The sequence below is a fragment of the Pongo pygmaeus genome, chromosome 23 (assembly GCF_028885625.2).
Source record: "Pongo pygmaeus isolate AG05252 chromosome 23, NHGRI_mPonPyg2-v2.0_pri, whole genome shotgun sequence".
Taxonomy (NCBI): Eukaryota; Metazoa; Chordata; class Mammalia; order Primates; family Hominidae; genus Pongo; species Pongo pygmaeus.
Window position 1 is genome coordinate 28,857,098 of NC_085931.1, and position 70,110 is coordinate 28,927,207.

Genomic DNA, 70,110 nt, shown 5'->3' on the forward strand with positions numbered 1-70,110 from the left:
GGACTCGGGGGCGCTGAGGCCTGGAATAGGGAGGCTGAGACCTCAAGGAGGCTGGGACATTGGGAGTCAAGACTTGGGGAAGCTGGGACATGGGCAGGCTGAGACACAGGGGTTTAAGAATGAGGGTCTGGTGCAGACCTGAGTTGGAGCCCAGCTGCTGCTGGCCCCACGTAGCTGGAGAGTGTGCTGACCCCACGGTGGCTGGAGAATGTACTATTGATATGGAAGGCAAGTGCTGGGAAGGGAAAAGTGTGGTCCATTTAAATGACACGGAAGCGGGGAAGGGAAGCGCTGGGTAGAGGAGGGCGTGGTCCCTGACTAGGGCTCCAACCCCACGGACCTAGGTGAGGACAGGCACTTCCTGCCCAAATGTTGCATTTCTCAGGACCACCCTGGCCTGCCACGCCCCCATCCTGTGCTTATAACCACCCCACCCCGACCCTGAGACCTTAGCAGGCAGACACAGGCAGCTGGACGTGGAGAGGAGCACATCAGCAGAGACACACATGGGCAGCTGGATGTCAGATGAACGCACTGATAGGCACCGCCATGCTGGCAGGCCACCGACTGGCAGAACCACATGGAGTTTGGCTGGGGCAGTTGGAGGAGAGCCCGGGTGCACAGCGGCCCCACTCCAGGGGAAAACCTTCCCATTCCACCCCTTTCTGGCTTCCCCTATCTGCTGGGAGCCACCTCCACTCAGTAAAACCTTGCACTCATTCTCCAAGTCCACATGTGATCTGATTCTTCTGGTACACAAAGGCAAGAACCCCAGGATCCAGAAAGCCCTCTGACTAACACAAGCCACCCTACAGACGACAAACTAAAAGAGCCCCTGTAACACACGCCCACTGGGGCTTCAGCTGTAAACATTCACCCCTAGACACTGCTGTGGGGTCGGAGCCCCACAACCTGCCCATCTGTAAGCTGCCCTAGAGGTTTGGGCAGCGGAGCACTGAAGAAGCGAGCCACTCCCTTTCTCACACACCCTGCTAGGGCAACAAGGGAACTTTTTCCATTTCACTGGCCCAAGGTGGCTGGACAGTGTGTTGGCCTCACGGTAGCTGGAGAGTGTGCCGCGCTCCCTGACTTTCCTCCTGATGTATAAAATGGGTTAGTGGGTCCTGGGGGCTGTTCCCACAGTGACGTGGTGGAGGCTGACCCTGACACCCACCCCTGCTGAGCGCTCAGTGAATGGTGGTCACTGTCAGGAAACACCATTGCTGTCCTCCATCAGTGTCTGTGGGGCTGGGTGACTCTTGGAGGATGCCTCCAGCAACGTTGCACTGTCAGGACAGAGGCCGTCCACCTGCCTCTGGGCTTCCTGGTGTGAACAGATGGATGGATGGGTGGGTCTGCTGTGTGCAGGGAGCTGAGGCTGGGTCTTCACCTATGGGCAGGAGGCTACGCAGGGCTCGGGGAAAGACAGCACTGTGGCTAGGACAGAGCCCGTGTGATGAGACGCCCTCGGTGCCCCAGGCCTCCCTCCTCACTCCTGCCCCTCCAGGACATCACCCAGAGCCCCCCTTGCTCTTTTGGGGGGATGTCTGGGTACCTGTGGTTGCTGTCACTCTTGATCCCACCCACCCCTGCAGGTTGCTGGCAGGACAAGTACAGGAGTCATCTCATGGCTTTCCCTGGGATCTCTGTACCTGCTGAGAACCGGGAGCTGCACACAGCCTGTCCAGCATCCTGGGAACTCACCCTGTTGCTGCCGCTTGTCCTGGGTCATCCTGGGGCTCACTCCTTGCCATTCAGACCCCTGTGAGGAGAGCACTGGCTGTGAGTTGCTCTGTGGCTAGTGATGGCGAGGCAGGGCCTGGAGTAGATCCATTAAGAATAGTTCTTTTTTTTTTTTTTGAGATGGAGTCTCGCTCTGTCACCAGGCTGGAGTGTGCAATCTTGGCTCACTGCAACCTCCGACTCCCTGGTTCAAGCAATTCTCCTGCCTCAGCCTCTTGAGTAGCTAGGATTAAAGGCACATGTCCCTATGCCCAGCTAATTTTTGTATTTTTAGTAGAGATGGGGTTTCCCCATGTTGGCCAGGATGGTCTCGATCTCCTGACCTCGTGATCCACCTGCCTCGGCCACCCAAAGTGCTAGGATTACAGGTGTAAGCCACGGTGCCCGGCTGAGAATTCTTAATGAAATGGGAACATGCCTCCCAGGAAATGCACAGGGGCCTGCAGTGACAGAGCGGCCTCAGGTATGAACAGGTGTGCACAGGTGTGAACACGCCTTCCACAGAGGGGCAGTGGATATGCACATGCCTCACTCACACTGCGGGGCAGGGCAAGTGTCCCACATGTGTTCATGCTTGAGCACACGTCAGTGGGCTGGATGTGTGTGTGCACACCTGTGTCATGCCTGCAGAGAAGACAGTGGAGAAAAATAACACCCAAATCTCCCCTCTGGGTCCCTGCCCTGGGTGCTGGGATGTCAGAACAGGTTGAGGTGCTTTTTATCCTTCCCCATATCCACCACACTGTCTACCAAATCACGCCTTAGTGTTATAATCAGAAATGAAATGCACCGTTTCAAGAAAGCCGTCGGCCAGCCCCTCTGTGCCCTGGTGTTGGCGGGGGCAGAGGGGCGGGATGTGTAGGGGGAGATTAGCCTCATGCGGCCGTGGGGCCAGGGAGGCCAAGGTCAGCTTGCTCAGCACCTGGAGGTACAGCGAGTACCAACAACACAGCCTAGCTTGACCGCGGAAGGAAAATCAATGCTGGGCACAAGCGCTGACGGCAGACTCACTGGGAACACTGTCCACCGACGTCAGAGCTGCTCACAGGGCACCTGTGAGCTTGCCAGGGAGCCCGGCTGCCTGTGTTCGGAACAACCCTGGTGGGTGAGCACGGGCCCCTCACCTGACTCCACTCGGAGCCCTCCACTCGGAGGGGAGACAAAGGCCGTGAACAGCTCTGGAGGCGCTCCCTGCCAGTGTCCCCCAGGCCTGGCTAAAGAAGTCTCAAATACCCCGAAGGGCCTGGCTCTAGCGGCCCCTGCTATGGGTCAGCCTCAGGGGGATGCTCATCTTCAATTGGCCCTGACCGTTCTACATTACATGATAAACTGTGGGGTTAACTCAAGGCGTTATTACTTTGTAAAGACTGCTCTTATACAAGAGCGGTCGATGCAAAAACATTGCCACGTAAGACGGGAGTCCTCCAAGTCCCGTCTTCCTCCATTCCTTGTCCTTGCTCCCCATCCACGTGTGGCTTGTGTGGACAGACAGCTTCACACACTCAGACTCTTCCCTCCCCGCACATCAGAGATGTGTGTCCCTGTTACTGACATGCAGGGACGGTCTCATCATCTTGGGCACACCCTATGGTGCTCTGAGCCCATCATCACCTATGGTGGACATTGAAGGAATTTCCAGGTTTTCCTTTTCAGGAGCCATGGCTCAGGCCAGTGCCTAGGAGGTCAGAGATTGGGGGCTCAGGGAGGGGTCACTGCCTAACCGTGCCACCTTGGACTCAGAGTGCCAGCCCAGGGAACCAGGCAGGCCCGGCTCTGACCGTGCCGCTGCGTGACCGCTGGCTGAGACCTGGGGCTGAAACACCTCCCACACCAGCCAAGGAAACAGGCTCTGCATGAGGCCTGAAGCCGCTGCAGGGCTTTGGGCCAGGAGGAGAGCCCAAGCCTTCAGCTGTGATGTGCACAGCACCGTCTGTCCCTGTCCTCCACCCAAGGGAACTCACCTTGGTGACCCTGCTGGAAGGCACAGGTTGCTCACATTCTGACACCTGGGAGGGGGCTGGTGGGAGCCCCTGATGCCCCCCATGCCCGGACCTCCAGCAGAGCCTGCAGTTTGAGACCTCTGGTTCAGGAGCTGGGACTGATGGGGCCCTTGGGGATTCCCGTGCTGCTGGAGGAAGACAGAGTCATGGGGGTGTCCATGGCAAAGAAGTGAGAAGTGGAGGCTGCCAGCCCCCAGCCCCGACCCTGCCCTGGCTAGAGTGGGGCAGGCTTGGGGGTGAGTCTGGGGTGCTGATTTCACCCTCTTGGGCCAAAGTCTCCCTGTGACTTTACGGACTGTCTCCCTGTGCTCCCTGAGACCCTGATTCTTCCTCACCAGCCTCGGTCCTCCTCATCTCAGCTCAGCTGTCACCTCCTCTGGGAAGCCCCCAAGCCCTTGAGTGGGTGCCCAGGAGGCATAGTCACTGCTGAGGCTACAAGCCCTGCTGGCACCCAGCAGGGAACAAAAGGCCAGGTCAGGCTCTGGGGACAGTAGACAAGCTTATCCCTGCACAATGGGGACTGCCCACCTGGGGGTAGAGAGCTAGGTCAGGCTGGGGGGACCTCAGGGGATGGCCGGGCACCCCTCCCTGAGGAGAGCTCCACCTGAGCAAGAGTGTCACCAGGCCCACTCCAGACACATGCACTGCCTCCTCGGACGGGCTGGAGAGAGGGTGTGGCCAGGCCATGGGGTGAACCATCCTGGGCGGTTGTCCTGGCATCACCAGACATGTGGCTCCATTAAGCATCTCGACTCCACAGGAGCCCTTGTGGCACCTCCTCTGACCTCCTGTTCACCTCCGAAAGGGGTGGCCCTCCGAGATTCTGCCTGGAACCTGTCAGCCCTCCTGACAAGGTCCCTGGTGCCCGGCCATCACAGGCACCCAGCCACCCTACAGGAAGGCTCTGGGAGGCTCAGCCTTGTCTGGGGCCCCAAGACTGATGCCAGCTGGGGCATCTCACAGGGAGCACCCCTACCTGTAAACCGCCCATCTCAAGCTCTGCCTTGACCTCTCCAAGTCAGCAGCCGACCTTCCCCAGGGCCCCTCCCAGCCTGCAGGGAGTCTGAGGCTCTGAGGCTTTTCTGCAGCCTCTTAGTCCCCCACCCCGCTACCTGCTCAGGCAGAGAGATCACAGCTCTGGGTTATTGTGCTTAGTGGGTGCTGGAGCTTGTGCTAAACAACTTGGGTGCCCCCTGAATCTTGACAATAATCTGAGGGGGCATTATTATTACCATTCTCACTTCCCCAAGGAAGAAGTCCCAAACCCCGTATGGCACAAAGCCAGCGCCTGAAGTCTCCCTCTGCAGTCCGTGTGCTCCCACGTGGGGCATGCCTGGGACATCACAACATCTGGGGTCAATGCGGCTGCTGTTGTCACTGTGGCATTCAGCTTTCCCAAGGCTCACGTCTGCTCCATCCAGCAAAGGGGTCTTGCACCCCAAGCCTGCCTCCCTCTTCACACACAGAATCCCACTTCAGCAACCACAAAGATGCACAGGTTTACCCAGCCTCAACCCCATCGGCACCTTCCCTTCCAATTGCCGGAGGGCTCGGGTCCCTTCAGCTGGGCTCCCACATTCCTGACCCCTGGCCTGCAGGCCCTCAGGACAATGCCAGGCCGGGCTCACCTGGTGCCAGACAACTGCATCTCCCTGGGGTGGCGGTTGGGGGCAGTGGGCTCCGTGGACCTGGCACACATATGACTCTTGGAAAATGTAAATGTCTCTGAGGACAGAGACCCCAGCTTCAAATATTGCTGTGGGCTCTTGGGCAAGTCCCTCCTCCTCTCTGAGCTTCAGTTTCCCCCTCATAAAATGGAGCAGTGATCGTAGCTCCTGCATGGGAAGGTTGTGAACACCATGCTTGTCAGCAGAATATACCCTAATTTTGCAAGGAAACTGTTGGGAACAGGCCCCCCAAAATCTGGCCATAAACTGGCCCCAAAACTGGCCATAAACAAAATCTCTGCAGCACTGTGACATGTTCATGATGGCCATGACGCCCACGCTGGAAGGTTGTGGGTTTACCGGAATGAGGGCAAAGAACACCTGGCCCACCCAGGGCGGAAAACCGCTTAAAGGCGTTCTTAAACCACAAACAATAGCATGAGCGATCTGTGCCTTAAGGACATGCTCCTGCTGCAGATAAATAGCCAGAGCCCATCCCTTTATTTCAGCCCATCCCTTTGTTTCCCATAAGGATACTTTTAGTTAATCTATAATCTATAGAAACAATGCTTATCACTGGCTTGCTGTCAATAAATACATGGGTAAATCTCTGCTCGAGGCTCTCAGCTCTGAAGGCGGTGAGACCCCTGATTTCCCACTCCACACTCTATATTTCTGTGTGTGTGTCTTTAATTCCTCTAGCGCCGCTGGATTAGGGTCTCCCTGACTGAGCTGGTCTCGGCAAGCGGCGCCCGTACGTGGGGGCTTGAATCCAGGAGCAACGGTTGGAGAATGTGGAAAACTAAGCTGGAGGACACCAGAGTACTCTTAAAGCAGTCCCCGTGGTGAGTAAGAAGGGGAGCTCGGAAGCATCAGGGTGACACTGGGACAAGTGTGGGCTCTGGTTCGTTCCACCTTGGAAACTTTTCACACTGATGATAACGAGAAAGGAGAGTATAATGAAGTAACAGAAGAGGTTACAGAGCAGGTTTGTTTGCCAGCTAAAGCTAAAGTGGCAAGGAGAGAGAGGATCATCCCTACCCTTCTGCACCCCCTCATTATTATTTTGAAGAAAAAGAGTGGCCTGACCCTCCAGATCTTTCTTTTCCAGAGGACACTGGGTGAAAAGTAGTTGCCCCAGTGACTGTTTGAGCAGCGCCTCGAGCGACCGCTCTCAGTTCTATTCAGGCAGGAATTCAGCAAGCTAGATGAGAGGGTGATATAGAGGCTTGGGAGTTCCCTGTTAGAATACACCCCACAAATCAACAGGGAAATATAGCTACATTTGAGCCTTTTCCTTTTAAATTTGGGAAAGCACACTTAGTTGATTATTTCAAGGCCTGTGACGGTATCGGAGGTAATCTGCATAAAGCTACTTTGTTGGCACAGGCAATGGTAGGACTGAGAGTGAATAAAGGAAATACTCTGTTTCCTGGAGCTTGTTTTAACTGTGGGAAGCATGGTCATAATAAAAAAGAATGTAGAAAAAAATCAGTGAGTCAGGCCGCCAGATAGGGGAAAAAAGAAAACTGCTGAGCCTGAAATATGTCCAAAATGTAAAAAAGGAAAACATTGGGCTAATCAGTGTCAATCTAAGTTTGATAAAGATGGGAACCCGATTTTGGGAAACTCCATGAGGGGCCCGTTCTGGGCCCCGTTCCAAACTGGGGCATTTCCAGCTCAGGCCATTCCCTCACCCCTATACAATGTCTGTCCCCCGCCACAGCTGGTAGTGCCACAGTACATTTATGCTGCACAAAAGCTGTGAGCCTTCTGCCTCGGGAACCCCCAGGTTCCCAACAGGAGTCTGTGGGGATGCCAGGGGGGATGATAGGATTACTTTTAGGAAGGTCTAGTTTAAATTTAAAGGGGTACAAATACAGCTGGGCACAGTGGCTCACGCCTGTAATCCCAGCACTTTGGGGGGCTGAGGTGGGCGGATCACAAGGTCAGGAGATCGAGACCATCCTGGCTAACAAGGTGAAACCCCGTCTCTACTAAAAATACAAAAAAAATTAGCTGGGTGTGGTGGTGGGTGCCTGTATTCCCAGCTACTCTGGAGGCTGAGGCAGGAGAATGGCGTGAACCCAGGAGGCAGAGCTTGCAGTGAGCCGAGATCGCGCCGCTGCACTCCAGCCTGGGAGACACAGCGATACTCCGTCTCAATAAATAAATAAATAAATAAATAAATTAATTAATTAGATAAAAGGGGTACAAATACATACAGGAGTCACTGATTGAGATTACAATAGGGAAATTGAAATTGTTGTATCTACTTCTGCTCCCTGGAAAGCAGAGTCAGGAGAGCACATAGCACAGCTCCTAATTGTGCCCTCTGTGGGAGTGGGGAAAGGTGAAATTAAATGAGCAGGAGGATTTGGAAGCACAAATAAACAAGGCAAAGCAACTTATTGGGTAAATCAAATTACTGATAAACATCCTACCTGTGAAATAACTATTCAGGGAAAGAAATTTAAAGGTTTGGTAGATACAGGAGGACATTTCAATCATTTCTCTACAGCACTGGCCGTCCGCGTGGCCAATTTCACCCACTCAATTTAACATAGTCGGAGTTGGTAAAACAAAGTTGGAGTTGGAGTTGAAGTATATCAAAGTAGTTAGATTTTGCATTGTGAAGGGCCTGATGGACAACCTGGGACTATTCAACCAATTATAACTTCTGTGCCTATAAATTTATGGGGGAGCACAGAACAATTATATGCCCTCAAAGTCAACATATGATTCATGAAATGGGGTATGTCCCTGGCGTGGGACTAGAAAAAAATTTGCAAGATTTGAAAGACTCACTTCAAGTGGAAAGACAAAGTTCCCACCAAAGATTAGGATATCATTTTTGATGGCGGCCATTGTTAAGCCTCCAGAACCTATACCTTTAAAATGGTTCACAGATAAGCCAATGTGGATAGAACAATGGCCGCTACGTAAAGAGAAACTGGAGGCTTTAGAGGAATTAGTTACTGAACAATTAGAAAATGGGCACATAGCTCCAACATTTTCCCCTTGGAATTCTCCAGTTTCTGTAATTAAGAAAAAATCAGGTAAATGGAGAATGTTAACTGACTTCAGAGCCATCAATTCAGTTATACAACCTATGGGAGCATTGCAGCCAGGATTGCCTTCTCCTGCTATGATTCCAAAAAATTGGCCTTTAATAGTCATAGATTTAAAAGACTGTTTCTTTACCATCCCCTTAGCTGAGCAAGACTGTGAACGGTTTGCATTTACAATTCCTGCGGTAAACAACCTGCAGCCTGCTAAGCATGTTCATTGTTTTACAGATGGGTCTAGTCATGGTAAAGCTTCTTATTCTGGCTCAAAAAGTAAAGTTTTCCAGACGCCCTACACTTCAGCTCAAAAAGCGCAGCTTGTAGCTGTAATTGAGGTATTGACTGTTTTTGATATGCCTATTAATGTGATTTCTGATTCTTCATACATGGTTCATTCCATACAGTTAATTAAAAATGCTCAGTTACTATTCCACACAGATAAACAACTCATGACAAAAACAAAAAAAGGGGAGAAATAGGGATTACGGAACAGCCCATACACAACTGAATCTAGCATTATTAACTTTAAATTTTTTGAGCCTGCCCAAAGGCCAGGTGTTATCAGCAGCTGAACAGTGTCTACAGAAACCAGATGCAAAGACAGAAGCAGAACAACTGGTTTGGTGTAGAGATCTGATAAGAAAAAGTTGGGAAATAAGTAAAATAATAACTTGGGGTAGAGGTTATGCTTGTGTTTCTCTGAGACCAAATCAACAGCCGATTTGGATACCATCAAGACACCTGAAACCTTATCATGAGCCAGATGCTGAGGAAGAGATTCCGGAGGATCCCGAGGACCCCCTGGTTGCAGCCATGTGGAGGCTGACGCTGAGGAGGACCCCAACTGTCACAAGCAACACCCATTGAACACAGCCACCTACCTGGGGACAGATCCAGAAGCTGTCACAGATGGCAGAAGAAAACCTGAGGAAAGAGGGACAACCAGTCACAATGAGTAATTTACTGGTAGCTATGATAGCGGTTATCACCACTGCCATGAGTATTCCTTCAACAAGGGCCGACACAGAGAACAATTATACTTATGGAGCATATTTATCAATCTTGGCTGGCAATAATGCCTGAATGTAATCACTCTATGACGTATTTACACATGCTTTCTGATCTCAGTATTTACCGTAATAAATCTGCTCCTATAATTGAGGCATACTGCCCTCAAAAACCTATTTGTAAACAAAATAGAACCTGGCCAGAAATAATGAACTTACTTGTTTAGGAAGATTGCATTGCAGAACAGGCAGAGGTGCTGCGCAGCGATTCCTATAGAATCATTATTGATTGGTCCCTTAAGGGGATGTTTAGCTTGAATTGCATCTCTCAGTCTGCGTGCCATGGCCACACTATGTTCAGCTGGTCTGAACAAATGGTCAGATGATAGAAATGATAAGAAGTACGGCAAAAGTTCCCATTATCTGGAACCATGGCGGTATAGTGGCACCTCAACCTCAAATGATATGGCCCGCACCAGGAGATTCACATAAGGATTTGTGGAAACTATTAACAGTTCTTAATAAGATCAAAATTTGGGAAAGAATAAAAAAGCATCTAGAAGGGCACTCTACAAACTTGTCTTTGGATTTGCAAAATTAAAAAAGAACAAATATTTAAAGCATCCCAGGCACACCTGACCTTAATGCCAGGAACTGGAGTGCTTAAAGGAGCTGCAGACAGATTAGCGGCTAGTAACCTATTAAAATGGATAAAAACACGCCAGGTGCAGTGGCTCACACCTGTAATCCCAGCACTTTGGGAGTCTGAGGCGGGCAGATCACAAGGTCAGGAGATCGAGACCATCCTGGCTAACACGGTGAAACCCCATCTCTACTAAAAATACAAAAAATTAGCTGGGCATGGTGGCAGGCGCCTATAGTCCCAGCCACTTGGGAGGCTGAGGCAGGAGAATGGCGTGAACCCGGGAGGCGGAGCTTGCAGTAAGCGGAGATTGTGCCACTGCACTCCAGCCTGGGCAACAGAGCGAGACTCTGTCTCAAAAAAAAAAAAGAAAAAAAGAAAGAAACAATGTTTATCACTGGCTTGCTGTCAATAAATATGTGGGTAAATTTCTGTTTGAGGCTCTCAGCTCTGAAGGCTGTGAGACCCATGATTTCCCACTCCACACCTCTATATTTCTGTGTGTGTGTCTTTAATTCCTCTAGTGCTGCTAGGTTAGGGCCTCGCTGACTAAGCTGGTCTCAGCAGGAAACAATCTAGCAGGGGTGGGGGGATCTAAATACCTTTCCTCATAAATGCATTGAAAATGATTATATAAAGTGGTGAAGTGTGATTGCATTCACATAAACAGTGGCGTGTTCTGGGATCTAGCAGACAACCTTAACTTCAGGAAATGCAATCACATTTTACTAGCTTTGAGAAAAATGAATAAAATGACATAGCTAAATAGAACTCAAGTAGGATCTGTGAACGGCAGCATGGAGTGGATAAGGGGATAACGTACCAATGAGAGAATTTATATACCCAGCAGCCCAGGTTTGGTGCAGGCTGATAACGGAAAGACAAGCTCCAAATTAAACGAATGTGAATGAATTCCTTTGCCTGCAGACAGAGCAAATATATCGGTAAAAGTGGCTACAGGGCAAGCAGCAAAAATGCAATTAATCAGAATGAATGCAGGGAGCCATGGTTCCAGCACAGAAACAAATATTTCAGGAGTACAGGTAAGAGGCACATGGCAAAAAAACAAAAAAACAAAACAAAAAAAAACCTGACTTTGCCAGAGCTCCAATGTCATGCTCACGGCTGAGGAGAAACAATTATCTCGCTGGGAATGAGTGCAAGTGGGAGAACGGAAGGAGTCCTGAGTGCGGCTGACTGCATGTCCCCAGGGGCCCGGACAGGCAGCACAGCGGCCTCTACCCTCGAAGGTCTGTTTCTTGATTGCTTCCTCCTTGGGAGTGGCAGGCCCTGGTGACCGGCCCAACCTCGGGGGCGCCCAGCAGCTGGGTCCCCACCACATGCCCAAGTCTGGCCCTCTCAGATCTGCCTGTCTCCTGAGCTGGAGAACAGAGCCCACCCCTCTGTCCCCGGCGCTCACCTCCCATCCAGTCAATCTCCCTGAGGACCCCCCACCCCCAACTCCCACCTGGATCCTCTGGCCCTGGTGGGGCATCATTCTTTCAAAATAATCCACGACTGGGCACAGTGGCTCACGCCTGAATTCCAGCACTTTGAGAGGCCAAGGTGGGAGAACTGCTTGAGCCCAGGAGTTTCAGATCAGCCTGGGTAACACGCCAGACCCTGTCTCCACAAAAAAATATTTTTTAAAAATTAGCTGGGTGCAGTCCAGCCTGTAGTCCCAGCTACTTGGGAGGCTGAGGCAGGGGGATCACTTGAGCCCAGGTGTCAGGCCTCTGAGCCCAAGCTAAGCCATCATATCCCTTGTGACCTGCACGGATACATCCAGATGGGCTGAAGCAACTGAAGATCCACAGAAGAAGTGAAAATAGCATTAACTGATGACATTCCACCATTGTAATTTGTTTCTGCCCCACCCTAACTGATCAATGTACTTTGTAATCTCCTCCACCCTTAAGAAGGTTCTTTGTAATTCTCCCCACCCTTGAGAATGTACTTTGTGAGATCCACTCCCTGCCCCCAGAACATTGCTCTTAACTCCACTGCCTATCCCAAAACCTTTAAGAATTAATGATAATCCCACTATCCTTTGCTGACTCCTTTTTTGGACTCAGCCCACCTGCACTCAGGTGAAATAAACAGCCTTGTTGCTCACACAAAGCCTGTTTGGTGGTCTCTTCACACCGACACGTGTGACACCAGGAGTTCAAGGCCACAGTGAGCTGTGATCACACGGCTGCACTCCAGCTTGGGCAACAGAGAGAGACCCTGTCTCTTAAAAAAAAAAAAAAAAAAAGCCATCAGCTGGCTCAGGGTAGCCACCTGCCAAGAGTCCCCAGCTGAGCATAAGACTTGCTTCCTAGTGTTTACAGAGCTCCTGTGAAAATCAGTTGTTTCACTAATTGTCACACGGAGCCAGTGACTTTCAGGCCATCCTTGTTCCCACAGGTGCCCTGACAGGTGGGCTCTCCCGTGGGCCTGGGCACACAGCGCTCGGCCTGCCGTGCTATGGTCTGGACGTGAGTGGTGATCTCTGTGATCCCTGCACCCCTCGCTTCTCCGCCTGCCCCCTCTGCAGCCCTGCCCCTGGCAGCCCCTGCCCACCTTCGCCTCTGTGCAGGGCCACAGGCTTCCTTGAAGCAAATGCTGGAACTTTGCTTTTTTTAAAAAAAATAACAGCTTTATTGAGATATTGAGATATTGAATGGTTTTTTAGTCTATACACAAAGTTGAGCAAACATCACCACTCTCTAGCCCCAGAGTATTTCCAGACCCCAAAGAAACTCCATGGGCCTTGGCAGCCCCTCCCACTCCTCCCGTCCTCCACCTCCAGCCACTCGCCAGGGCCACACTCACCAGGCTACACTATGGGCTTGTCTTCATGTGACTTCTGTCTCTATAGGTTTGTCTATTCTGAACTCTTCATATAAAATGAACCATACAACTTGTGGCCATTTGTGTCTGGAATCTTTCTTTAACAAAAAAAATTCGCCAGGCGCGGTTTCTCACGCCTGTAATCCCAGCACTTTGGGGAGGCGGAGGCGGGTGGATCATGAGGTCAGGAGATCAAGATCCTCCTGGCTAACACGGTGAAACCTCGTCTCTACTAAAAACATAAAAAATTAGCCAGGTGTGGCAGGCGCCTGTAGTCCCAGCTACTCGGGAGGCTGAGGTGGGAGAATGGCGTGAACCCGGGAGGTGGAGGTTGCAGTGAGCCGAGATCATGCTACTGCACACCAGCCTGGGCGACAGAGCGAGACTCCATCTCAAAAAAAAAAAATTCACTTTTATTTTTGAGACAGGGTCTCCATTGCCTAGGCTGGAGTTCAGTGGCACAATCATAGCTCACTGCAGCTTCAACCTCCTGGGCTCAAGCAATCCCCTCACCTCAGCCTCCTGAGTAGCTGGGATTACAGACACACAACACCATGCCTGGTTAATTTTGTATTTTTTTGTAGAGACGAGGTCTTACTATGTTGCCCAGACTGCTCTGGCACTCCTGGGCTCAAAACATCCTCCTGCCTCGGCCTCCCAAAGTGCTAAGATTACAGGTGTGAGCCACCACACCCGGCTATTTTCATTTCTTAGTTGACACATAATAATTGTACATATTTGTGGGGTACGTAGTGATGTTTCTGTACATGTAATGTATAGTGATCAGATGAAGGTAATTAGCATACCTATCATCTCAAACATTTATCATTTCTTTGCATTACGAACACTCAATATTCTCCTTCAAGCTATCTGAAAATACATAATTTGTTTTGTTTTGTTTTGAGACAGGGTCTCACTCTGTTGCTGTCTTCACGGAGAGCAGGAGCAGAGGCTTTGGGAAGCCAGTAGGCCTTGGCCTCAGCCCTGCCGGCAGAGGGTCCCCACCATTCAGCTGAAGTGCCAGGGTGCTTGTGAAGTCTAAACCCTTGTCTGGCATTTGTCAGGAATATAGGGTGAGGCCTCCGGGAACGGGCGGGGCGGGGAGGGGCGGGGCGGGACCAACAGCGCATACATACTTAAGCGGCCCGGGCGGGTACCGGCGTCTCGCCATGGCTCTGAGGCGCGCCCTGCCCGCGCTGCGCCCGTACCTTCCCCGCTTCGTCCCACTGTCCACGGCGCCGGCCTCCCGCGAGCAGCCCGCAGCGGGCCCAGCGGCCGTGCCAGGAGGTGGGTCGGCCAGGGCAGTGCGGCCGCTGGTGCCCGCTGTGGACTTCGGCAACGCGCAGGAGGCGTACCGGAGCCGGCGAACCTGGGAGCTGGCGCGCAGCCTGCTGGTGCTGCGCTTGTGCGCCTGGCCAGCGCTGCTGGCTCGCCACGAGCAGGTGCGCGGGGTGCAGGCAGGGGCGCGGGGCTTCTGCCGGTTCCGGGAGACTTTACGGAGCTTCCTGGCGTGAAACGGGTGCCTCCCAAGCATCCCCTGGAGCAAGGGAAGCCAGGAAGGGAGGTGTTTCCTGCAGTCCCTCTCGGACCTCGCAAATTTTCCTATTTGTCGATGTCTACCAACTAAAAACAATGGTCGTTTTAATATTTACGATATATACCACTTGTAGGAATACGGAGTTATCACTTGGAATTTAAAATGGAGTATTCTTCATGTTGAGACAAGAGAATCTTGGTGTAGGGCTCATAGCCTGGGATCTCAGAGTTCAATCCCCAGGACCCAGCCGCTTCCCAGACACGGCCACTCTGAGCACACTGTTGGGGAAAAATGGGAAGCCCCTCAAACGCCCAGCTTTGAACTCACCCATGGTAACTTTAAAAAGTGTGAGGGCTTTTGGTGGCGGTGGTGGGGGGGCAACAAGCAGAACACTGTTTTAGCCGCGTAAGCCTAGGGGTACTAGAGATGACGGTTATCTCCAGGTGACCCTGGGAAGAGTTTGCAAGGTTCCGTTTGTTGGCGCCCGGGGGTCTGGTGGTGTTGATTTCTCAGGTGAGACTCGGAGGTCGGGGGCTGCACCCCTGGCCTCACCAGGAGGCGGGGGAAGGCTGGGGGGGGGCGGTGTAAGATGAGAAGCACTGAGCCACACTTGAGCTTAGGTGAGGTCTCGGTGGGTGCAAGGTGAGGGCAGAGGTCCACGAAATCAGAGTCAGATGCTGTTGGCCCGAATCCCATGGGGAGCGTCACGGTCAGCCTAGGACCCATGGTGGCGGGAGTGCGGAGGATGGTGGAGGAAGAAGGAGCTGAACTGGACAGATGGAGGGCTCTGGGAGGCCGTTGCTGTGCTTGTGCACACAAGGATTCCTTAAGGTCAAGCCGTTGCCGTGGAGAGCCCAGACCAAGGGGACAGGAAGGTGAGAAGGGACATCCCAGGTAGAGGAACTGGCAAGGGGAGGGACGGTGATGTGGAGGCTTTGGGGAGTGCCCACATCTAAGGGGCATCCCAAAAGAGCAGCCAGTGCTGGTGGTGCTGCAATAGGAGGAGGAGGAGGCAGCAGGGCAGGAATGCCAGGGGAGGGAGTGGCCAGCAACAGGTCCCTGCCCAGGGCAAGGACGGGCATCCTAGGTGGCAGCTGGGGCCAGTCATGCAGAAGCCATGCCCACCTTGTGGCCGGGATGGAGCGGGGACTAGGAAGGCACCAGGTCAAGTTTCTCTAGGCACAGCCCTAAGTGTGGCCGGGATGGGGAGGGGACTAGGAAGGCACCAGGTCAGGTTTCTCTAGGCACAGCCCTAAGGTTTCTTGTCTAGATTCAAGACCAGTTGTTGCACAGAGAAGCCAGCAGAGCTGGGTGTGGGGTTGGGTGCCCAGTCCGCTGCGGGGAATGCCAGGTGCTGTTCCGTGACTGTGGGAGGAAACTGTCGGCTCCGCTGTCCCTTGGGTGCCTTCTTGAGGCAAGTGCCAGGGCTCAGGGATGGTGCTGTGGGTACCTGGAAAAGGCAGGGCATCCAGAGGTGACCTCTCCCAGGCTTCTCTAGGGTCCCGCCTGTGCCCTGGGAAGCCCCTCGGTGGGGTCTGTACTCTTGTCTTGCTAGTAGTCCCATGGGTGTCGGCAGCCTCAGCACTGGAAGAAGGAAGAGGCCAGGTCCTGGGCTTGTGAGCTGCTCACTAGAACCTGGTCCTGTGAACAGGCCAGAGGGGGGTTCCTTCCCTCACCCTCTGGGCTGTGGGGAGATTCCTTCTGCTGAGCCAGCACAGGTATGTGAGGCGCCCGGGCAGTGAGGCCACATCTGCCACAGGCGTGTCAGGTTGCAGTAGCTGATCTTTGAGCTGCTGCTTTGGATGGGGACAGCAGTGGGGCCCGCCCTTGCCTGAAAGCCGGACTTTTTGAGGAGGGTTTAGGAAAGTCCCAGGATTTCCATGACAACAGTACTGAGGTTGGGTGTGCGCCCTCCCAGAAGAGACAGGACCCATGGTGACAGTGGTTCCCTGAGTGGGGGGAGGGGAGAGAACCAGCTCTACCAGTGTTACTCTGCACACATCCAACTGAGTCTTTCACAGGGGATACAAGTGTATGTGTTACTGGTGCAGGTTTCTAAATCCTCGAAGGATCTCCTCATCTGAAGAAGATGTGGGGCTGCCCTGGTCTCAGGTAGTGCCATGCGGGGGCATCAGTGACACCAGGATGGTGTTAAAGTGGTTGCTTTGCTCTGGAGTCAGTTTTAAAATTACCAGCCCTAGGCTGGGCATGGTGGCTCATGCCTGTAATTCTAGCACTTCAGGAGGTCAAGGCAGGAGGATCACTTAAGGCCTGGAGTTCAAGACCAGCCTGAGCAACATCCTGAAACCCTGTCTCTACAAAATATTTTTAAAAGTTAGCTGGGGCCAGGCGCGGTGGCTCACGCCTGTAATCTCAGCACTTTGGGCGGCCGAGGTGGGTGGATCACCTGAAGTCAGGAGTTCGAGACCAGCCTGGCCAACATGGAGAAACCCCCATCTCTACTAAAAATACAAAAATTAGCCGGGCATGGTGGTGTGCGCCTGTAATCTCTGCTACTTGGGAGGCTGAGGCGGGAGAATCGCTTGAACCTGGGAGGTGGAGGTTGCAGTGAGCCGAGATTGTGCTACTGCACTCCAGCCTGGGCAACAAGAGCAAAACTCTGCCTCAAAAAAAAAAAAAAAAAAAAAAGTTAGCTGAGTGTGGTGGTGCATGCCTGTAGTCCCAACTACTCTGGAGGCTGAGATAGGAGTGTCGCTTGAGCCCAGGAATGAGACCCTGCCTCTAAAAATAAATAAATAAAAAATTTGCCAGCCCTGCCTGTGTGCTTCTGCAGCCCTGTGCAGGGAGCTTCCAGCCTCAGACTGGGCCCAGTCCCTCAGACCCCCATCTTTGTGAATAAGCATCCCTGGAGGCAGTGCAGCCTGGGCTCCCACCCCTTCGTTTAGTGCTGGCTGTGCAGAGGCGAGCAGTTAGGTAGAGGGAGACTACGTGGCCCTGTGCGGCAATCGTGCCGGCCCCTTTAGCAGACAGTTGCCCACCCTCCCTCTGTTGTGTTTCTGATGGTTCTCTCAGAGTGGATGTGGATGAGCCCAGTGGTGGTTTTCAGGTCTCCAGTTCTGCCCCGCCTGCCACTTGGGTGATCTTTGATATGTTTCAGACCCATCCTGTTCTCCCAAATATCCCTGGGTGCTGCCGGCAGGAATGAGGTCTGGCTCAGGCTCAGTGGGAGACGGAGAACATGTCAGCGTGTTCATTTTCGTTTCTAATCTTCTTTATAAAAGAACAAAATGCAGTAAAGTCAGATTCTGCTTGGAGGCTGCAGGAAGGCAGGGGTGAGTGCCTGGGAAACCCTGGTCTTTGGGGCTGCCCCATGGCGTGCCCAGGGGTGATGGTCAGGAGGCATCTCCATGGGGCACCAATGTTCACCCTTGTGGGGCCATGTCTGCCTGTGGGCAGGTGTGTGGGTGCTCAGGGCTGGCTTGGGTATGTGTTTGACTCGCTAATGCTTTTGCTTAGACTAGAAGTTGTTCCTGAAACTACGGTCTCAAGAAATGCTCCCCACAAAAAAGGAGTTCTAGTATCCATCGGGTTTGAGAAAGCCCAGGCTCTTCCTGTGTTGGGGCTGAGTCGGCAGGGGCAGCAGACACGACGCGGAGGTGTGCTTCTGAGCATCACACTCGGCCCTCCTCTCCCAGTAGCCTCTCTTTGTCCCTGTCCTTTCTGCCCTGGCTGTCCCCCGTGCTGGAGCTCCCACAGTTCTCCATGCCATCTCCTCGCCTTGGCAGGCCCCACTCCTGGATCTGGTTTAGTAAACACCCCTGCCCCACCCTGCAGGCACTGCCCCATCCCCCTGTCCTGAGTCATAGGCAGAGTCCCTCCTTCCCCTTTGGGGTTCCTTTACCACCAGGATGTGAGATCCTGGTCGGTTTCCTTTGGTTGTTTCCAGTCTATAAAAGGTGCTTGGTGCATGGCAGCTTGGGACATCTGAATGAGCCGCGTGGTGAAATATGATTGGAGGAGACAGTTCCCGGGCAGCGCCCGTCAGAGTGGCTGGTCAGCCCCAGATGACCCTGCAGAGCGCATGGGTCGTGGGGTGGGAGTCATCTCACAGGCCCCTGTGGACCGTCACCTAGCTCATTGTCCTTGTCGCCAGGGCATGCTTCCCTCCAGCTGGGCGCAGACTCAGCCTGAGTTTCACACGTTTGTTATTTAGCATCCATTCGGGGGCTGGCCTCATGCCAGTCACAGTGTTTAAGGGACTTGGGATAAGAGGGAACAAAACATTGAAAAATCTGGGCACTCAAGTACTAGAAAGTCAAGTTAGATCCTCTTCTTCCCCAGCAGAATTACCAAGGTGTGGATACAGAGGATGGTCTCAAAATGCCCGCTGTTGTCCCTAGGGAGGCCACCAAGCAGTGGTCAGGCACCCACTGTGTGCCGCTAGAGTGACTCTTGGGTGGGGCCCTGAAGGGGCAGAGTCCAGGTGGGAACAGTGTCCTCAGGCCAAGCAGGCAGCACCTGCTGTGGTCTCTCTGCCCTGGATGGGAACTGGAGTGATGGACAGAGTGGAGAAGCAAGCAGCTTTGGCTGGTCTTCACCATGAAATTGACACTGAAAGCCCAGTGGCCAAGAGACCATATCAAGGCCCCATGGCTGGGGTGAAGTGTTGTGGTCGGGGATGAGCAGCGGTGCCCTGCTGGGGAAGGAGAGTTCAGGCAGCCCAGGACAGCGGCTTCCCTTTGCCTTTCAGCTGCTGTATGTTTCCAGGAAACTTCTAGGGCAGAGGCTATTCAACAAGCTCATGAAGATGACCTTCTATGGGCATTTTGTAGCCGGAGAGGACCAGGAGTCCATCCAGCCCCTGCTTCAGCACAACAGGGCCTTCGGTGTCGGCGCCATCCTGGACTATGCAGTGGAGGAGGACCTGAGCCCCGAGGAGGCAGAGCACAAGGAGATGGAGTAAGGCTGCCCGGTGTCTGCGGGCATTCTGATCATGACCCCGGAGCACCCAGTGGGAGCAGGTGGGATGTGTCCAGCTGCTGGGCTTCAGCCTCAGCTGGGCGGTGGCCAAGGCTAGGAGAGCTTGGTCAGCCCAACTACCGATGACCCTCCTGGGCTCTGCCTGGAGTTCTTGCATTTTTATTTCATGCGGAGGACAGCTCTGGGCTTTCATGGGAGGCCTGGTGTGCGTGAGGCCTGAGGAAGCAGAGCACAGAATGGCCCTTGGCCCTATCTAGCCCACCGCCTGGAGGGGCACAGGCACCAGCATATGAACCAAGCACTCTGCAAAGAATGGTTGGTCTTGCCTGGATCTCCCATGAGCCAGGGACTGCTCCAGGAAGTGGAGGGAAACGTGGTCTTGTTGTTCTGTCCTGACGCCCAGGAGGGCGGGTCAGGGTGGTACCAACTGCCCTCTACACTCACTGCCCAGGGAAGGGGCCCTGTATCAGGTTAGTGACCTCCAGGAGCCGACTCCAGGCCGGCCTGCCACACTGCTCCGGGCTTCAATTCCCTTCTCCACTGGGACCTGCCTGCGGGTCAGGAATCCCTGCAAAAGAGAGGCTGTAGCAGAGCCTCCTCCATCAGGTCAGCAAGTTTGTGTAAACAGCCAGGTAGCACAGACTCTCAGTCGGGCCACACCCTCCCTGCCACAACGGCTTCACTCTGCCTCAGTAGGGCCATAGTAATTAGAATTTCATATAATTTTCTTGTGTCACAAAATGTTATTCTTGTTTTGGTTTCTTTCAACCAGTTTTTTAAAAGTAGGGTTTTGCTCTGTTGCCCAGGCTGGATTGCAGTGGTGCCATAGTTCACTGCAGCCAACCTTCCGGGCTCAAGTGATCCTCCCATCTGAGCCCCCTAAGTAGCTGGGACCACAAGCATGCACCACCATACCTGGCTAAGTTTTAATTTTTTTTTGTAAAGATGGGATCTCCCTATGTCTTCCTATGTATTTGGGTCCCCTGCACCCTGACAGCAGCCGGGCCTGACCCACATAAGGCTTGGGACAGTCCCTCTGTGGACCTTGTCAGGCCTTGGTGATTGTTCCTGCCTCTCCCCTGGTAGCTGGCCTGGGAAGGGGAGGGCAAGGCAGTCACATGAGGCCTCAGCTCTGGGAACGGAATGTCTGAGGCTTGCCTCAGCATGTCGGCTGCCAGCTGCCCGGAGAGGACTGGCCAGGGGAGCCCAGCCCCTGCCCTGCGATTGGCTGTTTTGAAGGTGGGGTACTCCAGCCCCAGCACCCCACTGTGTTCCTAGCAGGCCCCGTGGGCCTCGCAGCTGCCTGAGCTCTTGGCTGCAGCCTTTGCTGAGCTGCCTGTTGAATAACCAATGGCCTGTGTGTTCTCAGAAGGAGTCTGGGTGGGGACTTGGTTTCACAATGGGATTTTCCTCTCAGGCGCCTCTGGTATGAAAAGACTCCTTTCCCAGGGTGGTCCTGCCTGGCTTCCTCCCTGCCCTGCAGGCTGAGTGTCTGGAGGTGGGCTGGTCTGCACTCTGCCAGGGGGCTGGGCACCTGTGTCCTTAGGAGCCTGAGTCCCTTGCCCTGCAAGGGCTGTACCTCTCTTGCCGCTGGTGGCTGCTGTCTGCAGGGGCCCTGCTCCAGCTCTGGGAAGTGAACGGGGTTCCCTCCTGTCCTCACAGGGGTGCATGGTGAGGACACCTACCCAGCTCAGCTGCTGTGTGCTTTCAGTGGGGAGTGAACCATGGGGGGTAGGGCTGGGTCTGCAAGGCCTAGTCTGATGTCCACACTGCAGCATGGCCTGCCTGGCTAGGAGTGACCAGTCACGCAGACTGTAGTGCAGGGAACTGCTTAGAGATCTGCCTTCCTAACCTGCCCTCCTGTCACAAGGGCCACGGGCTCTACTCTGGGGAGAGACGCTGAGGCCACCGCCCCAAATGAAGGCCGTGGCGAGTGGTGCTGGCCTAACCGTGAGAGGCCCAGGGAGGATGGAGGTGTCTGAGTGCATGGCGAAGCGAATCCCAGCAGTGCTCCCGAGAAGGAAAGAGGAGCTGGAAGCCTGGAGGTGCGGGAGGGCAGTGTCCACCCAGAGGAGGGTTGAGACCATGCTTCCCAGAGGCCAGGGCCCCACCCGACCCCAGGAGAGGAGTCCCAGGGATCCTCCAAGCAGGCTGAGGGCTTGGGGAAGGGGCCAAGGCATCTTCCTGATGATTGGGTGGTGAGGGAACACCTAGGGGGTAGATGGGGGCATTGGTCTGGCTGTGCAGGCCCAGGGCTGGCTGGAGGCGGGGTCTGGGTCTTGGTCTCCAGGCTGGGGCAGCTCACTTGGGGTATGTGTGCAGTGTGTGTCCTGAGTGAGGGGCTGGGGAGGCAGGGGGTGGGAAAGCTGGGGAGGGGGGTACAGGTAGGAAGCGGCTTGCCAGGCTTCCCTCCAGGGGAGAGTTGGACAACGGTGGGGTGTGGACCCCCATACTCTGCTTGTTTCAAATAGGCATCACGTCCCCAGGGACAGCCACCCAGAGCTGAGCTCGATGGAGGCTGAGGGGGTGGTCAGGGTCTTCCTGCTGTCTCTGAAGACCCCCTGGGGACACGTGCTTGTCCTCCTCTGCCCCATGTCCCCTTGTCGCTCTTCCCTCCTCTGTGTCCCGGGCTGTGACCATGTGTGCGATCATGTGCCCTTCAACAGACTATGCCCTGGGCATGATGAGGGGTGGGACTGGGGGAGCACGAGGCGGGTCCCAGCTTTAAGGAGGTATTGGGATGTGGTCCCCACCCTGATCAGGGCCCCACATCCAGTGGTTCACCCTTCCTCCTCTAACACCCCATGGCTGCCAGTGCCACGTGCCCCCCTCTTCCCTGTGGTGCCTTGAGCCATGGCGTGGCAACGTCCCAGGTGGCGAAAGCCAGATTTTCTGTGTGGCACCGGCAGTTCTGAATCAGCTGCTCTCAGGTGCGTTCTTCCTCCCCTCTAGTGGAAACAGGACTCCTGACCTGCCTGGGAACCACCATTTGTGTCTCCTTGTGACTTATCCATGATGCCTATTGGAGAGTGTGGCCCTGTCCTTGCTGCATAGCCGTCCACTCTGAGACCTGGCTGCCCCTCTGGCCACTGCACTTGCTGTGTGGCCATCTTGGCCGCTCTGCTTGGCTGTGTCAGCCTGGTCTGTGTTCTGGAGGTTCACAGAGAGAAGCAGTGGTAGCCTACGGTGTTCTGCCTCTGAGTGTGTCAGAGCAGGAGAGGGAGCAGCCCTTGCTTCCCCAGCCTCTCCTGCTGGGCCCACCTCGGAGGATGAACACAACAGCTGTGGGAATGCTGAGCGGGAACTCATCTGCCTGGGGACCTGTCAGATAATGATCCTGTTTCATGAAGGTGGGCTGCCTCACAGGCAGACACCTGTGTGGTTAAGTCCCGTGTTATCCAAACTTTGAGCTGTGCGGTTTCAGGATGGGACCTTCTCTTCAGGGTCATGGAGGCCCCTGAGGTCCCATCCCCACTGTCTGCTGTTACTTGCCATGAGGGTTTCTGCCCTGGGCAGGGCCCTGGCTGCCGCCCCGGCCTTAACATAGACAGTGAATCCCCCTTGGGGATGGCTTTTCCTGGCTGTACCCAAGCCTCGGCGTGAAGGTCCTGGGGCTGACCTCATGACTGGTCTTGAGGTGCCCAAGCCAGGGGCCCAGGAGCTCCCTGTCCCATGTGCTGCCTGCCTGTTCCCTAGTCACATGGTGACCAATTCCACTCTCCTCTGTCACATCTCTGTGTCAGCATAAGGCGGCCAGAGCATATCTGCCTGCCAGCTCCCATCCCTGGGCTGCAGCCTCAGGGACCCTGGCAGCATTTGTGGGGTCCCTGGCCCATGTGGGGCTGCCCAGGAGTAGGTGGGAGAGAAGGCCTCCTGGCGGGGGCTGCTGGCCCAGGACTTGCTCCTTGAGCAGCCAGGTGGAAAGTGGGCAGCTGAGGCCCCTTGACATGGAGGCTTCTGGGATGCAGCTCACTGACGACTGCTCTGCCTTTCCCCTTCCCGGGACCTGAGACCCTGTCCTTTCTGTGAGTGTGGGCAGAGCTGCCCCTGAGGGTCCGAGCGCCTCTGGGGATCTTCAGGAAGGCTCTGGATGCTGTTGGTCATGCAGCCGAGCTCTCTCCATGGTCACTAACTTAATCAGGCTTTGAATATAAAGTCAGATGACCCACAGAGCTGCTCCGGGGGCCAGGGAGACCATGGTCGCTTTGTCACAGTACACTTAACAGCCGCAGCAACTCTCGCTAGCCCGGATGACACAGCACCGAAACCAAGTGCCAGAAGCAGATTGTGGCCGTGGGGAGGAGGAAGAAGAGGAGGGTGTTCTCAGTGGCTCTGGTAGGGGTGCAGGGCTGGTGGGGGAGGGGAGCCAGGTACCCTAGAGAAGGGAGGGGCCGGGGGAATGGGGGTGCTGGCCAGGTGGGGATGGAGAGGCACCTGCAGGAAGGACAGGGGCTTGGCTGAGCAGAGTGTGGCCAGCCTAGCGGGGGACAGCCTACGTCCTGGCCTCACTGGTCTCGAGGTGCCCAAGCCAGGGGCCCAGGACTTTGGGCGTTACTAGGAAATGATGGGAACCCAGGGTGGGGTGGCGTGAAACAAGATGAGATGGTAAGATCTGCTTTCACTTTAAAGGAACATTTCTGGTTGTTGCTTGGAAAAGAAGTGTCAGGGGCAAGAATGCTACAGGAGGGCCGGCCTGGAGGACAGGGCGGGACTGCAGGGCTGGCTATGCGGGGGCAGGAGCCTGTGCTTGCATCAGAGCTGCCTGGGAGACCCTGGCTCCGGGGCGGAGGCCTGAGTAAGGGGGCCTAGCTGGGGATTTGGGGACCTCTGTGTGCTGGTGCCTTCCCGCCTCCGTTCCTCTCAGCCCTGACTGGCTCTGTCTTGGAACTAGGTAACTACCTTTATTTGAGAACCTGCTGCAAGCCCTGGGCTGTTCTGAGAGCTCAGGCATATGGTTCTGATTTTTCCACCCACAAGGAGCCTCGGGCTTCCTGAGCCCTTGGGACACAGCAGCCCCATAAACTGCTGCCACTCCCAGGCCCAAGTGTTCCACCCCAGGCTAGGGGTGGGGCTGGGACTGCACCTTGGAATCTACCCTCCACCGGGGTTGTGGTGGGGCCCTCCGTGCAGCCTCAGTGGGAACGTGCCTGTCACCTGAGGCTCAGGTGGTGTGACCCTGACCTTTGCCCTCCCCCTCCTTCCCACAGGTCCTGCACCTCAGCTGCGGAGAGGGATGGCAGTGGTGAGTGAGAGGCCGCCGCGCAGGAACAGACTCCCTTCCCACTCCACACACCCGCTGGTAGCTCAGGAGAGTCTAGGCTGGGGCACAAGTGGGCCTTGGGGTGACGTCAGAGCCCGGGCTCCTCCCTATGTCCAGGGCACCTGCCCTGTCGCTCTGGGCTCTGACATACTCGCAAGTGTCTGGGGAAAGAGACACCCTGCTCCTTTTTCATGGCCTCCTGGTGGACCCAGGCCTTTGTTAAGGAGACTGCCGTCCTGGCCTCATGAGGAGGCTTAGCCAGGGGGATGCAGCACTCCAGGTGGAGGAGCCTCGGTATAGCCAGGAGGGTGGGCTTGGGGATGCGAACCATGGGGCAGCGCAGTGCCAGGGCCAGGCTGGCAAGGCCACTACGTTTGGAGCCCTCCCGAGGTCAGGGGCCTTGGGGTATTGGGGTATTGGTGTGTGGGTGCTGGGGGTGGGTGTTTGGAGCTGTGCTCAGGCTGTGCATTCACCATTCCAGGCACAAATAAGCGGGACAAGCAATACCAGGCCCACCGGGCCTTCGGGGACCGCAGGAATGGTGTCATCAGTGCCCGCACCTACTTCTACGCCAATGAGGCCAAGTGCGACAGCCACATGGAGACATTCTTGCGCTGCATAGAAGCCTCAGGTGGGGCCCTCTCTTTGCTGGCTATAGCCCTGCCATGTCCCAGCCTGAGCGGACCCCTGGGCTCATGGATGTGCTGGTGGGTGAACACCAAGCTGGGGCAGGAGCCAGAGGGCTGGGTTCTGGTCACACTTGGGTCCTTCACTGTTCAGCCTCTTCCTGAGGGGCCCCACTGCCTCCCAGAAGGCATCTCCTCTCCTGCCCCAGCTCCCTGTTCCCTGATCCTGCCTCATGCCCCCCACCTTTCTCCCGGCTTGGGGCCAGGACTAGGAGCTGCAGGAAGTTGGTCCATGTCAGCTGCTGAGCCACACTTAGCCCAGGGTGGAGGTTCCATTCAGGGAGCTGGTGCCGCATCTTCTGTCCTTCCCAGACACAGCCTCTGGGGGCCAGCGGTGGGGGGAGCAGGTGCTTCCAGGGCTAGAGAAGCCAGAGGTCAGCAAGGCCCAGTGTCCTTTAGTGTTAGAAACACCCGACCTGCACAGCCCCATGCTGGCCCCAGCAGCCCTCCGTCAGGGGCAGCGGGTCCTAGGCCTGTTTATGTTTTTGTTTGTTTGTTTCAAATGAGACTGGATCTTGCTCTGTCACCCAGGCTGGAGTGCAGTGGTGTGATCATAGCTCACTGCAGCCTAGACCTCCTGGGCTCAAACCATCCTCCCTCCTCAGCCTCTTGAGTAGCTGGGTCTACAGATGCACGCTGCCACACATGGCCAAGTTTTTTGTGTTTTTTTTTTTTTAATTTTTGTAAAGAGGAGGTCTTACAGCCAGGCGCGGTGGCTCACGCCTCTAATCCCAGCAATTTGGGAGGCCAAGGCGGGTGGATTGCCTGAGCTCAGTTCAAGACCAGCCTGGGCAACATGGTGAAACCCCGTCTCTACTAAAATACAAAAAATTAGCCGGGCGTGGCAGCAAGCGCTTGTAATCCCAGCTACTTGGGAGGCTGAGACAGGAGAATCGCTTGAATCTGGGAGGCAGAGGTTGCAGTGAGCTGAGATCGCGCCACTGCACTCCAGCCTGGGCGACAGAGCGAGACTCTATCTCAAAAAAAAAAAATGAGGTCTCACTATGTTGCCATGGTTGGCCTAGAACTCCTGGGCTCAAGTGATCCCTCCACCTTGACCTCCCAAAGTGCTGGGATTACAGGCGCGCACACTACCACACCCAGCTAATTTTCATATTTTTTGTAGAGATGGTGGTTCACCATGTTGCCCAGGCTGGTCTCAAACTCCTGACCTCAAGCGAAACTTCCACTTTGGCCTCCCAAAGTGCTGGGATTATAGGCGCATGCCGCTGCACCTGGCCCTTCTGAGCAGTGCTTGGAAGCCGCCTCCTGACGGGGGCTGGGGGTCAGAGTGGCCAGCTGAATGCTGGGCCATCAGGGTGAGGGGCATCTTCTCACCCATTGCCTATTCTCCCAGGGCAGATGGAAGGGGAAGACCCTGCATTGGGGTGGCGTTAAACAAGATGAGATTGTAAGATCTGCTTTCACTTTAAAGTAACATTTCTGGTTGTTGCTTGGAAAGAAGTGTCAGGGACAAGAATGCTGTAGGAGGGCTGGCCTGGAGGACAGGGTGGGACTGTGGGCTGGCTGTGCAGGGGCAGAAGCCTGCGCTTGCGTCAGAGGTGCCTGGGAAACCCTGGCTCTGGGGCAGAGGCCTGAGCAAGGGGGCCTCGCTGGGGTGTCTCTGTCTTAGCCACGCTCGGTGTTTCTGGGTCCTGTGACTCACGTGTGAGCAGTGTATGGTGCTGGTGGCACAGGGGAGGAAACTGAGGCAGGGAGCCTGTAGGGGCTGCTTGGCGGGGGACAGGCAGCTCCTGTGCCCACTGCTGTCCCACACCTGCGTGGAAACAGAAACCCCGCCACGGAGCCCCCTCCCATCTCCACAGGCCTCCAGAGCGCCATGTGCAAGGACTTCATGGGCGGGGTGGGGTGGGGTCAGGAGCCTGCTGTGGGCTGGCCAGGCCCCGGCCCTCCCTGTCCCACCCTGCGCTGCCTCCACGCACCTCTCAGGGCCGTCATGGCTTTTCCTGTGGCTTCTGACAGGTAGAGTCAGCGATGACGGCTTCATAGCCATTAAGCTTACGGCACTGGGGAGACCCCAGTTTCTGGTAAGTGCTAGAACTTTCCACCTGCAGAGTCTGGTGCTGTGCGAGATCTCAGGGCAGCTGTGGGCATCCACCAAAAGCACAGGTGCCCATGCCTTAGAGGCCTGAGCTGGCCACAGGGGCTGTGTGGGGGACTGGGCCGGGCAGGGGCGTGTGCGGATGGCATTCAGGCCTGCGTTTGCAGCTGCAGTTCTCAGAGGTGCTGGCCAAGTGGAGGTGCTTCTTTCACCAAATGGCTGTGGAGCAAGGGCAGGCGGGCCTGGCTGCCATGGACACCAAGCTGGAGGTGGCAGTGCTGCAGGTGGGGCAACCTTCCCCTTCCCCACTCCCGTGGCTTGTGAGGGGGTGGGCACCGTGGGGGCGCACAGGGGGCATGGTGGGCAGTGGCCTGAGGTGGTTTTGGGAACTCATCCAGGGCATGTGGCTCACTCCGCAGCTGCTGGGGTTGGCCTGGCGGGGAGGAGGAGGTCGGAGGGACTCTGAACAGAGAGGGGAGATGCTGGCGGGAGATGCTGGTGGGAGGGCTGGGGACCCAGCCCTGCAGGGCGTGGGCGTGCATCAGCAGCAGGGTGGGAATAGACCTGTCTATGCAGTAGAAACAAACCAGAAATGGATCTGGTTCTCACTAACGATGAAATAAAGCCAGAAACAGCACCAGAGGCCAATGGGTTGGGGGAAGGATAAACTGTGAGTGAGTGGGGCTGATCCAGGCCTTCTCACTTCTCAAGGAAAGTGTCGCAAAGATGGGCATCGCATCCAGGGCTGAGATTGAGGACTGGTTCACAGCGGAGACCCTGGGAGTGTCTGGGTGAGAGCAGCCCCCAGGCTGAGAGGACATGAGCATCAGCCATGGTTCCAGCCAAGCCCCAGCGACGTCTCCTGGTCCTGGCTGCCCTGCCTGAGAGGGTGGGCCTTGGGATGACAGTGCTGAAGGAACTGCTTTTCACACAGCAGGACTTGATGGCTTCAGGAGTCCCTGAGGCTGGGGCTGGGCTGGGCAGGGTAGACATAGGGCTAGCACAGACCCCATAGAGGGCTCTTTATAGAATTATCTGGGTCCAGAGCAAAGGTGGCACTCTCAGCCCTCCCTGGAGTCCGTGCTGGCAGGTGAAGGATCAGAGCCCCACACCCCATCCTTGGAGCCAGGGGCTGGGACCAAGGTCATCAGCAGCCTCCAGTTGAAGTGGGGAGGTGACTGGGGTGGTGCAGTAGTGAGCCATCCCCTCACACACTGCCAGCCTTGCCCACTGTGTCCTCCCTGGCCCCCCGGAGCTGTGTCCGCCTCCTGCCTGGCTGCCTGTGCTGGGCCCCTCCACAAGCCCAAAACAGCCCTAGGGTACTCAGTGTTTTCAGAGCCGCCTAGATACAGGACTGTTTGTGTTTTGGTTTTAAATTTATTTAATTAATTTATTTTGTATAGAGACCAGGTCTCACCATGTTGCCCAGGCTGGTTTCAAATCCCTGGGCTCAAGTGACCTGCCCGCCATAGCCTCCCAAAGTGCTGGGATTACAAGTTTGAGCCACTGCGCGCCACTGGTTTTAAATTTTTAAACAGAGAACAATATTTACATTTCCTCTGTCTTTTTTTTTTTTCTGAGACGGAGTCTCGCTCTGTCGCCCAGGCTGGAGTGCAGTGGCGCGATCTCTGCTCACTGCAAGCTCCGCCTCCTGGGTTCACGCCATTCTCCTGCCTCAGCCTTCTCTGTCTTTTAAAACTGAACACCTAGGTGGGTTTTGTGGTGGGTGGTGAACGGACAGGTTTGGGCCTGGATCCCCCACCCGACCCTAGCACCCACAGGTGGGGTTGCCCGCTCTACTGATACGCCTCCTCCCTCAGCACCGTGGACCTGCTGGACTGGAGCAGCCTCATCCACAGCAGGACCAAGCTCTCCAAGCACCTGGTGGTCCCCAACGCACAGGTAACAGCCCCGCTCTTCAGTGAGGCCCAACTCAGCGGGGCGCTGGGCTAAGAAGGGAATTCAGCCTGCCACGTGTGTTTCTTGTTGCACACCCTGGGAACTTAACATGACCAAAATCACTGCATACTATGGCCCCACAGACCCCCTGTGGTCCAGGGGGAAGAAGACAAACCCACTAGTGTCCACAGCATGCTTGGTGGGACAGAGACCCACGCGGAGCCTTAAGACGCCACAAGGAGAGGGGGTCTGGGGGCCTCCCCCAAGTCATCTGTCTTGTGCATCAGGTCACCCCAAACTTCAGAGGCCTGAAACGGCAGCAGCCACTCTGCTTCTGCCTCATGGTTCTGAGGTTGACAGGGCTCAGCTGGGCAGTCCTCCCTTGGGGTCTCCTGGGTACTCACAGAGTGGTGGCGCTGGGACCTGGGGGAGGCTCACTTGTCTGGGAGTTGGTGCTGGCTGTGGCTTGGGCTTTTTCCCAACATGGCAGCTGGGCTCTAAGGGCCAGTGTCCCCTGAGACATGAGAGCCAGGCAGAAGCTGGGTGACCTTTTCGTGCCTCGCCTCAGAAGTCACACGGTGTCTTTTCTGCCAAGTTCTGTTTGTTAGAAGCATATCACCAGGCCAGCCTGTATACAGTGGGGAGAGGAATGAGACTCATCTGCCTGTGGGAGGGGGGCCCAGGACCTGGCAGACTGCTTGAAACCACAACCTAAACTGGGATTCGAAGAAAGAACAGAAGCACCTTCAGAAAACATCCTGCAGAAGCAGCTTTCTATGGCACATCTAGCCCCAGTTCACTAAGGGCCCAGCCTCAAACTTAGAGCCCCTGACCCAGAGCCTCGGGGCGCAGTGTGTACAGTGTGGCTGTGCACCAGGGCCACCAACTGTTGGAGACTTTAGCGCGGTGTAGCAAGGGATAGAGCGGTACTGTTTGTGCCCAGTGAGGCAAGGCTGCTGGGGCCAGCAAAGGGGTGAGCGGGAGGCCCTGCGGGATGGGTCCCCACGGCCTCTGAGCACCAGCTCCTTGAAGGCCTCATCCTGGTGGTTGCCCTGGTCCCTGGCTACGTGTCAGCATGTGCTGCAGGACCACCCTGTCTGCCCATAGCCAGGGGTTCTTCCTCCTGGGCCCTTTTCCTGCTCTGTTTGACGATTGGGTGGTCAGTGTTCACTTGCTCAGTGTCACATGGGAGCTGCAGGGGGCCCTCCCACAATGGTGGGGCCTTTGTGAGAACTGCGGAGACTGTTAGAGTACACACTTCGGGGTGCAGGCCTGGACTGAGCCTGGGGCCCACTGACATGGGCACTGAGCTCCCTCATGGTACCCCCAGGCCCCGCGTAGGACAGTGCACTGGCTGCATTGGAGGTTCCGGGGCACTGTGCTGCTGTGTCCAGGTGGCCCTCCCTCCTGGCCCTGCATGAGAGGGTTCCTGTGGGCTGGGAACACTGAGAGAGGTTTAGCCTGGGCCTCAGGGTGGCACTTTCCAGCCCTCGCTGTGGGCTGACCACATGTTGCACCCCCAGACAGGACAGCTGGAGCCCCTGCTGTCCCGGTTCACTGAGGAGGAGGAGCTACAGATGACGAGGATGCTACAGCGGATGGATGTCCTGGCCAAGGTGAGCTGTCCTGCTTGGGCAGAGGGCTGGGGCCTTGGGGACCTGGGACTCGTGCAGAAGAGGGCACCTGCCTCACTTGAGCAATAGTTGCTCCCACTCCCCCACCCCCTGCGCCTCTCAGAAAGCCACAGAGATGGGCGTGCGGCTGATGGTGGATGCCGAGCAGACCTACTTCCAGCCGGCCATCAGCCGCCTGACGCTGGAGATGCAGCGGAAGTTCAATGTGGAGAAGCCGCTCATCTTCAACACATACCAGTGCTACCTCAAGGCAAGCTCCCTGCTCAGCCCCTCCCTGCCTGCCTTGGGGCTTGGAGACTCCACAGGAGAGGCTCCTCTCATCTGAGCTTCCTGGCATTTGCCTGGTTTTATACTCAGCACCTACCAGGGAGCTCATGGGATGGAGGAGGGAGTGGGCTGTGCCCCCAAGGGGTTGTTGGGGTCTTCTGCAGCACAGCTCACCCAGCGGGCCCCAGGGTCCAGGAAAGAGCCCCTTAGGTGGTGGTCACAGCCAGGCCTGCAGAGGAGGCTGAGGCCAGGGTGATTGCCTCAGAGTAGCAAGAAAGGCCCGCTGCCCGCAGCCTCTCCTCTGGTTCTCGGAACCAGCCAAGAGTGTCTAAGGAGCAGGAGGAAGACAACGATCTTTATGAGGGTCCACTAGATGTACCCGACACCCAAACTTGGAAGGCGTCACATGACCATTTCCTCCACGTGTTTTCAGTTCAGCGCCCCTAAGAACCTCCTGAAAGCTTTGGGCCCTCCCTGGAAAGACTCACCCAGGATGTCACATGTATTCAGGGAGCCCACCCTAGCCTGTGGGCCCCAAACTGCTCAGGGATGTTAGCAGGTCCAGAGCTCTCAGGGGTGAGCCGGGTGCCCAGAGGACACAGAGTGGCGGGGTCCAGGCAGGAACCCGCAGTACGCACTCCTCCCCTAGTCGGTCTGGGAGTCTGGAGCACATGATGGCTGCTGGCGCCTGGGCTGCACCCACAGGGCCGTCCACAGGCCACACAGGAAGCTGCAGACATCCCCACTGCCATTGCTCCTTGGGGACAGAGGTTGGAGGCCCATCCTCACCCACACCTGCTCCAGGTGCCCTGAGCTGCACCTCCCCAGGCAGCTGCTGCCCAGCCCTGGTGACTGTACCTGGGCCCAGGAAGGCCCCATCCTGCTGTCACTTGGGCTTGCCCAGGCTCCCTGAGACTTTTGGCCCTGGCCCCACAGGATGCCTATGACAATGTAACCCTGGATGTGGAGCTGGCTCGCCGTGAGGGCTGGTGTTTTGGGGCCAAGCTGGTGCGGGGCGCATACCTGGCCCAGGAGCGAGCCCGTGCGGCAGAGATCGGCTATGAGGACCCCATCAACCCCACGTACGAGGCCACCAATGCCATGTACCACAGGTGCGCAGCTCTCCCGCCCCTCCATCTTCCCAGGGCAGGGCGCCAAGAAACCGGGCCTGAGGGAGAGACTTGGAGAGGCTGCTGGGGCTGACCCCGTCCCACCCTGCTGGGGCCAGAAGCCCCCAGCCTGAGTGGCAGCCATGTGTGTCCTGAGGCCAAAACTGACATTTCCTCTGCTTTTGTGTCATGTGTTACTTTTTCAAAAACATTAAGATTATTCTTTTATAAATATAGAAAAGCCTATTAAAGCAAAATTGGCCACAGTTCCCTGAGCCGGCTCCTGCAGACACTTAGATCCAGAGATGTGCATGAGCACCCGGTCCTCCCCACCCTGCAGGGTCAGCCTGTTTGCTCTTCACTTCACACAGTGGGATCGCCCATCAGCTGTTCTGCACCTGCTTTTACTGCTCTAGTTTCTTGGTGATCTTTTCATGTAGCACAGGCTGGCCAACCATGGCTTTTCCTCTTGAAGGCGTGTGTGCATGCTGCAAATTCAGAGAGACCCCAAGTGTCTCCTGGTTGGCTCCAGCTCCCCTCCTGCAGCCGCTGTGCATGTCGTGCCACTGCGCACACGTCTCCGCTGTTGTTTGCATTGTAGCGTGTCCTCTGCCCAGTGTGTTTTTCATCTCGCGTTCCATCTGGGTCCCCTTGTGTGGGCTTGCAGAGTGGTGCTGTTAACAGCCAGCATGGGGTGCCCGGGGCTATGTGTCCAGCATCTTTGATCTTATTGGTTTTCGGTCTGGTTATTGTAACAGGGACTCGCTGGACATACCGTCACCCTCTGTGGTACACACGGGCCGTCAGGGGTTTTGTTATGTGAGGATGCAGCTGTCCTAGGTTGCTGGAAATGGAATTGCTGGGTGAGAGAGAACGTGCGTGTGGTCAAGCCTGCCGAGTGTCCTCGCTGCAGGAGGGCCGTACTGCTCGGGCTTCCTGGTGCACTGGGATGCCCACTCCCACTGTGCCCTACAGGGACCTGCTTCCCTTTTATTTCCTTGCAGGGCCAGGGGGGCACTGTACGATCCCTCCCCAGAAGGAAAGCTGTGTCTGTCATGAGGCTCATGGGCATGTTTGGGCTGGTCCCCAGAGTCACAGCACGTTTGATGCAGGGACGCTGCGCCCCAGCTGGTTCTGCGTGAATTGTCTGGTCCCAGACATCGCTTTTTCTTGGTTGTTGGTCTTTCTTTTTCATGAGGTGCTGGGAGGGGCAGATGCTGCTCCTGTTCCTCCTGATCCTGTGGATACTCTTGGGAAGAGCCAGCTCACTGGATGGCTCTGGGTCTGCCCTCTGCCTCCTCTCTGTGCAGCTGGTAATGAGAGGTGCAGGCGGCCACAGGCCTGGAACTGGACTCACGTGGCACTCTCCACAGGTGCCTGGACTACGTGCTGGAGGAGCTGAAGCACAACGCCAAGGCCAAGATGATGGTGGCCTCCCACAACGAGGACACAGTGCGCTTCGCACTGCACAGGTAGGTGTGCCCCACCCCGCACCGAAACCCTACCCCGAGCCGTTGTCTCCTCCGGTTGGGGAGAGGTGGCAGCAGCACAGAGCTCAGGGTGGGCAGAGCGACCTGCTGGGTAGTCGGGCCTTTGTGGGGAAAGGTTGGTGAAATGAGCTGGAGGGCAGCTTCAGTGCCGCAGGCCCAGGCCCGCTGGCACTCTGGACGTCGGACTGTGAGAGCACAACGGCTCTTTGCAATTACGTTGGTTTTTAAAATTAACTTTTTTTTTTTTTTGAGAATCTCTCTCTGTCACCTATGCTGGAGTGCAGTGGCGTGGTCTCAGCTCACTGCAACCTCTGCTTCCCAAGTTCAAGCAATTCTTCATGCCTCAGCCTCCCAAGTAGCTGGGATTACAGGCATGTGCCACCACGCCTGGCTAATGTTTTGTATTTTTAGCAGACAGGGGTTCACCATGTTGGCCAGCTGGTCTCAAACTCCTGGCCTCAAGTGATCCTCCCTTCTTGGCCTCCCAAAGTGCTGGGATTACAAGCATCAGCCACTGTACCCAGACTTTTAAAAATTAACATCTGACTTATTAAACTTCACAGTTAAAAAACTAAATTTCATTAGGGTATTCGGATGGCTCCTGAAAGGTACAAAGGCATTGTTGGAGCCCAGTCCCTCAGGAGGCCTCCACAGCGCCACCTCATTTATAAGCAGTTCCCTTAACATTTTAACTACATCTGGAATGTAACGGTTTGTTTTCTCTTTAAACATTTGTCCCATGGAGCACAACTTCAGTAGAATTCTAACAAGTCAAATGCAGAAGTTAGGTGAAGTCAGTTCTTGGATACTCCTGTACTGTCACCCTGGTCTTATCTCATGCCTTAGCCCAAACTATGCACACAATGGGGTCCTAGGTCCCCCTCACCTCCCAGATTCCGCCTTCCCAGGGATGGGACCCCCTAGAACCCTCGGGGGCCTGGGCAGTGGCCTCGCTGGCTCTCACCTTCCTAGGAGCTGAGCAGGGGCTCCACTCAGCAGGGCAGGGTGCCCCAGATCCAGGGCTTGTGGCACGAGGGGGCTCCCCAAGGAGCTGTGAAGCCACAGGGCCAGGCTTGGGGCCGGGGCTGCAGCCAACAGGACACGTCCTGGTGCTGCTCGGGGAGCTGACTCACGGCTCTGAAATCATGCAGTGATGTCCACATTCGGCCTTTGTTCATGATGCTGCTGCTTTTTCATGCCTGAAATCGCAGCACACCCGGTTTTGTGCCCTGACCCTCTGCTAATTGTCATAGGTGTGTCGGTGATGAGACAGACTCACTTTTTCCACACACACAGGCCTGGTGGTCAGCAGTGCCCAGCACTCGGGAGCTGGTGGGGGGTCCTCTCAGCTTGTAATCAGGACTCCCAGCCTCTGGGTGGACTCTTAATGCTGGTGGACACACAGCCTGACTAGACACATTACCATCCAACTCCAAAAAGACAGCCTGGCCTCAGCAGGGCTTCCTCTCTCCAGTTTCCCCCCGACACCTGTCTGTCCCTACTATCTTGCTGTGGCAGTGGCTTCCCCACTGGACACAGCTTCCCCCTCCCCTGAGTGGCAGCCGGGCTCTCTCCTCATGGCCCCAAGGGCCCTGTGCCAGGCTCCCCCAATACCACGCTCACATCTCTGCCTGAGAGGCTGGACCCCTGCAGGCTTCAGCTCTGGGCCCCTGCTGTGGGTGGCTGGGGAGCTCTGGGGAGCTGGGGTCCCCTCCCCTGGGTAAGTGGTTCTAGACTATGGCAGCTGCTGTGTCCTATGCTGGGCCCAGACTGCCGCACCACCCACCCTCAAACAACCCGAGTTGGCTTTGGCCAAGGAACAAACCAGCCCCAAACTTAGAGGCTGGAACAGTGGCATGTTCTGTAGGCCAGGGGTGGGCTGGCTCAGCTGATGTTTCTGCCACTGGCTGTGCCTTTGTCCCTCTTGCGTCTGTGATCTGGGGCCGGTGGGGCCTAATGAGCTCATTCACAGCTGGGGCAGTAAAGGAGACTGCATCCCCGGTCCAGCGTCCCACAGGCCAGCCCAGGTTTGGGCATGTGGTGGGCTCAGGCTTCCAGAAGGCCTGGAGAGGGCAAGCCTCTGCTTATGTCACCTTTGGTACCTCCCTGTTGGCCAAAGTGCCTCACGAGGCCAAGCCCAGATGCCAGGTGGAGTGAGCCACTGTCCTGCGCTGGGAGGAGCCGCAGTCACTTGGCAGAGGCTGTGCACACCAGCAGGGGAGGGGGCAGCCAGCAGTGGCAGCCCGGCTCTCAGGTTCATGTCCTGGGGTTGAGGAAGACACAAGATGGGTGCCTGCTTTAGACTGGGTGGTCCCAACACTGGAGCCCAGCCCAGGGATGGTGGGAAAGGGCCTCTGGCCGATGGGTACTCTGGGAGCCAGGGCTGGGGCAGGTGGAGAACAAGGGAGGTGAGGCCCTCGGGGAGGGAGTGGGAAGCACAGCACAGGCCCTGCCAGTCACCCGGGTGATGCGTGAGCAGCAGGCGGAACTCGCCCCAGGGTGGGGGCCCCAGTGCTGTGCAGACCAGCTAAGTCGGGATACCAGGATATAGTAAGCTGGAGATGAAACTTGAGAACTGTCACTGCATGGATATTTCAAACCCTGGGAATCTTTGTAAGACCCTATAAGGGGTGGTGTGAAGACAGGACAGAGTTGAGGGCCCCACCCCAATATCTGAGCAGTGCTAATGGATATATAATGCAAGCCACATCTGTAATTTAAAATTTAGTAGCTACGTTAAAAGAAAAAGCTAAAATGAATTTCAAGAATACATTTTAATTAACCCAAAATATACAAAATATTACTTCAAATTGCATTCAAGTTGCTTTTAGAAAAGCAATGAGGCATTGTGCATTATTTTTCTAGAAAGTCTCCTAAATCCCGTGTGTATTTGACATTTACAACACATCTCGATTCAGAGCAGCCGCCTTCCGAGGACTCAGGGGCTGGTGGCAGCTGTGTGGGACACAGCAGCTGTGGGGATGGGGCAGAGGAGCAGCCCACAGAGGATGAGGGCAGGGGCCAGAGACCAGTCATACCACAGAACCCTGGAGGGGCTTGAGGAAGGGATGGCAGGAGAGCTGAGGAGCTTCTCTGCCCTGTGGGGCAGGCTGCTGGGTGGGTCAGGGCCCCAGGAAGGGCTGCACCTCCAAGAAGGGAGGTAGAGGAGAGGTGAGAGAGGAGAGGGGAGGGAAAGCAGGAGGGAGGCCTTGTTGGCTAAGGGCTGAGGCCTCCCCAGGGAGAAGAGTAGGGCAGCCCAGCAGAGTCCTGTTGGGAAGAGGCCTCACTGGGGCAGGGCCAGGCAGAGCCCATACCCCAGGCCCACCTTGCAGGGGATGAAGTCTGGAGAGAGCAGATGGGGCACCTGAGGTAGCAGGACAGGCTCAGAGCTGGGACAGGAGCCCTGTATCCCTGCACCGGGGACAGTGTCCTGGAACTGGTCCTCAGCTCCTGGCTTCACTTGCACAGGATGGAGGAGCTGGGCCTGCATCCTGCTGACCACCAGGTGTACTTCGGACAGCTGCTAGGCATGTGTGACCAGATCAGCTTCCCGCTGGGTGAGTGGGGCCCTCCCCGGTGCGATGGGGTACGGTGCTGGGCCTGGGCCTCATGGCGTATCTGCCCCCATGCAGGCCAGGCCGGCTACCCTGTGTACAAGTACGTGCCCTATGGCCCCGTGATGGAGGTGCTGCCCTACTTGTCCCGCCGTGCCCTGGAGAACAGCAGCCTCATGAAGGGCGCCCATCGGGAACGGCAGCTGATGTGGCTAGAGCTCCTGCGGCGGCTCCGAACTTGCAGCTTCTTCCATCGCCCCACCTAGCACCTGCCAGCCCACCCTCAGCCTCCAGACCCACTCCACCCCCCACAGGCCATCACCACAGCTGCAGCCAACCCCCAGATTCACCTTTTTTCACCCCAAACTTGCAGAGCTGCTGGAGGTGGGGTCAGGTGCCTCCCAGCCCTGCCAATGGTGGGGACACTCAGGTGTGGGCCGAACCTGATACCTGCCTGGGACAGCCGCTGGGAACTGTTGGGAACTCTCCTCGGATGTGTGGGCCCAAGGCCCCCACCTCTGTGACCCCCATGTCCTTGGACCTAGAGGATTGTCCACCTTCTGCCAAGGCCAGCCCACACAGCCCGAGCCCCTCGGGGAGCAGTGGCCGGGCTGGGGAGGCCTGCCTGTCAATAAACCACTGTTCCTGCAGCTGAGAGCCCTTTGGCCTCACACAGGGTCAGCTCTGGCCAACAAAGAGGGAGTGGCTCAGACAGGGTCAGAGAAGTCTCACCCCAGACTCTGGCTTCCAGCATCATCTGTTCCTGGAGGCCAGCCCCTGCGCAGACCTGGCCACTCAGGGTGCTGGACACCCCCAACCCTGACTCCACAAGGACCCAGCAAGGGCCCATGGGCCCAGGCCAGCACGGAGGGGACTCATGTAGATGCAGAGGCCAAGCTCCCCAGGTGGGCCTGGCACGCCTCCCCCTGGGGCTCCTCCTCAGGCCATTCCTGCCGCCCTGAGTCCTCTACCCCAGTGACCTGCATCAGGCTCCTCCTAGTGGTTCCCATAGGACACTGACCAGGCTGCGGCAGGCGCATACTTGCACCCCAGGCCTTCTCCCATGCTCTCCAGCCCCCAGCCCCACAAAGCAGGCTGGATGTGGTCCTCATGCCCTGGGGCTTGGATAGGGGCCCTGTACAGATGGCAGTGACAGCATCCTGGGACCAGGGCTGGGGCAGGAAAGGCTGGAGGGTCCCAGTCTCCATGCAGGGGGAAGGGTGGTGGGCTGGGCACACAGCCCAGGAAGGGGCCCCCAGGCAGAGGCCTCTGCTGCAACAGAGGTGGGGGCCCTACCAGGGACCTGGTTATGGCAGAACCTGCAGCTACCACACAAGCCACATGCGGGCCACACTGAGGCATCTTTATTTCTCTGGGTCACACAGAGCTTGGGCCTCGGAGCCTCTTCTGCATGGGGGCTGCAGCTGCCAAGGGAGCGGCTGAGACCAGAACAAGCACTCGGGTGGGCCCCAGTGCAGGTTGGGATGTGCCCCATGGAGTAAGGTATGAGAACCCCCAGCCTCACTCTGCCTGGCCCTGAAGCAGACAGCAGCAGGCTGGCCCAGCCTCCCCTTTATGAGACTATCCTAGGGTTTGACAGCAAGTCCCAGATGAAGGGTGACAGGCAGCTGGGGTCCACCTGGCCTCTCCTCAGCAGGAGGAACCCCCTGTGGGCAGCTGGAAAGGCAGTGGCCAAAGGTCAAGAAGATGAACTCTGCCCAGACTTCTGCTGCCTGTGGCTATGGTGGGACAGGGCTGCCTTTCTGGTCACACTGGGCAGCAGGTGGCTGCCAGGGACCTCCTAGTCCCAGGGCTGCCTTCCCTGCCCGGCAGCCCCTCTGCTGCAGCTTCCGGATGAGTTCCAGCAGGTTCATCTGCAGCATCAGCTCCTGGGATACAGAGGGGCCCCATGAAGGCCAGAGTGACCCCCGGGCCCCTTTCACCCCGGCCCAAGTGTGCCAGGCAGTGAGCCCACGGGGCGACCATCCTGTGAAGCCTGGCCGTGGCCTGCCAGGACAGGGTGGAATCTGAGCCTCTGCCTGCAGCAGGGCCACTTGGAATGGCATGTGGTGGGGGAGCAGAAGAGGGCCCTGTGGGGCACAGCAGGCCTGGGGAGGGTGGGCAGTGCCCATGGCTGGCTGGCTCACCCCCCTGTAGGGAATGGGCCTGGCCTCCATGCTGGGAATGGCACAGAAATCCTTTCCAGAGCCTCAATCCTTCCACTTCACCCCCTATACCCTGAGCCTGGCTCCCCAGGGACCAGCAGTGAAATCCCAGATGGAGTGGGGCCCAGGGGCACTGGGGCTAGGGCAGAGCAGGCCCAGGCACTGACCTGTGGGTTGGTGGTCACGTAGAAGCCAGCCACCCCCGCCTTCTCCAGTGTGCTCTGCTGGTCAGCCACCTTCCGGTCCAGCTCCAAGACGATCTTCCGGTCCATCGCCCGCTGCTCCTCATGGATCCGGTGCTCCACTGCCTGCCATGGGGCCGGGGATGGCATTGGGGGAGGTGAGAGCAGCTCTGCCATCAGGGGGCGGGGAGGTGAGGGCAGCTCTGCCATCAGGGGGCGGGGAGGTGAGGGCAGCTCAAACACATGCTCCTGCTGCCGTCCCCAACAGCACCAAGCTCTGACACCACCGATGCATCCTCACCACACCCAGGCCTCTCCTCAGCCATGCGAACCCCTGAAAGGGGCCCCAAGGGGCTTCCACGAATGCCTTGCCTTGGGACCACACACACATCTCCACAGGCACACCCTGCCCCATGGCTTGTTGGTTACATGCCGGTCTCTGGTTGTCCCTGTGCTCCCAGGGAGAAGGATGAGCCCCTTCCTGGCTCACCCCATCACCCCACCATTGCCTTTGTACCCCCCCGAGGCCACCTGCTCTGCGGAGACCCCAACCCACGAGGGGCACTAATGGACTCCAGGGGAGCACCGATGGGCCTTCACCCTCCACCCAGTCCCAGCACACCTGGCACCCTCAGCGAGGAGCCACCTGGTGGGACTCACTAGGCCTCCAGTGTCCCACTCAGGCCCAGGGTAGCCACCCACACCTGAGCCCCCCACACCCCTTCAGCTCAGCCCAGTCAGCAGAGCCAGGTGGTGCCCACAGGAGAGCTGGGCCGGCCACCCTGCCTGCGCCCCCAGTACCTCTAGTTCTCGCTGCTGAGCCGCCTGAAGTACAGGCAGGTTGTGGGGCCGGCAGGCCTGCTGGGCTTCCTGGTGCTTCTGCCGCAGCGCCTGCCTGAGCACTGGGAGGGATGAGAGCCCGTCAGCAGGCGGTGGGACTCGGCAGCAGCCCTCACCCATGGGCACCTGCCTTGCCAGCCCAGCAGAGCAGCCAGGCCAAAGGGGTGTCTGCACTGGGGAGGACGCCAGCCTCCTCCATCCTCCCACCCCACTGTCACCCAGGGCCAGGCCCTCCTCCGGTGGCAAGTCTCCAGAGGACTCCAGAAGGTGCGGGGCACTGAAAGAAGGTGGGATGGGGGAGACTGGCCACGTGGGGCCAAAGCTGTAGCCTGAGACCCAGGGCAGCTGGAGGAGGCAGGTGGGACGGAGGCTGCAGTCTGAGGGCTTCAGGGCCCCCACGGCCACAGGCCGTGGGACATCTACTGAAGTGTTGGAGACCACCTCAGGCAAAGGCATGGGAAAGGAGCAGGAGGAGCGGGGTCGCTAACCCTGAGCGTGGGGCCTCTGCCTACCAGGGGTGTGGTTGGCCCCTCCACCCTTGGTGCCGCCCTTCAGGGTGGGCAGCCCCCTCCCCCATTTGCAGCTCCCAGCCCCCACACAGCACCAGAGGGAGAAGGGTGAGCTGACCTGGGAGGCCCAAGTTTGGCATGAACCTGGGGTGCCATAAGCCTGTGCGGCTCTGAGCCAGGGAGTCTGTGTGGCTTTGAGGGGCTTGCCCTCGGCCACCAAGCAAAGCTCCATGGTCCCTGCTAAACTGTGCACAAACACAGATGTGCAAACTGTCTAGTCTGAAGGGAGTGTACAGAGGAAGCGATCATGGGACATAAACCATCATGGCAAAATGGAACAGCTGGCACCAGTTCATTAAGTGCCAAATGGCTACAGTTCCCCAGGAAGGAGGGGTCCCTGGCCACAACAAAACGCGAAACCCAACACTCTGTTCCTGGGAAGAGCCGTGATGTTGCAGCTCTTCTCTGGTGGCCAGTCTCCAGGGAACTCCAGGGCCCCTGAGGCTCCCCTGCAGGTAGCCTGGCTCTGGCTATGCCTACAGCCTTCCCCAATCTCCTGTTTCTTAGCATTCTGTACACACCTCGACGAAGGTATTTACCAAAAGCCCCCCTCAAGACAGCTCCATAACACAGGGAAGCAGGGAAATGTCATCTCCTTCACTCTACTGATCAAATATTGCTACAAGTGCCAGGTCCACTACCAGATTCCACTAGGTAGGCAACCAAAAGGCAAGAAGAGAGCCACGCCGGCTGCCTGGGCAGAAGGGGCCTGGCCTTAGACATGACCAGGGAACACAAAGGAGGCAGGAGCAGCCAGTCACCCCTGCCAAATCAGCAGGAGAAGCAGAAAGTCAATGCAGGCATGCCTGCTGCTGGTGGAACCAGGGCCTGGCCCAAACCTTCTGAAGGACAAACAGCACTGGGCCCAGGCAGTTGCTGAAACTCCCCATCCTGCTAGAAGGAACTACGGCTCTGTGGAAAAATGGGCGATTCCAGGACTGAGACACGGAGAAAACAAGGAAAGATGAGCCTGAACACACAGGTGAACCAGAAAACCAGAAAGTGCTCACAGAATGATGGGGCGGCATCTAAAGGAGCCTGGAGCGCCCCCACTGGCCACACGTGGCACAGTCTGAGCATTAAGGAATAATGAGCCACGCGCCTGGGATTAGTAAACTGCATGCATCTTACAGCTCAATAAAATGTTTAAAAAGACAATCGCTCAGACATTTAGGGGAAGAAGTAATGCCAATTCTACACAAACTCTTCTGGAAAACTGAAGAGGAGAGAACACTTCGAAACTCATCCTATAAGGCTGGCAAAAACCCTGATACCCAAACCAGATATTACATGAAAACTATAGACCACATTTTGTCATGAACATAGACAAAAAAATTCTTAACAAGATTTTAGCAAATCAAATCCAGCATACATAAAAAGGTTACTACAGCACGACCAAGTAGGATGGAATTCAAGTAATTGTAATTCACTGTAGTAATAGAAAATGATTAACCACGTGATCAGCTCAAGAGCTGCCAAAAAGGGATCTGTCAAAATCCAACATCCATTCTTGATAGAAACACACCAATCCTGGAGCAGATGGACACTGCCTGCCTTCTGGGAAAGGGGGCCTTGCACTGCTAGGAGGAATTTTTGCCACATTAAACCTGCCTCTAATCAGGCTCCTACCAGCAGTCCAGTGTACAGTAAACCCAGAGAGTGGAGAAGCAGGTTAAATGCAAGAGGAAGCATTTCCTCTGATAGATCCAGAGCAGGACATTCTAATTACAGAATTAGACTCTATAAAAAGTCAATGCCACAGTAAATGTTGGGGACTGTTCCAGAAGCAAAGAGACCAAAGTAACCAACTGTAGTACATGAACTTGGACTGGATCCTTACTTATAAAGCAACAATTTGCCATTAGTTAGGTACCATGATGTGGCCGTGCACTGAAAGTCAGGAGACACCCGGAACACTTAATTTCTCAGGGGGCTACCTTCTGCAGCTGTGTAGGAGACCGCTCTTGTTCTAGAGAACTTGCTCCCAATCCAAGGCCAAGGCTGACCCCACCCCCCAGGTTGTCTGGAGGCATTCTCGGTTTTCAGGACTAGGGAGGGTACCCCTGCCATCCTGCAATGCACAAGACAGCATCTCACCATAAAGACTTACCCAGCCACAAATGTCAACATGGCTGGGTTGAAAATCCTGGTCTCCAGGAATGCTGAAGACTCTTTGTGAATGCTATGCTGTCACATGTATGTATTCTGGGATATCAAGAACTAGAGCAAAATGTTAACTACTGAACTTTCGGTGGAGAGCACAGGTGTATGCACTACACTATCTTTTCAGTTTTTCCAAATGTTTGAACTTTTAAAATAAGAAGTTTGGGGAAAAAAAACCCAGCAAAGGTGGAAATCTGATGGTGCAGGGGGACCCGCCCGATATAATTTGCAGGAAAGGGCTCCCAAGCCCAGGAAGCATGCGGCTCAAGTGGGAAGCTCTTCCGGTTTGGGAGGGCGCCACAGGAGACAGTGCTTAGGAATTTGATGTGCAACTGGAATGAGGCCCTGCGAGGCCTGAGAGGGAACTGACCCTGAAGGACTCTTGCTGCACAGCTGTCAACAGACCTCCAACTACCTAAGGGTGCTGCACAGCTGTCAACAGAACTCCAATTACCGGAGGGCAACGCAGTCAGATCCACCACCAGAGTCGGCCTGCCGGCCAACCAAGCACGGAGGCCTAGGGCCATCAGGCCTGGAAGGGGGTGGGGCACAGGGAAGCCCGAACAGGGAGTTTCTGCTAAGAAGGAGGGTGCTGCGCAACTGAAAACAAAACTCGTTGGACACATTGGTCACCAAAAAGGCGCTGTCTCAGTCTCTGCGCCCTTGATTTTGTTAATCTTAGAGACCTCTTCCGAACACTCCCAAGGAAGGAGCCGAGCTGCACAGATACCAAGAGCTGCCGCGAGGCGCCGACCCCGAGGAGGCGGCACCTCTTCCCGCTGCCCCCGCACACCTCGGTGCTCGTTCTGTAGGCGCAGGCGCTGGTTGTACAAGCTCTTTTCGGTGAGGTGCTGGATCTCCAGTAGCCCCTGCACGATTTCGAACACGGTGCCGTCGAGAAGCGCCAGAGCCAGGTCGCTGAGCGTGGTGTAGGACAGGCGCTGCTGGAAAGAGCTGCGGGTAGGGGGGCGCGGTGAGCCCCGGCGGGACACGATGCGGCCTCGGCAGGCCGCCGCCCGCCCCGCCCGCGTACCTGGGCAACTCCTTCACCAGGCTCTGTAGCGCCGACAGCAGCTGGTAGTGTCGCTCCTGCTGCCGGGCACCGTCCGCCACCTCCTCCAAGGCGCCCGCGTAGCGCTCCATGGCGCGGATGCCCGCTAGCCGCCGGCCGCAGCGACGAGCACCCCCAGCTCACGTCATCCCAACCGCGGCGGGTCCCGCCCCTTTTATGACAGTCCCGAGGGCAGCGCGCCCCGCCCCTCTTACGACAGTCCCCAGCGCGGCGCGCCTCGCGCCTTCCCCGCCCACAACCACGCGCCCCGCCCCTTGCGTCATTCAGAAGGAGACGCGCCCCGCCCCTCCGCGGTGGCTGTAAGGAAGTTTTCGCTCAGCTCAGGCTGGCACCTTCCTGCTCCCCGCGCGACCTTAGAGGCGAGACTCCGCCGCCTGGATATCGCAGGACCGTGGAGAATCCCACCGGCCCTTGCTGAGTCATTGCGGGCTGAGGTCCGGGCTCCGCGCCGGCGCGCCTGCGAGGTGGACTGTCCCGGTCACCGGCCTTCCCAGAGGCAGGGGTCTTGGGCCAGAGCCCACAGGACCTGGGTCTAAGGCACCATCCGCGGCCGAGCAGTGGCGCTGGGGTCTGTCTGCGTCCTCTCTGCCCCCGGGGTGAGACAGACAAGACCACCCTAGAGCCTCTGGGCCAGGACAGTTGGAGCCGGATCCCCATCTGGGCCTGCCATGGTCGCCCCGGGGTGCCCGGCCCGCAGCCGGAACCGCGAGCCCAGACTGCGCTCTCCCCGCTCCCCAGACCAGCTGCTGGGCCGGGGCTGGGGAGCTTCTGGTGGCTGGTGTGGGCGGCAAGCCACCCAGGCGCTGAGGCAAGAGACCGAGGACACGAGCTGTTGCAGTATAATAAAATATAAAACAAAGATAGTTATACCAGATATAGATCTTAGATATGATTATATATGAATATCAATAATCATTAGTTGGTAGCAATTACTCTTTATTCCAATATTATAATAATCCTTGCTGTATAATCATTAACCTAGGAAAAACCAGGCCACACAGAGGAGCTGAGGGGACACAGTGAGGAGTGACCAGAAGACAAGAGTGCGAGCCTTCTGTTATGACCAGACAGGGCCACCAGAAGGGCTCCTTGGTCTAGCAGTGACGCCAGCGTCTGGGAAGACGCCCGTTGCCAGGCAGACCGTGGTCTAGCGGTAGTGAAAAGTGTCAAGGAACAACACCCGCTGCTTAGCAGACCGGGAAAGGGAGGCTCCCTTTCCCCGGGGGAGTTTAGAGAAGACTCTGCTCCTCCACCTCTTGTGGAGGGCCTGACGTTAGTCAGGCTCACCCACAGTTATCCGGAGGCCTAACCGTCTCCCTGTGATGCTGTGCTTCAGTGGTCACGCTCCTAGTCCGCCTTCATGTTCCATCGTGTACACCTGGCTCTGCCTTCTAGATAGCAGTAGTCAATTAGTGAAAGTACTAAAAGTCTCTGATATGCAGAAATAATGGCATAAGCTGTCTTTCTCTCTGTCTCCTCTCCCTCTTTGCCTTGGCTGCCAGGCAGGGAAGGGCCCCCTGTCCAGTGGACACGTGACCCATGTGACCTTACCTATTATTGGAGATGGCTCACACTATTTACCCTGCCCCTTTTGCTTTGTATCCAATAAATAACAGCGCAGCCAGACATTCGGGGCCACTAACGGTCTCTACGCATTGGTGGTAGTGGTCCCCCGGACCCAGCTGTCTTTTCTTTTATCTCTTTGTCTTGTGTCTTTATTTCTACACTCTCTTGTCACCGCACATGGGGAGAGACCCACCGACCCTGTGGGGCTAGTCCCTACAGGCTGGGGCTGAACCGGCTAGGAACAGGTTTTAACAGGAGGGGTTTGGGTGGAGGAATGGCTCCTGCAAAGGCCCTGCCAGAGTCGGGTCAGGTGGATGGGCGAGAGGACCGGTGTGGCCAGGCTGCGGAAGCCAGCACAGGAGACAAGGGCGGGGGCTGTACATTACAGAGACTGCTGGGGGCTTGTCCAAAGAGCAGCAGGGGGCACGGAAGGGCCTGGGGACACAGACACGATCAGACTTGCATTTCATCAGGCATTCTTTAGCTGCCTGCAGGGTGGCTGGGCTGTGTGAGATGACCCTTCTTTGACCAGGTTAGGAATTATGACTGGTTTCCAGAGAGAACATTGGTTAGCAGTTGGCTATGGGGGGAGAGGGGGCATTGAGACAACTGGGGTCCCCCTGAAGTGCCAGCAAAGTCTCTGGTTTTCTCCAGGATCTGTTTCCTCAGTCCCTGGCAGGATTGGCTCCCCTGCAGGCCATGTCTTTGTGATCCCTTCCAGACAGAAACCAGGAGTGAATAAAGTGAATAATGACAAGCGCTCAGGCCACTGCCGTGGAGGGCGGTCCACAACCCAGAGCTGGTCATGCGCCGGGCACCCTGGCCTCCAGGTCCCTCAGAATGTCAGGAGCTGGAGGTGGGACTCGAGATTGTGGGAGCTGAGCCTGTAAGCGAGTAACCAGGAGCCAGCTGGGGCTGGGCTTGGTCACTGTCACCTCCCCCGGAGGTCGTGAGTGGGATGAGCAGCTGGGTGAAGATGCCTGCCTGTTTCACCAGTGTCCCTGCCCTCAGTCCCCCAGTCCATGAAGGGTGTCTGTGTGGAGACTGGGAGGATAAAGGGCAGCCCCACGTGACAATGATATGTGCTGTGGCCAGCTGGGCAACACTGTCGCCAGCTCCGGGGTCTGCCAGGTGGGGTGGGGACTGTGAGCCACAGCAGGAGCAGGCCAGGCCTCGGTTTGGACACCTGCTCCTCTGCCTTGTCCGGGTGCTGATGCAGGAAGACCCCTTCTCCAACCCTTGGTGCAACGTCTGACCTGACCAGCTTCCCCAGCCCAGCAACACTGCTCCCCTAATGTGGATGTCAACCTAAAGAAACAAACTAAACCACAGTTCATATAGAGAGTTTGTGTGGACCAAGGCTGACAGAGCTGCCCAGGACACACCAAGTTGCCGTGGGAGTGCTTCATTCAGCCTTATTACAACAAGTTTTTAAAGACTGAAGGGGACAAGGAGTGGGTTGATACGAAGTTAGCAGGAATTCTGACTGCTTTCCAGAGAGAACCTTAGTGACTGGCTATACAGTGTTGGACTACAGGGTAAGAGTTATGGTGTCCAGCGTCTGGCTTTTTATGTCTACTTGGCGTCAGTCTGGAACCCACAGAGCAATTGGCTTCAAGAGGTCTTTAGCTCAAGTGGGAGTGACATGTGACTGCTGTTTCATTCCAGTGCCTCTCTGGGCCAGATAATTAAAGGGGGCTCGCATTCCTCATATAAAAAGTTATTTTCTTTTGCATGGACATGAGCAGTGGGTCACTCAGGCATGGGGACTCCTGTGGGTCTTCAGGGAGGAGTCTCATCCCCCAGAGCCCCAGGGATGGGTGATGTGTGTGTAGGAATGGGGGAGCTGTGCGCAGACATGCGTGTCCCCTGTGTGTGTGCACACAGTGGGCCCCACGGCTCTTTACATCAGGTGGTATCCACCGAAGGCCTTTGCTCTGTGGCCACTGTCCACCTCCACTTAGCCTCCCAAGTCCTCCAGGCTGGCTGGTGACACCTTGGGTTAGTGTGGGGTGACTGGTGTGTGTTGGGGAGCTGCAGGTCCCCTATCTCTGACACAGGTGTGTCTGGGCAAACACCAAGTCTGTGGTTTGAAGGGATGGGAGCCTGTGTGTATGTGTGTGCACGTGCATGTGTGGCAAAAGGCTTTGCTGCGTGGCTTTTGTGTGGGTCTGTCTTTGAGTGTCACGTGTGCCTTTCTGTGTTTCTCTGTGAGTTTTTGTGTGTCAGGTTGTGTGTCCATTGTGTGGGCGGAGAAGCAGCTCTGCCGTGGGGCCTTCAGCCATTGCAGGATCCCCATAGGCCACGCAGAGGTGCACACAGCAGCTGACCTAAGCCTGTTCCTCCCAGAACATCAGGCTGCACCCAGGACACCACTCACTCCCTCTGTCTCCCGAGACTGTTCCTCACTGCCTGCCTCACTGGCCCTGGTGAGGGTGAGGCTCCCTGCCCCCCGCCCTCACAACAGAGCTGCAGATGAGGACGCCCCCCAGCTGCAGTCTCAAGGGGCTACTCCACTGTGGGTGTCCCGCAACGCATGCCCTCTGACCCCTTTTGTTTCAGTGCTGTCCATTTTAGTGTGTGGCACCAGGACGGCAGGGAGCTGCCACCTCAGGCTTCTCTTATTTTTACTCTGTGAGTAATAAGCTCTGAATGAGAGGGGCTCATTGTGTCTTTATTGTCAAGTCAGTCAGGCCTTGGCCTTGGCGTGTCTTGCGTGTGCTTGACAAATGTATTGCCCATGGGGTCTGGTGGAGGCACAGCACCCTTTTAGAAGACAGGGTCTGTGCGGACCAGTTACAGGTGACATTTCCTGGGCACAGCTCTTGCCTAAGTGGTGTGGGATGGGAGGAGGGCGGGGCCTCCCACTGTCCCACCAGCAAAATGGGCTGTGTGGCCAGCTCCTCAGGACCCGAGAGCATTTGCTCCAGGTTGATAAAATGTTGTGGTGTTGGGTGGCAAGAGTAGGATTGAAACCAGCCACCCAGTTGGTGCTTTGTTACCATCAGAAGTGTTTGCTGAGTCAAAGCAAATGGCCACTCAAAACCGAGTGGGTTGAGTGCGGTGACTCACACCTGTAATCCCAGCACTTTGGGAGGCCAAGGTGGGCAGATGGCTTGAGGCCAGGAGTTCAAGACCAGCCTGGGCAAAAGGGTGAGAGCCTGTCTTTACAAAAAATTCAAAAAATTAGCTGGCATAGTGGCATGTGCCTGAAGTCCCAGCTACTTGGGAGACTGAGGTGGGATCACTTGAGCCCAGGAGGTCCAGGCTGCAGTGAGCTGAGATCACACCACTGCACTGCAGCCTGGGCAACAGAACAAGAACCAAATAATAAATAAGTAAGTAAGTAAATCCATCCATCCACCCCAGAGTGAGTCAGCCGGGGCTGCTGTGTTGCTCCTCCTTCACCCACAGGATTCCCTGGTTCCAGCCAGGAGACGATGGTCAACAGCCACTGCTATAGTGGTGCCTAGTTAAAACTCTTTGGTTTCTGTTTCTGTAAAAAAAAGTATCTAATTGCATTTGGGCAAAAAACTTGCAGTGAAGAGAGAAAAAGAGATGAAAGCAACCTGTGAGGGAGGCTCGGGTTGACGTGCGGCATGTGCTGTTGTGTGAGTGTGATGGGTGTGTTGGTTTGCACTGTAGATGCTCAGGAAGTGAGGATGTGTGGAGTGCTGACTGTATACATGACACCTCCACTGGCCAGCCGAGTAGAGTTTCATGAAACAATGTTGGTGGACTCAGCCCTGAATCCCTCAGGCAGTCAGAGAGCAACCTCTGTCTTTTTCTTTTTCTTTTCTTTTCTTTTATTATTATTATTTTTTTTGAGATGGAGGCTCGCTCTGTTGCCCAGGCTGGAGTGCGGTGGCGCGATCTCGTTTCACTGTAACCTCTGCCTCCCAGGTTCAAGTGATTCTCCTGCCTCAGCCTCCTGAGTAGCTGGGATTACAGGCGCGTGCCACCATGCCCGGCCTTCTCTGTCTGTTACAAAGTAAAGAACTTGAGGTTCCTCATGCCAAAGCTGCAACTCCTGTAAAAGCAGGTGTGTTTGTTTTGCAGAAAAGAGGCCACATGCCACGGGGCTTTGCCCTGTGTGCTCCAGAGAGATTTTAGAATGGAAAACAGGCCTGCCCAGATGAAGAGATGTCACTGTGTGTGTGTGTCTATGGGCTACCATAACAAAGGACCACAGATGGAGGCCAACAACAGGAATGTGTTTTCTTACAGTTCTGATGGCCAGAGGGCTGAGATCAAGTTGTTGGTAGGGTTGGGTTCTGTAAACCAAAAATAAAATTCTAAGACCCCTTCTCTTGGCCAAGGGCATTCCAGAGTTCACGCAGTGATGAGAAGCAGACGTTGGACATGTCTCGTTTTACCCTCCTCCCTTTTGGAATTCAGGAAAAGCTGACCAACATTAACATCAATATAGACCTTAAGTCTGATCAGAAACATTTATAATCTACTCTCTCTGAAGCCTGCTACCTGGAGGCTTCATCTGCATAAAACTTTGCTCTCCATAATCCTTTATCATCGTAACCCAGACATTCCTCTCTACTGATGCCAGGTCTTTAGATAATAACTTCACTCTTTCAACCAATTGCCAATCAGAAAACCTTTAAATCTACCTATGACCCCAAAGCCCCCTGCTTTGAGTTGCTCCGCCCTTCCAGACTGAGCCGATTGTAAATCTGATCTGTACTGATTGATGTCTCATGTCTCCCTAAAAAGTATAAAAGCAAGCTGTACCCCGACCACCTTGGCCATGTGTCATCAGGACCTCCTGAGGCTGTGTCATAGGTGTATCCTTAACCTTGGCAAAATGGACTTGCTAACTGGATTGAGACCTGTCTCAGATACTTCTGGGCTCACAGTTCCTTCTGAGGGCTGTAAGGGAAGGATCTGTTCTAGGACTCTCCTTGGCTTGTTGATGGCTGACATCTCCCTGTGTCTTCACAATGTCTTCCCTCTGTGTGTCTTGTTAAAAGAAAAATTTCAGCCAAATTACATTTAAAAGAGTTTAGCTGAGCAAAGAACAATTTGTGAGTTGGCAGCCTCCCAAGCCAGAGTAGGCTCAGAGACTCCAGCACAGGCACGTAGTGAAAGACTTATGGACAGAAAAAGGAGAGTGACCTACAGAAAACAGAAGTGAGGAACAGAAACAACCGGATTGGTTATGGCTCGGTGTTTGCCTCATTTCAACACAGTTTGAACAGTTGGCCACATTTAATTGGCCAAAACTCAGTCATTGGCGCAAAGGTAGGCTAGAGTCTGTTTACGGTTCCGTTTAGGTTATAGTTTACAATGTGCAGAGAAAACTTTAGGCTAAACTTAAAATACGTAATGAGGTAGTTTTAGACTAAACTTGATTTAACAGTCTGTTTCCAAATTTCTTCTGCTAAAGACACCAGTTATAGAGTGGGATTAGGGTTCGCCCCAATGACCATGAGGTCATTTAACTTCATTACTTCTGTAAAGACCCTATCTCCAAATACAGTCACCTCCTGAGATAACTGGAGGTCACGACTTCAACACATGAATTAGAAGGGAGACAAAATTGAACCCATCACAGTCACAAGGGTCAGATTGATGAGTTTGTTCCATCAGCACCTCCAGGCTGTTGGGGAACGTGCAATCTTCTCTTGGCCCCACAGTCAGCCTTTGGGAAACTCTTCAGCTCCTGGCAACAAGCTCCTGGAGTGGAAGAGTAGACCCAGGCCAAGGGAAATGCCCTTCTGTGTAAGGCAGAGAAAAGGGCCACAATGGAAAATCCAGACTAGGCTGGAGGACCCTGTGGGCCTGGTTGTGACACCAGGGTATTTCCAAAGAGATCGGTGATCTGCCCACGAGGGAGGTTCTCTCCCAGGCCATGGAAGGACCACACATTTAAAGATCCCCATCTCGGCCAGGTGCAGCGGCTCATGCCTGTAATCCCAACACTTTGGGAGGCCGAGGCGGGTGGATCCCCTGAGGTTAGGAGTTTGAGACCAGCATGGTCAACATGGTGAAACCCCGTCTCTACTAAAAATACAAAAATTAGCTAGGTGTGATGGTGGGCGCCTGTAATCCCAGCTACTCGGGAGACTGAGGCAGGAGAATCGTTTGAACCCCAGAGGCAGAGGTTGCAGTGAGCCCAGATTGTGCCATTGAACTCCAGCCTGGATGACAAGAGTGAAACTCCGTAAAAAAAAAAAAAATACGTAAATAAAAATAAAGATCCCCGTGTCCTTTGGTGTTTGCTGGGCGCGATCAGAGGCCTGGAGGCCCTAGACCCCTCCTGAGGCCTGTGCTGCTCTAACTGGTGTCTGTCCATCCAACACCTTCACACTTCCCTCCCTAGGCCTGAGAACCAGGGGAGCGGATGTGGAAATGCCAGTTTGAGGGCAGGAGAAAATGAGATGAGATGTCCAGCTCCAGTAGTGAGGGAGGGAGAAGGGAAGTGAATTCTCCTTCCCCAGCCTTTGTGCCACTCAGGCCCTCAGTGGATTGGGTGATGCCTGTCACACTGGGGAGGGCTGTCTGCTTTACCCACTGGCTAACATGCTAAATGCACCTGGAAATGCTCCCATGGACACAGGTGGAACAGTGTGCAATCCGGGCATGCTATGGCCCAGCCAGGATGGTCAACATAAAATCAACCATCACAGGACCATGGGGGTTGATGAACGATCTCTGAGCTCACTAGAGAGAAACCTCCAGTGAACGAAGAGGAGGCACCAATACTCTGATTCCGATTTGCTTGCTCAAGTATTGGCGGCAGCTCACGCCTCACCTGGAGACCTTGCTCAGCTCATCACATAAGATCTTTTAAAAGGCAGCCACTTTTGCGTCGCAATTCAGCCAACAAGCCTAGAAACCATCCAACAGGCCATGCGTGTGGCCTTTGTGCTCGGTCCGGGCCTGCCGTGCACTGGCTGTGCACCAAGCCTGGTCTGGGAGGGGGTTTTCTCCTGTCAGCCCTGCCAAGTAAAGCCTTTGTTATTGCCTGTGGTCAGGACTGACAAATCACACACAGGAGCCGGACTCAATTATGACACTATGTGACATGTGGCATCACAAATAGCCAAAACTACGGACACAGACCTGAGACACATTATGCTGCTTTATAACATATGCTATTGTGAAAGTAGATAAAATGTAAAAGCTGCTGGGACCCCCCCAGACACTCTGAGCCTTGAGATAGATGTGACTCATCTGAGCCACATAAGCAGGTAGTTGCAACTTCAGCTTCTTAGATCATAAATTCTCTCTTCCTCATTGTTCATGTTCTGTAAATGACCAGGAGAAACCAGAGACCAGGCCTCCCCTTCTAGTCACTGATCTTTGTCATAGATTAACTGTGTCCTTTATTGTCCTGTACCTAACTCAGACGAGATGGTGCAAAAGATCCCATGCCTTTTACATCTTCATTGTGGAATGTTAAATGCCTTTCTCAAAAGGAATACTACCTTGACTAATCAGATTACTGTAACTGCGTGCTAGCCTTGAGGGAATATGTTGAAACCCTGCTAAGCTTCCCAAAACTTATTTATGTAAACGAGCCCCAAAACTTCTCCACTTTGGAGCACTGAATTCCATTCTTTGGAATCTGTGTTCCTAGGTGGCTGCCATCAAGGTTTGTGCTCAAATAAACTCTACATTTAACCATATTTCCTGAGACTTGTTATTTAAGGTTGACAATATCATATGGCAGCCAAGAGATGGCCTGCAGATGTGAGTCACATTGTATCACTGGATGACTTATTTTAATTTTTTATTTTTGAGGCAGGGTCTAGCTTTGTTGCCCGGGCTGGAGTGCAGTAGCACAATCTCGGCTCACTACAGCCTCTGCTTCCTCAGCTCAAGCCATCCTCCCACCTCAGCCTCCTGAGTAGGTGGGAATGCAGACACACACCACCAGGCCTGGCTAATTTTTGTATTTTTAGTAGAAACAGGGTTTCACCATGTTGCCCAGGCTGGTCTCGAACTCCTGAGCTCAAGCAATCTACCCACCTCGGACTCCCAAAGTGTGGGGATTATAGGTGTGAGCCACCGTGCCTGGCCCACTGGATGACTTATGATATCATGTGTGACATTGTGACATCATGTGAGTCAGGGATGTACCCCGTTCTCAGCTGCTATATGCTATGTTACACTGACGGAATGGGAATGAGGAATGTGTCCCACTCTCTCAGCTGTTGTATTATATCATACAAGGTGCAGTGACTAAGTATGTCAGCTGTGTCCTCATCCTACACAGCATGTGAGAGTGTGTGACAGGAGATAGGATGCAGACCTGAGAAGCATTAAACATCTAGGCAATAAAGGTGCCAGCATCAGCTGAGAGCGCAGGCAGACCTCAGTCACATTTGTCACTGTGTAACTAAAAATACAAAATTAGCTGGGTGAGGTGGTGCACGCCTGTGGTCCCCACTACTCAGGAGCCTGAGGCAGGAGAATTGCTTGAACCCAGGAGGCAGAGGTTGCAGTGAGCTGAGATTGCACCACGGCACTCCAGCCTTGGGGACAGAGTGAGACTGTATCTCAAAAAAATAAATAAATAAAATAATCTAGGACAACCAAGAGAGGGACTCAGGCTCACCTTACTCTATGTCACATGTGATATATAACACTTGAGGGGGACACACACTTGTCACTTTGTATCACTATGTCCTATATGATAGCCAATGATAACTCAAGAGGGGGAGGCAGCCCTGTTCACACCATGTCACCATGCCACTTATTATATGACATCAAGGAGCCCAGACCTCAGTTGCATTATGTCACTATGGCACATACAGTATCATACAACAACTGACAGAAGGGTTGCAGGCCTGATCCACAGTGTATGTGAGTCACAAATGTCACTTATGACATCATACAGCAGGTGAGAGGGGATAGTCATTACTCACCTCGGGTCACATTGTCACACATGATACCATATGATAGCAGAGGGGGATGCAGAACTGAGTTGTATTACGTCACTATGTAACCTGTGATAGATGATAGCTGATGGGGGTAAAGACCAAAGTCACATTTTGTACCTACATTATATGAAATATACAACATGCACGAGGGAGATGCAGACACAAATCACACTGTGTGCTGTGTCCCATATATGTGTTTAATTTCTGTGTTTAAGAGAGCTGGGTTCATGAATGAACTTAGTCACTGCACCTTTTATGATATAATACAACAGCTGAGAGAGTGGGACACATTCCTCATTCCCATTCTGTCAGTGAATGACCACACCTTGTGTTAACTGTATGAGCCACTGTGTTTGGCCATGTATAGTGCATGTGGCACATTGTTCACTGATACATATTTGCTCAGTATTGAAGTGAGGCAGATGCATGAGTGATTGAAAATAATGCTACCTCGGTGAAGCATTGCATTAGAAGCATGAGGTTCAGGTACTACCGTCTTCTGTGATCCATATTTAAATGTTAATTTTAACAGTTAGGTCTACCATGAGTGAATGAGCCTCACATTATCTTTGAGAATCGATGTGTTTATCAGGGTGTGGTTCATCTAAGATAGCCTTCTTTAATACATGTTCACTATCTGTGTTTATTAGAAATAGGTTTGTGAGTGACTTAGCATAGTGTTTTCCCTATGAAACCCTGTTTATTTATTTATTTTTTTTTGAGATGGAGTTTTGCTCTTGTCACCCAGGCTGGAGTGCAATGGTGTGGTCTCGGATCACTGCAACATCTGCCTCCCAGGTTCAAGCAATTCTCCTGCCTCAGCTTCCTGATTAGCTGGGATTACAGGCGTCTGCCACAACACCCAGCTAATTTTTGTATTTTTAGTAGAGACGGGGTTTCACCATGTTGACCAGGCTGGTCTCCAGCTCATGACCTCAGGTGATCTGCCCGCCTCAACCTCCCAAAGTGCTGGAATTACAGGTGTGAGCTACCACACCCGGCCGAAACCCTGTTTTAAGAAGTGTGTGGTGCAGGTCCTACATTCTTTGTTGTTCCAAGTTCAAACCCTGTGTTTAACAGAGACAGGTACAAGATTGCCTAGGTGTAGCATAGACTCTTGGAAATACTGTGGTTAGCATTCTGTGTTTTCTGTAGTATAGTTTCAGTGATGCCTGTTTAGATAGTTTATCAGATCTAGGTACTAGTGTTATCTCAGTGAAACACTGTTTAGCTGCATGTGGTGCATGTAATACTTCGTTCATTGATATTTGTTTAAATCAATCAGTGTCTACCAGAATTAGATATATGAGTTACTGAGAATAGCCTAATCGCTGAAAATGTTTTCCAGCCTACGGTGCATGTAATATACTCTTCTATGGTACCTCTTTCCAATTTTTTTATTGTGGCAAAATATACATAACAGATTATACCATTTTTAAGTGTAGAATTTAGTGGTAGTAAATTTAGAGAGAATCTTGAAAGCAGCAAGAGAAAAGTGACTTCTCATGTGCAAGGGAGCCTCTAGAAGATTATCAGTGGATATTTCAGCAGAAACTCTGCAGGCCAGAAGGTGGTGGGATGATACATTGAAAGTACTGAAAGAGTAAAGCCTGCCAACTGAGAATACTATATTTGACAAAACTGTCCTTCAAAAGTAAAGGAGAAATTATGACAGTCCCAGATAAATAAAAGCTGAAGGAGTTTATTACCACTAGACCTGATCAATAAGAAATAATAAAGGGGCTAGGCACAGTGGCTCACGTCTGTAATCCCAGCACTTTCAGGGGCCGAGGCAGGTGGATCACCTGAGGTCAGGTGTTCAAGACCAGCCTGACCAGCATGGCGAAACCCCGTCTCTAATAAAAATACAAAAATTAGCTGGGTGTGGTGGCACGCACCTGTAATCCTAGCTACTCAGGAGGCTGAGGCAGGAGAATCACTTGAATCCGGGAGGTAGAGGTTGCAGTGAGCCGAGATCACACCACTGCAGTCCAGCCTGGGTGACAGAGCGAGACTCCATCTCAAAAAAAGAAAAAAGAAACAATAAAGGGAGTCCTTCAAGTTGATATGAAGGGATACTAGACAGTCGCTCAGCCTGATGAAAATATAAAGGTAAATACATAAAGATTAAAACCTGTATTATTGTAATTTTTGCTAATAACTCAATTTTTAATACTTTAATGGAATTTAAAGGACAAAAGCATAATAATTATAAATCTGTGTTAATGGATACAAAGTATATAAAGTTTAATTTGTGACATGAGTAGCTTAATAGTGGAGCAAAGATGTAAAGAGTAGAGTTTTTGTATGTGATTGAAGTTATCTGTTTAAAATAATAAGACAACTTTAAGATGTTCCACGTAATTCCCATAGTAACCACAAAGAAAATACCTACAGAATATATGCAAAAGGAAATGAGAAGGAAATCAAAGCATAGCACTACAAAAATCAACTATAACACAAAGGAAGACAATAAGGGAGGAAAGAAAGACAAAAATGCTCTAAAACATACAGAAAACAATGATCAAAATGGTGGTAGTAAGTCCTTCCTAATCAATAATTTCTTTAAATGTATATAGGTTAAACTCCCAATAAAAAGACATAAATTGGCGATTGGATTTAAAAAAACAGGATCCAACTATATATGCTGTCTACAAGAGACTCATTTGAAATCCAATATAAGTGGGTTGGAAAATGAGAGAATGGAGAATAATCCGTGCAAATAGTAACCAAAACAGATCAGGAATGGCTGTACAAGTTATGGCTGTACAAGTTGTTGGGGGTTATGTTACTGAAGAATGAACAGAGATGAGTAAGTGAAGGTGTTATGTAAAGGCATACTGTACTCAAAATGTGAAGACCTGCAGCAGATTTAAATTCCAACTCTTATTATAACTTTTTAAAAGATGGTGAAAATATCAAAATATAGATGAATCAAGTTTTAATGTACTGTATGATGGGTGGATGAGGCTGTCCATTGTACCGTTTGTTTGACTTCTCAGGTATGGTTTGGCAGTGCAAGAACTCTGTAACATTAACAAATTCAATAAAAAGTAAATATATGGAAAAAAATATATAGACAAAATGGATTTTAAGTAAAAAACTATTACGAGAGGGTTCTGGGAAGAAAGTGGAGTAGGAAGCACCAGGAATTCATCTCCCCACCTAGAAAATAATCACACTGGCAGAATCTGTCTAATATAACTATTTTGGAACTCTAGACTCTATCAAAGGAGGCTTGTAACCTCCAAAGGAAGGCTTAAACTATAATTTTTACTTAATTTTGGTCAATTTCAGCTCTTAGCTCAGCAGTGTCTACCCAATCCCCATGCCCCAGCTTCACGGCAAGAAGCTTTGCATGTGTTCCTGAGGCAGCTTGTAACAAGCTTGTGGGAACAATCGTGGGCAATAAGCACTCTGTCCTCCAAGTGTTAGGATCTGTGTTCTGGTTGTTGATTGCTACTTTTGATAATGGAAGTGCAAACACAGAGGCAGGGAGCCATTATTGCTCACAACTACCCACTCCATTGTTGCAAGCCCTTACCAGACTGAAGCAACTTCTGGAAGATATAAAAGGCCAGAACCCCATTTCCCTTCCCCTTCATTGTTCTCTTTTCCTTTTTTGGGAGCCAAACATTAAAGACTAGGACACTCAAAAGCAATGGCATACACACAGGAAATTAAAGTTACCACACATCCTTGGAGACAGGAGTGTGTGCCCAGGGAAAGGAGCAGCTTCAGACCTCAGAAGACCTTAAGTTTACAACTCAGGGCTGATCCTCAGCATGGAGACAACTTACAACAATGTAAAACATAACAAAACCCCAAAACAGCAAACCCTGAGGAAGAGGAGGGTCTCATCTCCAGAGTTACTGCATTATTAGATTCAAATGTCCAGTTTTCAATACAAAACACAAGGCATACAAAAAACAAGAAAATATGGTCTTTCAAAGGAAAAACAACAACAGAAACTGTTCCAGAGAAAGACCAGATGGTAACCTACTACACAAATACTTTAAAACAACTTTCTTAAAGATGTTCAAAGAACTAAAGGAAGATGTGGAGAAAGTCAGTAAAATGATGTGTAAACAAAATGGGAATATCAATAAAGAGATAGAAAACCTAAAAAGAAAAAAATAATAAATAAACTCTGAAGCTAAATGTGTAGTGATTGAAATAAAAGTTCACCAGAGGGATTCAAAGGCAGATTTGAGCAACAGCAGAAAGATTCAGTGAATTTGAAGATGGGACACTTGAAATGATCAAGTCAGAAGAACAGAAATAAAGACGATTGTTGAATAGCAAGCAGATATGCATTGTGGGAGTCCCAAAAGAAGAGAGGGAAAGGGGCAGAGAGATTATATGAAGAAATAATGGCTGAGGCCGAACACGGTGACTCACACCTGTAATCCCAGCACTTTGGGAGGCCAAGGTGGGTGGATCACAAGGTCAGGAGTTCGAGACCAACCTGGCCAATATGGTGAAACCCCATCTCCACTAAAAATACAAAATTAGCCGAGTGTGGTGGCGCATGCCTGTAATCCCAGCTACTTGGGAGGATGAGGCAGGAGAATCACTTGAACCCAGGAGGCAGAGGTTGCAGTGAGCCGAGATCACGCCACTGCTCTCCAGCCTAGGCAACAAGAGCAAAACTTGGCCTCAAAAAAAAAAAAAAAAAAAAATCACACAATCAAAATTACTCCTTAACGAGGACAGACCATTTAGAGTTAACTGATTAAAATGACATTACTTTCTATAAACAAGTTTACAGATTCATTAGACATAAATATTCATCTTTATAAAATATGGCAAGTAACCCTAAAAATAATTTTAATATTAAAATCTGGGACTAGGATAGTCTAGTATCTGTTATCCCATATACCTTTTTTTTGAGTAATATTTTAAATGTCATGTTGTTGATTATTATATATTTTATCAACAAATTTTAAATATCTTTTAGAACAAGACAATATAATAATTAAACAATAATAATATGTATTTTTAACAGAATTCTGAATTAATTTTATTTATGTAGAAGAGCAACAGATGTTGAATAAACTAATCATAAATTACTCTATATTTTCTTTATATTCCATGCATATTAAGATTAAAAGTGTATAATTAAAAAATGATTATATACACATAAAAATTGTGATTTAAATAAATATGCATTTACTTATCAGTAGACGTATTCACAGTTAAGAGCTTGTATTATTTAAAAGAATTTGACACTCTACAAAACAGATTTTTTTCTCCAGTTAAACCTCAGAAGGTAAGTCAGCTATTACAAAAAGTATCCTACATACTTTTAGTATAAATAGTTGAAAGATTTATTTAAAACTAGGATGTCATACCTCACACTGCAGAGCTCTTGTTCCCATTTAACTTTTTGGTTCTCTAACTGCTATTTTATTTCTTTGGCTTCTGATAGTTCCTTTTTGTAGTACGCAAAACTTATTTTTCATTTGTTTCATTTTTGCTGTAAGTTGTTCACAGTGATATTTTTTAAGTTCCCTTGCTCTTTCACAAGAAGGAACTGCATCCAAGAATTTGGATAGGCTTGTTGAATCCGTCTCGAGGAGGAGATAGAAATAAAGCATATAGTCCTTTGGGATATAAAGGACTGCATATTTTAACAATCACTAATTCATACACTGAATATATATTGATTGCTTACCATGTGGAAGGCATTATACTAAGCTCTGCAGATTAAACAGAAAAAAAACTCTGCTCTTGTTTAGTTTAAAATGTACTGAAAAACAAAGCCCCAGAAAAGTGACAATTATAAATTCAGATAGATACTGTAAGAAAACAGATTGCTAAGAATTAGATCTACACTAGGCCCACAGAAAACTCCCCCAAGGAATGTATGGCTACACTGAGGAATGAAGATTGGAAAGGAAGCAGCTGAGCAAAGGAGGAAGGAAAGCATTTTAGCCAGTCTGTGGCATGTGCTGAAACGCTAGTGTGGTCTGCCTCTAGCCAAGAGAGTACAACAGGTACTGATTTTTCTTCTTAGCTAAAATAACTAAAAACAAAACACACAAAATACATTAAACGATTTTACAGTCAATGGACATTAGGCAAAGAAGATAATTATCCTTGAAAAACACACAAAAAAATGGAAAGCAAATCTTTTGAATGTTTCAGCTTCCTACCTTGACAGAGATTCCAAGACATGACACGGGAAGAAAAAAACTGAAGTAGGGTCTACCAGACTCCCTTGGTTACAGTGATGAAGCTTAGAGTTTGGTAAAACCAAAACAGACAGCCGCCTGGAACCAATTTTTCAACTGGGAACCTGATGTCCACCTGGTGCCTGATGTCCATTTGGAAACTGGAGTCCACCTGGGAACTGGCATACACCTAAGACATAGTGTCAACCTGGTGTTTGATGTCCAATGTTCACCGGGCTCCAGGTGGACACCGGGCCCCAGATGAAGGCCAGGTCCCTGGTGAACATCAGGCCCCCAGTGAACATCAGGCCTCAGGTGAATATCAGGCCCCAGGTGAACACCCAGGCCCCTGGTGAACATCAGGCAGTGAACATCAGGCCCCAGGTGAACATCAGGCCTCAGGTGAACATCAGGCCCCCAGTGAACATCAGGCCTCAGGTGAACATCAGGCCCCCGGTGAACATCAGGCCTCAGGTGAACATGAGGTCCCTGGTGAACAACCAGGCCCCAAGTGGAAACCGAAACCCTGGATGTCCAGGCATTAGGCCCCATGTGGACATCTAGGCCCCAGGAAGTCATCAGGCCCCAGTGGACACTCAGGCCCCAGGTGCACATTCAGTCCCAGGTTGACACCCAGACCTCCGGTGAACAGCAGGCCAAGGAGAATTCCAGGCCCCAGGTGAATAGCAGGCCCTAGGTGGACAGCAGGATCTAGGGGGACACAAGGCCCCCAGGTGGATACATAAGACCCTGGTGAACATCAGGCCCCACATGGACACCCAGGTCCTAGAAGGACACCAGGCCTGACGAGGACACGAAAATTCAAATAAACACTAGGCCCCTGGCTGAAATCAGGTCCAAGGAGGACACCAGACCTCAAGTGACAACCTGGCCCCAGGTGGCTATGTGGGCCCCAGCTGGATAGCAGGTACCAGATTGACATCCAGGGCCCAGGTAAACACTAGGCCCCAGAAGGATAACAGGCACAAGGTAGACATAGGCCCCAGGTGCACACCAGATCCTACACAGGTATCTAGGACCCAGGTGAACAACAGGCCCAAGGTGAAAATCCGGTCTCCAGGAGGGCACCTAGCCCCAGGCAGACACCAGGCCCTAAGAGAACACCAGGATACAAATGGACATCAGGTCTCAGGTGGACACCAGGCTCCAAGTGGACATCAGCCCCCAGGTGAGTATCAGGCCCCAGGTGAACACCCAGTCTCAAGGTAGACATCAGGCCCTAGGTAGACAGTAGCCACCGGGTGAACACTGTGCCCCAGGCAGACACCAGGTCTCAAGTAGACACCCAGTCCCCAGGTGGGCACCAGAGACCAGGCAGCCTGATGAGGCTCCAGGTGGACACCAGGCTGCAGGTGGTATCAGGCTCCCAGCTGATACCCAGGCCCCAGGGGAACACCCAGGCCCCAGGTAGACAGCAGGAAGCCAGTGCACCCCAGGCACCCAGGTAGATACTAGGCCCCTGGTGAACATCAGGCCTCAGCTTGACACCCAGGCCCCAGGGAAACACCCAGGCCCCATATGTCAGGTCATTAGGTCCCATATGGACAACTAGGCCCCAGGAAGTCATCAGGCCCTGGTAGACACTGAGACCCCAGGTGAATATCCAGTCCCAGGCTGACACACAGGCCTCAGGTGGACACCAGGCCCTAGGAGAACTCCAGGCCCCAGCTAAAGATCAATGCCCCAGGTGGATACCCAGGCCCTAGCTAACTACCAGGCCCCAGGATTCCATCAGGCTCCAGGTTTTCATCAGGCCCCAGGTGGATACTAAACTCTAGGTGGACATCAGCAAATGCCCAGGTCCCAGGTCAAAACCAGGCCCCTGATGAACACCCCGACCCCAGGTAAACATGAGGCTTCAGGTGGACACGTGACTCTAACTGGACATCAGGCCCCGGATGGACATCCGAACCCCATATGGATACCTAAACCCCTGGTGAACATCAAGTCCCAGGTGCACCTCTAGGTCCCAAGTAAACACCTAGGCCTCAGAAGTCCAGACATCAGGCCCCATGTGGAGATCCGGGTCCCAGGAAGTCCTCAGGCACCAGGAAACACTCAGGCCTCAGTTAGATATCTGGTCCCAAGTTGACACCCAGGGGCCTAATGTCCACCTGGAGCCTGGTATCCATCTAAAGCCTGCGGTCTGCCTGGGGCATTATTATGTCCCTTGAAGACTAAGTATCCAACTAGGGCCTGATTTTCACCTGAGGCCTGGGTATCTGCCTGAAGCCTTGGTATCCTCCTTGGGCCTAAAGTCCATCCGTGACATTCTGTCCAACTGGGGCCTGGGTGTAAACCCGGTGCCTGATGTATACCTCAAGTCCAGTGTGCACCCAGCTGGGACCTGATGGCCACCTGAGGCCATATATCCACCTGGAGCCAGGGTGTCCATTTGAGGCCTAATGTTTAGCAGGAATACCTAGGCCTCAGAAGTTCAGACATCAGGCCTCATGTGGAAATCCGGGTCCCAGAGAGTCCTCAGGCACCAGGAAATACTCATGCCTCAGTTGGATATTCGGTCCCATGTCAGGTGACAAAACAAGTCTTAACAAATATGAGAATATTAAAATAATACCAAGTGTCTTCTAAGAGCACCATGTAATAAAACAATAAATCAAAAATGGAAAGCAAACAGAAAAATTTGCAAATATATGGAAACCAAATGACACTCTCTTGAACAATCATGGAGTAAAAGAGAACATCAACAGCATATTTTTAAAATAGCTTGATACATACAAAAATGCAAAATAAAATGATCAGAATTTATGGAATGCTGCGAAAACATTATTAAGGGTTTATAGCACTGAACACCAACATTTTTTAAAAAGAAAGATCTGCATAAATCAATGCAACTTTACAACTCAAGGAACTAAAATAAACACAAAGTCAGCAAAAAAAAAAGGAAATAATACTGACTACAGCAAAAGTAAACAAGGTAGGGAGAAAAACAAATAGAAAAAAAAATGAAACCAAAAATTGGTTTTTTAAAAGATAAATGAAATTGACCAACCCTTATCTAAGATAGAAAGTTAGAATACTCAAATAAACAAAATCAGCAATTAAAGAGTAAATGTTGCAATGCATAACACAGAAATAAAAAAGATCACAGGGGATTATTATGAACAATTATATGCCAACAAATTGGATAACCTGGAAGACATGGATAAATTCCTAGAAACATACAATTTACCAAGACTAATTTAAGAAGAAATAGAAAGCCTGCACAAACCAATAAGAAAAAGATTAAATCTGCTCTCAAAGACTCTTCAACAAAGAATAGCACAGTACCAGGTGGCTTCATGGGGAAAGTCTACCAAACATCCAAAGAACGATTATCAACTCCTTTTATACCCTTCAAAAGACAGAGGAACAAACACTGTCAAATTCATTTTGTGTAGCTTGATTCCAAAGCCAAGAAAAGGAAATGCAAGAAAAGAAAACTACAAACTATATCCCTGAACAGAGCTGGAGCCACCGCACTCTCTGTTCTCAAAATGTACTACATAGTTATAGTAATCAAAGTAGCGTGTTACTGGCACAATAAAGACACATAGGCCAATGGACAGAATAGAGGACCAAGAAACAAAACCACACCTTTACAGTTAACTGATCTTTGACACAGGTGTCAAGTACACACAATGGGGAAAGGACAATCTCTTGAATAAATCGTGTTGGGACAACTGGATATATACATGCAGAAGAATGAAATTAGACCCTTATTTCACCTTATCTTTCACAAAAATCAACTCAAAATACTTAATATACTTATGTCTTATACTTGAAACTGTAAAACTTCCAGAAGAAAACATGAAGAAAAACCATCTTGGCATTGGTCTTGGCAATAATTTTCTGGATATTACATGAAAACCACAGGCAACAAAAGCAAAAATAGGCAAATGAGACTACGTCAATCTAAAAATCTCCTGCATAGAAAAGGGAACAATCAACAAAACCACAAGGCGGCGGGGCCCAGTTGCTCACACCTGTAATCCCAGCACTTTGTGGGGCTAAGGTGGGCGGATCACAAGGTCAGGAGATCGAGACCATCCTGGCTAACACGGTGAAACCCCATCTCTACTAAAAAAAAAAAAATACAAAAAATTAGCCAGGCATGGTGGCGGGCACCTGTAGTCCCAGCTACTTGGGAGGCTGACACAGGAGAATAGCATGAACCCAGGAGGCGGAGCTTGCAGTGAGCCAAGATAGTGCCACTGCACTCCAGCCTGGGTGACAGAGTGAGACTCCGTCTCAAAAAAAAACAAAAAAAAACAAAAAAAAACCCACAAGGAAATATAAAGAATGAGAAAAATATTTCCAAACCATATATCTGATAAGGAGTTAATATCCAAAATATATAAAGGATTTATGCAATTCAGTATCAAAAAAACTCAATTAAAAAATAGTCAAAAAGACTTAAATAAACACTTCTCAAAAGAATATATTCAGATGGTCAAAAAGCACATGAAAAGGTACTCAAAATCTCTAATCATTAGGGAGATGCAAACAAAACAAAAATTGAGACACCTCACACATGTTAGGATGACTATTACCAAAAAGACAAAAGACATCAAGCATTAGAGAGGATGTGGAGAAAAGGCAACCTTGTACACTGTTGGTATCCCATTTACAGGTACAGTCATCAGAGCTGATCAAATTCAGTGAAAAAAGAAAACAAAACAGGAATCTTGAGTCCTTTTGAACCAGGTATTTATAGTTTTAGTTTTTTTTAATCATGAAATATAATTTTTTTTAGTTGTAGTACCTTTAATATCTGATATGAACAATCTCACACAAGGAGAAAATAGTAAATTACATCTAGCAAACCACCACTGATAAAAGAGAATAAAATTGTACCATGTCAGGCTTATAGAATAAAAACACGGTTGCCATGAACATTATGAATACAGTAGGTGTGAGATAAGCTACTGCATTTTTATTCTTACCGTCACGGCTGTGGGGCAGGAGTAAGAATTCTCCATTGTCAGACATGTATCTGATCCCCTAATCCTGGAGACAAAAATCTGTGCTGGTCGTGATACCCGCAGTGAGTGGTGCCCAGTATGACTCCGCAGTGGCAGTATCAGGTGTGCATTCCTCAGTGGGGTCCCTGCCAGGGTGGTTATGCTCAGAATTCAGTTAAGTGTGCTAGGCTTCTTGGTTAAGTATTGATGGTGGAAAGTGTGTTTGTTTTAAGCTTAGGCAATATTTCAATATCACAGCCCGTAGTTTTTCCACAGCTCACCACCAGGTGGGCTGGGCGCGGTGGCTCACGCCTGTAATCCCAGCACTTTGGGAGGCCGAGGCAGGCGGATCACGAGGTCAGGAGATCGAGACCATCCTGGCTAACAGGGTGAAACCCTGTCTCTACTAAAAAAAAAAAAAATACAAAAAATTAGCTGGGCGTGGTGGCGGGCGCCTGTAGTCCCAGCTACTCGGGAGGCTGAGGCAGGAGAATGGGGTGAACCCAGGAGGCAGAGCTTGCAGTGAGCCCAGATTGGGCCACTGCACTCCAGCCTGGGCGACAGAGCAAGTCTCCCTCAAAAAAAAAAAAAAGAAAAAAGAAAAAAGAACCACCAGGTGATAAGCTGCTCTCCTTTGAAGGCTTTCATAACAACTTTTTCACCTTTTGCCTGTGTATCAGCTTTTCCTGCCTAATAAATCACCTCTAAAACTTTGTGTTTTAAAACACCTAAAATTGATTTATTAATAGCTCACAATTCTGTCACTCCGCTGGGTGGTTCTTTGGGCGGCCTAGGATATGCTCGTTCATGTGCCTCTATCTAGTTGGCTTCCAGAGCAGCTCAGAGTTGGTTGCTCAAGGGGGCCTTACCTGGGGTGGCTGCTCCAGGCTCCACGGGTCTCTCATCACCCCCGGGCTAGGCTGGAATTGTTCCTATGGTCTCAGAAGGCTTCAAAAGTTGTCTCTGAATAATGAAATCTCCCAGGTTTTCTGGCCTGGTCTCCATCTTCTACTGTTACTGGAAGATTGCAAAGAGGCCATAGCTTCCGTAAAGACGACCCGCAAGCAGGACGCCACCATTCCTAGTCGCTACCCCTGGGATTCCCTTATCTGACCTAGACCTGTTCGGAGGACCCAGCCTCGCGTAAACGCTGACCCTGAGCATGCGCAGGCAGTAACACAGCCTCGCCCGCGCCGATCTCCCTGCCCGCTGCGGCGCCCAAACGGGAATGACTGTGCTCATTTTTCAGTTGAAAAATAAAATCTAAGTTTCAGTGAGGTTGGAATTTGTTCAGCGCGATTGTTTCAAAATGTAGAGAAGTTCTCCACAATAGATCTTTTCTGAAGTCATGAGCTCTCTTCATAATGACATGTTGAAAAATAATATCTAGGCCGGGCGCGGTGGCTCACGCCTGTAATCCCAGCACTTTGGGAGGCCGAGGCGGGCGGACCATGAGGTCAGGAGATCGAGACCATCCTGGCTAACCCAGCGAAACCCCGTCTCTACTAAAAATGCAAAAAAAAAAGAAAAGAAAAAGAAAAATAACATCTATTGAAAAAAAATGTGTCAAGGAAGACATGAGGAATTTGTTTCCATCCGAGGTAAACATAGTGAATACAATCACAAAAGCCATTGATGACAAATGACAACAGGGCCCCTCCCCAGGTCTGCTCTGCCCCGGGATTGATTGTCCCTGTACCAGCAGTAGAGACTTACAGTTATTTATGGATGACAGATAATTTCATTGGCTTTATGCTTACTGAAATCTCTGATCTGATTTTAACTCTGAATTTAAAAATAAAGAAGTGTTCCCCCAACCTCTCCTCAATCTGTCAAAATCCTCAGGCTTTTGTTGGAAATTCACTATCCTGTGCTTTTAGAAGGGACATTTAAGTTTGGAACACGTGGTATAGCACAAGCACCCATCAATCACCACAGAGGCTGGCTGTGGAGCCAAGCGTCCTTCCGCTGTTGGGTCATGGGGAGGGCGCACGGAAGGTGCCAGGGCTCCAGGGAATAAATAGGCTGGGGGAAGAGAGGAGTGGAGAGGGAGTTGTCGGACGGCTTGGAGTAATGACCGCTTTCTGACTGGAAAACAATATTTTAACATTTTAACACCAGTATGACTCCACTAGTATGAATCAGTTAAGTTTTAAGATTTTGTGAGTTCATTAAGAGCAGAGACTGTTTTATTGTTCATTAAACATCACAGTTCCACAAGCCTTTATGTGCAATTCTGAAATCTAAAAACTTGAAGAAAACAAAAATTGTCTCTATAACTTCTCTGGCTGCAAAAGCTGGTTTATTTTGACTGGAGACCATTTATAAACTTTATTATTCCTAAGTGAATAGTCATGATTTTCGTCGTGACACATTAATGTGTTTGATTATAGGATACTCAGGATATAGGATTATAGGATACTCAGGGTCCCCCTGGGGAGTATTTTGTAATAGAAGATGCATGCACTGTTTTACTTTCCTAAAATTTGAAAAAAATTGCATTCAGAAGCACATCCGCTCCCAAAGGTTTTGATAAAGGATCGTATACAGATACCACCAGCTTGGTGTGTGCTCTGGGGCAGAGTGAATGGGTAGCCAACAAATACTATGTTGTTCAGTGAAACTGACTATGTGCCTATGTAGTGTTTTTGGGTTTTTTTTGTTTTTTGGTTTTTTTTTTTGAGACGGAGTCTCGCTCTGTCGCCCAGGCCGGAGTGCAGTGGGGTGATCTCGGCTCACTGCAAGCTCCGCCTCCCGGGTTCATGCCATTCTCCTGCCTCAGCCTCCCCAGTAGCTGGTACTACAGGCGCCCGCCGCCATGCCTGGCTAATTTTTTGTATTTTTATTAGAGAGGGGGTTTCACTGTGTTAGCCAGGATGGTCTCGATCTCCTGACCTTGTGATCTGATCCGCCCGTCTTGGTCTCCCAAAGTGCTGGAATTACAAACGTGAACCCCCGCGCCCGGCCACATTTGCGTATAGCCACAAACAGTTTGTGTTATGATATGTGCTTTTAGAGTTCCCATAAATTATATCATATTTTACATAAAATTTTGCATTTGCTGTTTTCAGTCAACATTATTTTCCATGTTGATCCATATAAATTCAGACGATTAATTTTAACTGATGTATAGTTTTACGCTGTATGCACATACCACGATTCACTTTTCCATTTTCCTAGTAATGAGCTTTAAGATTATTTCCAATTTTTAGCTATTACCAGTAATGATTCAACAAACTCCTTTGGACATCTCTTCTGCAAATGTGTATGTACTCTCTTGGGAAAGGTTTACCTTGTGGAATTTCTAGTGTGTATGTGTATGTGTGTGGATATATATATATATATATATATATATACATATGTACATATTTTCAACTTTACCACATATTTCCAAAAAACTCTCCAAAGTGGCAGATTCAAACTCCCCTTCGCAATATATAAATTCATGGTTCCTAAAGCCCTTGGCATAGTTTTGTGTTTTTATAGAAAAAGGCATAAAGTCTTATTGCTGTTAAATTGTACCTTGCTCTTTTAAATTGTCTTTTCACAATAATTCACTGTTTATCATCTGTTGTGAATATTGTGTAGTAGTTCTTAATCATTTTTTCTACTAAATTATTTATTTTATATCATTAATTTGTAGAAATCCTCTTTATATAATTGATATTATACTTTTCAATTATATATTTTGTAAATATTTTACACAATTTTCTGGCTTGCATTTAACCTTTATTTAGGATGCCTAGGATTTTTCATTTTAATACAGTCTAATTTATTTTTCTTTTCTTTTCTTCTTCATGCATTCTGGCATTTGATTAATAAGCCATTTGTTGCCCAACGTCATTAGTTCTCTGTATATACTTTTAAATATTTTAAACATTTAATATTCATAAGTAATTTCACAAATAGTTTAAGATTTGAGTCTTTAACCTAAATCGATACAGGATTTTGTGATATGCTGTAATATACAGATTTTTATTTATATATGGATAAAAATTTGTATATTTGTTCTGACATCATTTATTGAATAGTATAATTTTTCTACTGACTTTTAGTATCATATCTTCCATTACAAGTCCAATGTATT

General features: G+C 52.3%; 2 protein-coding genes across 4 annotated transcripts; one reads left to right on the top strand and one right to left on the bottom strand.

Moving 5' to 3' along the window:
* Positions 1–14,097: 14,097 nt before the first annotated feature.
* Positions 14,098–38,052, top strand: PRODH (proline dehydrogenase 1). 3 transcript variants are annotated; one of them, XM_054470120.2, is made up of 14 exons: positions 14,098–14,405; positions 19,212–19,420; positions 24,649–24,683; positions 25,183–25,332; positions 27,371–27,435; positions 27,617–27,733; positions 28,161–28,240; positions 29,270–29,351; positions 30,872–30,964; positions 31,086–31,232; positions 32,186–32,361; positions 33,732–33,830; positions 37,317–37,405; positions 37,481–38,052. In XM_054470120.2, exons 1-14 carry the CDS (start codon positions 14,133–14,135, stop codon positions 37,666–37,668), a joined length of 1,803 nt encoding a protein of 600 aa, XP_054326095.2. In that variant the 5' UTR covers positions 14,098–14,132; the 3' UTR covers positions 37,669–38,052. The 3 variants fall into 3 exon arrangements, with proteins under 3 accessions (XP_054326095.2, XP_063518838.1, XP_054326096.2); XM_054470121.2 differs by lacking the exons at positions 14,098–14,405; positions 19,212–19,420 and adding exons at positions 23,050–23,776; positions 24,071–24,236; XM_063662768.1 differs by lacking the exon at positions 31,086–31,232 and having other exon boundaries at positions 14,127–14,405.
* A 692-nt stretch (positions 38,053–38,744) lies between these two features.
* LOC129023424 (protein DGCR6L) lies at positions 38,745–44,638 on the bottom strand. The gene is made up of 5 exons (XM_054470122.2): positions 44,355–44,638; positions 44,115–44,275; positions 40,551–40,651; positions 39,735–39,875; positions 38,745–39,291 (listed from the first exon to the last, which is right to left on the bottom strand). Exons 1-5 carry the CDS (start codon positions 44,462–44,464, stop codon positions 39,142–39,144), a joined length of 663 nt encoding a protein of 220 aa, XP_054326097.1. The 5' UTR covers positions 44,465–44,638; the 3' UTR covers positions 38,745–39,141.
* Between the last annotated feature and the right edge of the window lie 25,472 nt (positions 44,639–70,110).

Coding starts and splice junctions, on each gene's coding strand:
- LOC129023424 (XM_054470122.2), bottom strand. CDS start 44,464: ATGGAGCGCTACGCGGGCGCCTTGGAGGAGGTGGCGGACGGTGCCCGG. Junction 39,876..40,550: donor CTCAGCAGCGAGAACTAGAG/GTACTGGGGGCG, acceptor GCCCCATGGCAG/GCAGTGGAGCACCGGATCCA. Junction 39,292..39,734: donor ACGTGACCACCAACCCACAG/GTCAGTGCCTGG, acceptor TCTGTATCCCAG/GAGCTGATGCTGCAGATGAA.
- PRODH (XM_054470120.2), top strand. CDS start 14,133: ATGGCTCTGAGGCGCGCCCTGCCCGCGCTGCGCCCGTACCTTCCCCGC. Junction 14,406..19,211: donor TGCTGGCTCGCCACGAGCAG/GTGCGCGGGGTG, acceptor TTTGCCTTTCAG/CTGCTGTATGTTTCCAGGAA. Junction 37,406..37,480: donor CCAGATCAGCTTCCCGCTGG/GTGAGTGGGGCC, acceptor GCCCCCATGCAG/GCCAGGCCGGCTACCCTGTG.